Genomic DNA, 67,199 nt, shown 5'->3' on the forward strand with positions numbered 1-67,199 from the left:
GTTACATCTTCACCGATCTAATTCTTGAAGTTACCCATTCTCTTTGGTAGTAGTAGGCCTAATGGTTGTTATTAATATGGTACTTGCAGTATTAGAATCAATAATTGAGGTAATTGCCAAGGTTATTGGCCTATCAGTGTTAGTGCTGGTGCAGCCTTTTAAAAGTAAAAAGTAACTGCTTCAAGCAGAGGTAAGCTAAAATACTTTGGTCAACCCTTATTGAGAATAAAAATGCTATGCTAAAATTCCACCATGAAATAAATATAGAACGTAAAAAAATCCACTATTATGTTTCATTCGCCTTAAAACCCTTCGAGAATCGTAAACCAAGAAAACATGACTAACGTGAAATGACTGAAGATTGCAATAAGTAAAACTATACACCCTTGAGGAGGGATTGAATATTAACCCCCTCCCCTGAGATGTACGGAGATCTGAACGTTTCAACCTAAAAAGCTGTAAGACCTTCCGCATCCTTTACGCGCCATATTAGTTACGCGCCATTGTAGTTGTGTCCCTATGTCCCACCTGTGAATATAGATAGATATATATATATATATATATATATATATATATATATATATATATATATATATATATATATATATATGTTTTTAACTACGTAAAACTTGCGAATATACAACATTCTTTGCTGTCCCATTGTCTGTGCATATAAATCGATTGTCAGGTTTACCGACTCTTGAACATACAACATATAATGGTCCATGGGAAAACAATCCGTATTCAGATCTATACCTCATGATTCTAATGATTGCCCTTGAGCTTTGTTGATGGTGATTGCTAATCGACCATTCCCTGAGTCGCCATCGTCATTTATATATCCCCCTGTGCACCCCGGCGTCCCCTTTGTAGTTATGTCCCTGTGTCCCGGTCGTCGTCATTTATACTCCCTGTGTCCCGGTGCTTTGTTGATTGCTAATCGAACATTCCTTTTGTCCCGGTCGCTTTCTCTTTGAGTGTCGTCATTTATTTAGATTGTCAGGTTTACCGACTTTTGAACATGCAACATATAATTGTCCATGGGAAAAACAATCCATATTCAGATCTATACCTCATGATTCTAATGATTGCCCTTGAGATTTGTTGATGGTGATTGCTAATTGAACATTCCCTGTGTCCCGGTCGTCATTTATATTCCCAGTATTCCGGTCGTCATTTGTGTCCCAGTGTTCCCCTTTTAGTTTTTTTTTATTGGTTTTGAGCTTTTTTTAGGTTTTTTAGTTTTTTTCTTTTTTCTTTTTAGTTTTTTTTTGAAGTTTTTATCTTTTTAGTTTTTTTATTTTTATTTATATTTTTTTAGTTTTCTTTTTCTCCTTTATTTTTCAGTTTTTTTCCTTTTTTTTAGTTTTTTTTCTTTTTTAGTTCTTTTAGTTTTTACCTTTTTTAGTTTTTTTTAGTTTTTTAGATGAAAATTTTTTTTAGTTTTTTTCCTTTTTTTCTTTTTAGTTTTTTATTGGTTTTTACCTTTTTTTTTAGCTTTTTTAGTTTTTTTCGTTTTTTCTTTTTACTTTTTTTTTTAGTTTTTATCTTTTTTATTTTTATTCTTAATTTTATTAGTTTTCTTTTTCTCTTCTATTTTTCAGTTTTTTCCTTTTTTTTAAGTTTTTTTTTAGCTTTTTTACTTTTTTTATTAGTTTTTAGTTTTTTTGTAGTTTTTGCCTTTTTTTAGTTTTTTCAGTTTTTTTTTTTAGTTTTTAGTTTTTTACCTTTTTTGTGGATCGTCACCTGATCCACAGATCCACAGATCCACAGACAACTTATTTTTATATATATAGATTGTCTATATACAAGGTTCGTAAGGAAACATAAGAGAAGAACTTTACAGAAGTACTGCACAAGAAGAACTCCTTGTAACAGTTCAGAAATCCGTATATAAAAATAATTTCCAAGGCTTTTAGAAACACGTTTTACTATATTAAAATTGTCCAAATTCTACTTTCTGGTATTATAAACCTAGTCTGTCTGATTCCCATTTCCACAAGACAAAAGCATCATAAATTCTATAAACCCTTGTTCTAATTAGGGTTTCTAGAATCCAATATAATTTTCAAAGATAAAGTTGACCCACAATGCATTAAAATAGGTTTCATGTTTCCTCTTCCAAGACTTATAGTCAGAAGTTTACATTCTCAATATCCATTGAAAAATTAAAATCAAATTGTAAAAAAAAAAAAAAAAAAAAAAAAAAAAAAAAAAAAAAAAAAAAAAAAAAAAAAAAAATATGGAAAACCAATACCAATAGGGCGATGTTGAATATCACAAATAGAATTGATTTTTCTTTTATATTTTTTATTTCTATTCTTATTTTTCTTTCAGTTTATTGTCGAAAGGCAAATATTTGCCATTTCAAGTTTACTTTTTTTAAGGTGCAGCCTATATTGAAAAAAAGCCCTTGTAAAACAATTATTTGCTTTCCCAGAAAATTCAAAATTTATTATAAATGGGCGGCGTCTTAGTCCTTAAATTTGCTTAGTTTTGTGTATAGATATTTGTGTTTCCTTCCTTCCTTAGAATATACCGACTTCCTTCCTTGCTATAAATTAAACTGCGAAGGAAAATTTTGAATGTTTGATTTATGCTGAATTCTATTCTTGAATTAAAATTCAGTAGTTTGAAAATAAGATTAGCTTCCACTTATAAAATATTGATTCGAAAATCCACCAAAAGGTTAAGTACATTTCGATGGTGTTCTAACAAAAGCTATTAAAAAGCTAGATAAAGTTTGCGCCGCCTCTGCCGTGTTTGCCGCGTAAGTTATGGCTCCTTTTAGGAATTTAATTAAATTTATGTGACATCTTAACTCATAACTTGCCAATTATAGTAGATAAAACCAGTGGGAGATGGGAATAGGAAAATGGTCGGAAGCAGCGGGTGGTTTGAAGTATCAATTACGCTTTCGTTTTGTGAACTAAATTAGGTCGAAAAATTATTATGTATAACCACAATATTTGGCATTGAAAGCAATTAATTTAAAACTTCCATCATTAAGGGTCTCAAGGATGTATGTTAAAAGGTCGACAATAAATTTTACTGAGTAAAATAGTTAAAAACATTAATTTTTTTGAAAATATTTTTAATTATCCTCTTTTTATCTATTCTCTTTGCATTTTTGTGTTAACCAGACCAACACATTTTCTAACCTTCATCAATAAGGTTTTCACGTCTTGACTTGGCTTTTGTGATTTGCTCGCTATGCATAAGACTCTATAATTATTCCCGACTATTATGATGACAGTGGTCAAGTATTATCTTGAAAATGGGGGCTTTGAAAGACGGAGGAGGCTTTGTTAGATGTTTCCCAGAAGAATCGTCTACGGATTATTTTGAGTACCCGTCTGAATGACCGCATTTCAAATGGCAAGCTGTACGAAAAATTTGGCTGGGTCAGGCTTTCTCAGGCTATAACGAGAGAAAGGCTGAAATGGCTAGGACACATTCTGTGGATGAAAGATTGATATAGATCGTCTTTTTGGCCAACCATGTAGGGCCAAACGAAAAGTAGGCCGTCCTTCATAGCAAAGGAGCAGGTCGTAAGCAAGAATTTAATAAAATTGAAACTCATTGGGAGGATGCAAAGAGGGAGGTTTTAAACAGATTGGCGTGGAGGAGGGGCTTGTAGATGTGTTGGCCTAAGGTGACTTGATGCTGCAGCTAGTTGTTAGCAGTAAAGGCACTGCTTTAAAGTAAATCATAGCTTAAAGCATTTTGAGATATCTTAGTTGACAAGCTCTTTTTTTTTTTAACTTAGACAAGTTATTTTTTATTCCTCTACACCCCTAACCCAAGTGCCAGGCTAGCATGTTGGTGTCGTAGGGTCATCTATATTTTCTCTTTCTCCACTTTCAACCCCCCATTGCACTTCCTGGCTGAAGGGCCAAGAAACGGAGATCAGCACCGCCGGTAGGGACTGTAAAGTCTAATGCCGTATCCTTTACCTTTTTTTTACCTTTTTTACTTTTGCTTTACTTGTTGAAAATTTAACACAAAACCATTGAAACATTCGGCAGACCTTCATGAACTGATTACGTAAAGGCAAATGGTAAAATATAAGTCCATGTATGAATTGTAATTTGATATAGTCCTAATAGAGAATTTAAATGTTACAGCCTGTCTTATCACAATTAAATATAAGAAAAGACTGTTCCTAAGGGGCCTTTTAGCTACGCTGTCTTAAACAGGAAAGAAGAAGCCTCCATATCAAAAATTCAAGTTTATTTTAGTTTCAGTTTTAAAATTTTTCATCCTTGAAATCTATTTGCCTAGAATCAAGGACAAATTCAAGGGAGGTTAAGGGGTTTGAACCTCCCCCCTCCCAAAATGTTTTTGGACACATAAAAACTTAAAAAAAATGAATATAAACAAATTTTGCTGTGTTTTCAAAAGTTTTTTTTTGGTAAATCCTTCCCCGAAAAATCCTTTTTACCCCCCCCCCCACAAAAAAAAAAATATATGGAGGCAACCCTGCTCAGGGCCCTCATTTCCTTTATGGTACGGTGCTGTCCCTGGTGAAAAAATCCTGTTCCAAAGGAATAACTTGACAAAAAAAAAAAAAAAAAAAAAAATGCAAGGTTTTCGATAATATTGCGTCTTTTTTAAGAACAGGCGTTTTTCGGTTTGTATCAACTTTGTACTTTGGCTAAAATTTTCGATTGTCTTATAACTCTTTTGTCGGCAACTTTTGAACCTTAGGGCAACAAACGTTACAGCAACCTTTATAATAATATATTGTTGTTCACTCACTGAATATAGCTAACTTCTTCATAAAAGGTGCGAAATTGGCTTTTAATCACTGAGTCATTATTAAAATTATAGCTAGTCTCGGCCAAAAGACTTGCGGCAAATTCAGCCATTATTTAGATTTGTAAGCGACAAAAGCTCTAAACAGCTCATTATTTAGGTCGTGAGGGATTCAATTAAGTTCTAATCTGCCTTTATAATATCTCAAATTGAAGTATAGTTAATGATAAATTGAAAAATTTGCGATAATCCATCACTCAATAGATCTGTTTACGTTTTAAACATTACCTTTGAGTTTAGCTTTTTCCTTGGTTTTGAAACACATAAAAAAAGAAGCCTTTTAAATGCAGCTTAAGAATATTCAAAAATACTCCATAGAATTTTTTTTTATAAACGGATTGGTACCAGAATTATGGCTTAACAACAGTAAGAAACTAGTAATAGATTTTTGGTTTTTTGGCTCTCTTGTTTAATTGGTGTTGTAGAACACACCGCCTTTAGATGTACTGAAACCGAATAGCCTCACATCAAGCCTGAGTAGCACTTGAAATGCCACAACGCTATGAGACTTGCTATTTTTATTTAAATTTTCGGATTTGAATACAGCAGTGAAATGAAATAAATAAATAATATGTACTGGAATGGCTTAAAAGAGTAATGTCTAGCCTATTCTGACTACTGTCATGATTCCACACCATATAAACTGATTCAGTCAGAGAAGCAATTTTTTTTCTGTACCGTATTTTGTTTATATTTCCTCCCGAAAATTTTTTTATTATTTAGAGTAAAGAGATTAAAATTAAATTCACGTTTTGTTTATTCATTCATTGCGATTAAAAAGAAAAGAAAAAAAAATAACCCAGAAATGTTAATTTCACGTCAATACAAAAACCTTAAAAAACTGAAAATTGTTGCAGTTTTCTGCTCAAAAATTTCAGCAGACTTACTTGTGTTTGCTGTTTTATGAATTTGTCCCTCCTGATGAACTCTTTCTACGCACGTACATGTTTTGAAAATTTACCCCACATCCCTCCGAAATGGGAATAGCATAAGAGCGTAACTTTTTTGCATTATATAATTGCCAGAAAAAAACTTCATGAAGTCACTCCCCCTCCCTAATCAAAATCATGGTTACAAATCCGGTCTTATTTTAACCCCAAAATTACAGCTAAAGTCAGAAACAGACTCATGGCTTTAAAGTAGGTTTTGAGGGCCAAATCGGGAATTAATCTCTAATATCAAGTTCGGGCCCACTAAGTCTCTAAGCCTATTAAAACAGCTAAATGGTCCCACTCTAATTACAGGTATTTAAAACTAGGAAAAGATGGGTGAGAGGCTGGTGCATTTTGCAACGCAAAAATTAGTTCCTTTGATGGTTTAAAACGTTTACCATCGTATTTACTGTTTTATTTGAGTATTAACTGTTTCCTTCAAGAAGGAAACATATAATGTGAATGTAAAACATGAACTGCGTGATGGGGAAGATAATTTTTGTTCCGCTTGCAAAGCCTCCACGGATTCAAGATATGGTGCCTCTGCCGCATTTATGAAGATCACTTTTCGAATTGCTTCCCTAAAATGACGCTCGAAGGAACGATTGGTGTACAAGGACCACGAGGAAGGCCATAGAAGAAGTGAAATTGAAAACTTCAACCGCCAGAAAATATATATAGACGGTTATCACATCGTTGTATTTCAAATGGATGAGTCCCAACAAGGCTTGTGAGGATGGACAGGGCTTAAGTAAGTAAGAAAAAATAAGGGATTAAGTAACTAAACGAAAATAGTAAATAGTAATGTTTTTCTCGGTTACGTAATGGTTTTTAAAGGCTGGGAGATCCCTTTCTAATGTCTGAACTTATAAAAAGTCTGAATATGCTTCGGTCCGGATCAACTGTAGGCTGAATATTAACTGGGCACTCGCTACAAGTTTGAAGTCCAAAGTCGTTATTTTGGGTTTTTAATATTAATTTCAAAACTGGAGGTCAAGCAATTTCAATTTAGTCTACTCTCTACAGCGTATCAAGCATTATCGAACTTGCTTTGTTTAGCCTTTGCTGTTTTGCCCGAGATCGCATTTCTCACTAGGAAGGGTGGACAATAATCTTATTCAAGGAGTAATCTATTCCATTTGTCAGCTCTAGAGAGCAATAAACAGTCTGCTAATATATTCGCTACTGCAAAAGTTCTTCGCTTCCCCAACAAGCTACTAATGTGGCTACTGTTTCTGACTATTTTATTGCAAGAGACCTTTGGCTAATGCTATCAGAACTTGCTTGAGGTGTGGCCAATAGCAGAATACAATAGGTTATTTGCAGAATTTTAATGGCCCTACTGGAGGTACGAGACTTTTATTGACCATTTAGTTAAATTTATGTGTTCTATAAATCTTTGTTCTCTTTTCCACTGTTTTCAACCTAGGACAGATATATAGGAGCGGCTAATTTTTAACTTAGCGATAAATTATGTTTTAAGATGAGTTGCGACCGAAAATGAAAGCTTTGAAATAACGCAACAAATATCTGACTTCTTTTTTAGGGCTGGGGAGAGGTCAATATATCAGAATTACCAAAATCCCACATAGATTGCGAAGACTTAGGAAAACTGAAAAGCAAGGAATAAAAATTTGGAAAGTTCCTAACCCTCTCTTAGGACAAAAGCGTGTAGAATTATATTATATTTTGTATGTGCCCCTGAACTATCTTACCGTTGAGAGCCAAACTGGTCTAGACAACAAATCATCTAAACAACAGCGTTCATTATTAATCATCGATTGTTCCGTTAAAATGACCTATTAGTATAAAACTTTTTCTTTTAACCTCCTGAAGCTGCCAATTCTAGCCCCTGATAAACCTGAACTTGATCAAAAGGCTTTCGTGTATTTTCTTGAGAATTATTGATGGTTATGACTTTTAATTTTGAGCTAAGCCAAAACCAAAAACACATTATTTTTCTACGGAGTCTTCGACTTTAGAAACGAGGCTTTCTTATTCTGTTGCCATAAGAAGCAATGGGTTTCATCTTTATCCATCCGCAGACAATTGAGTTCACACTCCACGGTCGTTGTCCTCCAAGAGTGTTATGGATTGTCAAAAGAGATTGTCGCCTGGCAATAAATCTGATCTACAAGGAACTTGTTCATGGGTTGTCCAATGAATTTTCTCCGTTTTCTACATGTAACGTCTGCAGCGCAGGGCCTTCGTCTCCTCTTAACGGTTGGTTACATCTTTTTAAGTAAACACCATGTTCGTGCTGATTGAAAAGCTCAAAGCACTACATCGAATTGAGGATTAGATGATCATACAAAAAGTTTTGGCTTTCGTAGGAGTTGTCTCATCCTCCTTGGCTCACTCTCCGCTGGCTTGCTTCGACATAGGTGTGTATCGATGGAGTCGCATTTTCATGGCATGATTAAATACTTGGATTATATCATATCCCCGACAGGCGAATGATCACTCTCAGACCTGCAATCGTGTCAACTTCTGTTTTGTAGCCAAAAGAGCTACGTTTGAGCTACGCTAGCTCAAGCCGATTTCAAGAAAACGCACGGGCAACTTTTAACCTATCCAAACGTTAAAAAAATACCTCATTAATGGGCTTTACAGTCCTTGTAACCGTCTCTGGGTGAAGATTATGACTGTTGTTTTTACCCCACCACGGCGACAATATAGACACATGACCATAATCTATTTAGCAATAGAGGGATGTATTTCTCTCTCAGACATCCTGTGCCTTACTAGTAACTACTGATCGAACCTGACGAGGCCCCATTACCAAATGTCACCAAAGTGCCACAGAAACAAAATGTCATTTAAGTTTGATTTACTATTATACCAAAATATATGGTTTCACGTTTTTTTTTCGCTAGGTAAAGCTTACGAGTTTTCTTGTATCTTTCTATGCAAGTCCACGAGAGTCCCCATTACGATTATATTTTCATATAGCTGTCCATCTCTATCACAATTTGGGTGCCTTCGTCCAGATTACTGTTTTTTCTTTGGAGGGGGCTACCCTATTATTTCTGTGGGTATTTTCAGAGACCACACTACCTTTCTATGACGATAAATAACAGTTCAAATAGGGATAAATCCTTTTATTAGACAGTGAAAAAACAATAAAAAATACTGGATATTTCGATCACATATACAGTGACCGTCATCAGCAGACCTATTTTTCCAGTATTTTCGATTGTTTTTTCACTGTCTAATAAAAGGATTTATCCCTACTTGAACCGTTATTTACTACCATTTCTGCTAATGGCCTTCATGGATGGAAACAGCTAATTTTGATTAGCGAGTGTCTGCACCCTCTACAAGCATGTGATTATGTTATTTTTTCTTCTTTTACTATAGTGTTTTTTTCATCGGCCTTTTGCAGTTCTTTACCTTTCATAATGTAATTTCATTGCTTACTGCGTTGAATCAGGAAGAATTTTACTAGAAGTCTTTTCTTTTCCTAACAAAAAGCTATTCTAGAAAAGCATACGACAGAGTTCTTTTGGATACTTAAATGATATAGCCCCTACCTAATACTACTACTACTACTACTACTAATAACTCACTGCAGCACCAAGCCGCCTGAGGCCAACACAGCTACGCACGCTCCTCCTCCAACCTAATCTATTTAAAGCCTCCCTCTTTACACCCTCCCAGGAAGTTCCCATTTCCTTTAAATCCTTATTTATGACATCCTCCCAACCCAGACAAGGACGACCTGCTTTCCGTGTAGCCCCAGACGGTTGGCCAAAAAGGACAATCTTGGGTAATCTGTCATCCTTCATCCGTAGAACGTGGCCTAGCCATTTCAACCTTTCTTTCATTATAGCCCCAGAAAGCGGGATTGAACCACACTTTTCGTACAACCTACTGTTTGAAATACGGTCAGTCAGCCGGGTACCCAGAACAATCCGTAGGCAATTTCTCTGGAAAACATCTAGTAAATTTTCATCTGCTTTTCGGAGTGTCCATGCTTCAGAGCCATATTTGACCACTGTCATCACTGTAGCTTCCAATATCCTAATCTTGGTTTGTAGGCTTATCTTTCTATTCTTTCAAACTTTTTTTAACTGTGAAAAAACACCCTGAGCTTTAGCTATTCTACTTTTAACATCTTCACTGCTCCCACCATCTTTACTAATAATACTACCAAGGTAACTGAAGCTCCCAACCTGATCAATCTTTTCGTTACCTAAGGTCACCTGTTCATCCTCACTTATTCCTAGCCTTAGTGACTTAGTCTTCTTAACATTAATTTTCAAGCCTATTTTAGCACCCTGAACTCGTAAAACCTCTAAAAATTCATTCATTTTGCTCACACTTTCATCTAATATGCTTAAATCATCAGCATAATCTAAGTCCAGGAGCGTTCTTCCTCCCCATTTGATTCCATGGTCTCCAATTGCCTTTCCTGTGCTCCTTAAGACGAAGTCCATCAAAATGATCCATATAAAGGGGGATAGAACACAACCCTGCTTAACTCCTGATTTAATACAAAACCAGTTGCTAACCTCATTTCCTACCTTAACCGCAGCAGTATTATTCTCGTACATAGCGCAAATCACTTTAATGTATTTTTCTGGTATACCATATAACGATAAGACCTTTGTTAACGCTGTTATATCAACAGAATCGAAAGCTTGCTCATATTCGATAAAACTAAGGACCAAAGGTGTTTGACAACAAAGGGACTTCTCAATTATTAACCTAAGAGTGAAAACATGGTCGACACATCCTCTACCTTTTCTAAAACCGCATTGTTCTTCCCTTAAAACTTTGTCTACAGCATGTCTCAGTCTAAAAAGTATCATATTACTCAGTAATTTGCTACCTACAGAGACCAGACTAATGCCTCGATAATTACGACATTCACTCTTGTCACCTTTCTTATACAGTGGTTTAATTAACGTTTTCCTAAAATCATTGGGTACTTCCCCTTTTTCAAAAATCATGTTCATAATCTTCAGTAGCTTATTCCTAACCTCAGAGCCACCATATTTAAGGAACTCATTAATCATACTATCAGCACCTGGGGCCTTATTATTTTTTAATCCTTCTAGTACTGTCGCTAATTCTTCCTCACTAAACAAATCTTCCTTCACATCCAAGGTATCACAAACTTTTTCATTTTCATCTATATCTTTTCCTGCAACTGTATCTCGGTTTAGCACATTCTCAAAATGTTCCACCCATCTTTCTTTAACTTTTTCCTTATCACTAATTGTGGCCCCATTTCTATCTTTAACTGGGACTAGTCCGGATCGGCTACTCCCTTTCAATTTATTAAAATGCCAGTATAATATTTTACTATTATGCCGTCTAGCCGCATCTTCCAGATCCTCAGCAATTTTATCCATCGCCTCCATTTCACATCTCCTTAGTTCATATTTTAATGCTTTCTCCACTTTCTTTACATTCCTTTTGTTTTCATACGACCTATCGCTCAGATAATTTTTATACAAACCCCTTCTACTCTCTATTAAACCTAAAGCTTTTTCACTAATATTCCTAGTTGCTGTCTTAGCACTCTTCCCTAGGACACCATCAGCAACTTCACAAATTGTTTTTCTGAAATTATTCCATCCATCTTCCACATTGTCAAATTTTAAACCCTCAAGTTTAGTACTCAACTGTTCCTGGAATTTTTTTCTCAAATTTTCATCCTGAAGTCTACCAACATCATAACTTTCCGGGAGGGAGTTACTCTTCCGAAATTTCAGCTTTAAATTAACCTTAGACACTACTAGATGGTGATCTTTACTTTTAACGTCAATAACGGCACTCCTATACACCCTAGTATCTTGTATTGATCCTGCTAGTCTTCTGTTTACAATAACACAATCAATAAGGTTTGCTGTCTTACCATCACGTGAATACCATGTCAACTTATGGGCCATTTTGTGACCAAACACCGTATTGGTTATAACTAGGTTGTTATACCTACAAAATTGCAAAAGCCTATAGCCATTACTGTTTTCTTTTCCTACACCAAATTTACCTGGGCTAGGATACCATCTATCCCTATTTCTACCAACCTGGACATTAAAATCTCCTAGCAAAAACACCATATTTCTACCTGGTACCCTGTCTATTTGCTCCTGTAACTGTAAGTAAAATTCATCTGAGTCACTAGTATCTCCATCAGTTGGTTCAATGGGGGCATATACTACTATAACTGATATTCTTCTAATATGTTTCTCTGACGGTCAATCCTAACGAAATTTACCTAAGTATGATAAAAATGCAATATTTTAGAAACAAATTTGGGCTATATATTTACACATTAGGGGGGGGCTAAGTATAGCGAGTCTGCATGCCTGATGTGCTAGGTACAACTAATCTGCACATTATAAGCAAGAATCGTTTTCTAACTTCACACTGTGAAAAATACTTCAGCTTCGCCCCCGTCCTTACTGTGCAAATATATAGCCCAAATTATATATTTTCCATCTATTCTATCACTTTTCTCTGTCTTGTCTCAGGCTTAGCTGAAAGAAACTGATGAAAAAAAAACAAAAAAAAAAACGGTTCTATAATGCGTCAACCAATGAACAACTTTATCGGTAGGGGCTATATCAAACAATTACCCATTTTTGAAGAAGAAGAATTTTCTGGAAAAATTCATCCTTTTCGTTTTTCGATATCACTGGGCATTGAAAATAAAAGAAGAAACGCTTAACCTACTGTAAACCACTATGCCCTTACTTGTGTGTCTCAGAAAGTCTTCTTTCAGAAAGTCTCTTTAGAAAAGAAGGGCTCCTCTATTTCATTTCTTTTGTCCCTAAATAAAGAAGCAATAACTGAAGTAGAAATCTATAAGTTTAGTCGAACCCTTATTAATCCTGTTATCATGGATTTTCCTTTAAAGAAAAAAAAATATATATCAAATCCTTATTATAAAGATCTAAAGACTTGTTGATAAGACCAAACTTACTAGCAGTTACATACTCAGAATCAGTGTCAAATAAATTGTTCTCAGTATTAAAAATAATGAAAATGTGAGAATAAAAAAAAATTACTTTTTGTAAAAATTTGAAATTATTGAACAATTTTGTAAAAATTTTAAACTTTTAAACCTTCAAGGGTGAACACTAAACTAGACTAACAGCATTCAAACTTCCCATTTTATTTTCAAGTGGAACGAGAAAACACACAGCGCATATTAACAGATATAAAACATTTTTCTCTACAACCTAATATAGCCTACTATAAATCTTAGGAATTGGTGACAAAATTGAAAAATGCACACCTAGAAGGAAAAAAAAATCAAGTGGTAGAACTGACAAGTTAGCTTTAAAGCTCATAAGGGTACAACTGGGAGGGGGAAGACAATTGTCGCTCCCCTATATTTAAATGCCCCCTCTACCTTTTGAGAAATACTATTTATAAAAACAAAATGAAGTCAATCCATAATTGAAAATAATCAACAAATTCGTAATGTTGGCAACTCAAGAGAAGAATCGTAGAAAACCGCAGTTGTCAGGCATGAACAGATTTAAGATGAGTCCTGGACAAGCCTGCATCCATGGGCGAGGTGCTAGAAGGCTTGACTGTCCCCTCCAATTTTTTTCTGACGCGTAAAAAAGTAACAAAATGCATGTGAATCAATGTTTGACGCGTTTTGGAAAGCTTTTTGGCAAATACCCCCCCCTTTACTAAGGACATCAAAATAAAAACGTTTTTAGTCCCCTAGACCAAAGTCATATCCAGGATTTTTGTTCGGGGGAGGGTGTCCCTCCGAACAAAACCGTGGATATGGCTTTGGTCTAGGGGGCTAAAAATGTTTTTATTTTGATGTCCTTAGTACTTTAGCCTCGAGGCAGCGATTGAATCCCAGGCACGCATATATCCCTTTCATCAATACATGCCAAAACCCCAATATGTTGCGAATGGTCGCCCACTTACAGAAATACCATTAAGCAGGCGTATGCAAGGGCGATATTTAAATTCAAAAGTTGACCATCCCCTTCACACCCCCGAAAAGGTGCTCATACCCCCTGCCTGCTGAAAAATTAGAAAGATTTTTGGCTAAACATAACCTTTTCTTGATTGTCAAAGGGAGATGTTTACCCCCGACAGGTCATGTTATTATCTTTCCCCCTGAGACCAATCCGCATTGAAAAGAAATTTTTATTCGTACTGCAACTTATTTACAACAGTTACTTTTTAATGATAACTTTTTTATACGAAATAGCAACTTCAAAAGTTGGGTACATCTTGAAGCCAACTATTCAGGAGCAAAATGAACCCACGGCGGGACTCGAACCCGCAATCCCCTGCTTAGGAGGCAGATGCCTTATCCATTAGGCCACGCGGGCTTGTGAGATCACTTGATTTATACAATTTCTGTAACAACATTTAAATTTGGCCTAGGCTAGTGAACAGCATGCGCTTGTTTTTAATGTGCTGGAAGTGAAATTTGAACCTCACCAACAATTCTTGAGAATATAGAGTATATCGCGAAAATTAAAGACGCACACCTCAAATAACAGAAAAAAACGGTAAAATTCTAGTTAATTGACTTCTTGCTATCTCAGAAAGGGTTTAGGTTAGGAAAATGAAACTTTCAGGGATGAATCTACAGACTAAAGTATGTCCCGGGAAGGTATTTTGAAGCAACTACATCCACTCCTTCTCCCTCTAGAGGGCCCTGACCTTTGATGACCTTCAAAAATATGTGTGTTATAAAAGTGAAACCTTGCATAATAGATCTTCTGCTTAATTGAAGTACAACAACATTGTTTTCAGCTTCCTAAATTTTGAAAAAAAACATTGATATGGCTAAAAATTCTACTCGAATAACAGGAATTGCATTTTCAGAACTAAAGGCAGAGAAAAAGCAACTAGTAACTGAAAATTAGGGTAAAATGTTGTTTTGTCAAAATTTCAATAGGTATAGACCTGTCATGTAGACAAATTTCACGGCCCTCTAGAGGGAGAAGGAGTAGAGGTGGGTACTTTAAAATACCTTCCCGGGACATACTTTAGCCTGTAGACCCGTCCCTGAAAGTTTCATTTTCCTAACCTAAACCCTTTCCAAGATAGCAAGAAGTCAACTAGAATTTTACCAAAAAAATAAACTAATAAAAAGTAAATACAAAATACACACAAAATAATTACCGCATAGATAAGTGCGAACCAGTGAAACATGAAAATCGTCTATAGTTTTATGCTTCGAAGTTTATGACTTTCACATTCAAAATCAATCCGATTATCTCTAGCAACGTTTCGTGGAGCAAAGAATACAAATAATGTTCTCTCACGTCTTCTTTTATTCCATTTTCAAAATTCAGTCAACGGGTCAACGGTAAACGCATATCGTAAAAATTTCAAAAAAACTTTTTTCTAGGATCATTTACTGGGCTAAGGGAGGTAGACATTCTGTTGAGGTGACGGGGGATTGGTAGGAGTGTTACAGGGGCTTGGACTTGGCTTAGAAAATTGTTATCCGTGATCTGTTTATTCTTACAGTTGGAAGAACATGGACAAAGGGGAGCCTAATATAAACAATAAATTATTTGGAGGCATATTCACTCCAAAACTGTGGCTAAAAAGGGTCAAAAACCTCTAATTCACTCATGAATAAATTTCCTCAAGTCTATAAACAAAGAGGAACCCCAATACACAGGAAAGAGAGAGAAAAGATATTACTCCCCTACAAAGACCCAAAAGACTATGGTACTTATCGGTTATTGGAAACACATTCAAGGATTACACTTATGTTACATCTCCAAAAACCGGTCTCATAGCTACAAAAGCGAGCGATGGATGTTACAATGCAATGTATAATTTGTAGAATCTGGGCTATATATTTTCATATTGGGGGTGGGGGTGGGGCTTAGGAAGGTTACGACAGATTTGGTTAGATTATGTTTGGTCGGGTTAGGTTTCCATAATTTTGTTTCTAAACTGTTATTTTATCATCATGTTTTGTCATTTTGCATTAGGATTAATCTAAATTCACTTTTTTGGTGTGTTTCCAATAACCGATAAGTACCAAGACCATTTTTCTCCAAGCAGAAATCTGTGCCCGAAGTTCTTAAATTTAGGTTAGGGCAAGGGCCTCCAAAACTTTGACAAGGATTTTTTTTTTTTGTTTTGATTGTCTTGAAGCTTATGTCTGAAAGCGCAGACACCAATTTGTAAAAAGAAAAGAAAAAAGGGTTCGCCTTAAAGAGGGATCTAAAAAGGCTAATAAATTTTTTTTTTCAAAAACTGAAACTCAAAACTGTAATTTTTTGGCCTAATCAGATCCGAATGTACAATAGATGATCGATAAAAATATTGATATCCCCCCCTGAAAAAAAGGCCCGAAAAGAAAGAAACTGAAATTTCCAAATGAGTTGAACCTAACAACCGTAGGTTAGTTGGCGAAAAGGATATCAATGCACAAAACTTTTGATTGGGGGTACAGGCCTCTAAAAATGGACCGAAAACACTATTATCGATACGCTTGAAAATATGTATGAAACGTTTTGGACTAAGTTCGATCTAATTTACAAAATTAAAGCAAAAAACATATTGGTTTGCCTTGAAATCGGGCCCAAGAAAGGGCTAACAAACTCTTTTTCTCTGAATATGTTGAAAATTGAGACCACAAGTCCCTTGGCCGAGTGGATACTATTGTGCAAGATTCTTCTTAGTTCGGGTGCACTCTCCCTCTTCTTAAAAAGGGACCACACATTTTTAATGAAGGGGAGAGAGTTCTAGAGGTCCACAAAAGACTGGACAAACATATTTGTTTAATACATTTGAAAATCAAGGCCCCAAATCCCTGGACCAAGAAGGTTTTTTTTTCAGTACGGGTACTCCTTTCCCTCTTCTAAAACAATGGCACAAAAGAGCCCAAAAACCGTTTCCTGATTGGCTTGAAACTTTCAAGGATCGTTGCCTGGGCTAGAAAGACAATAAATTTTTGATGGGAGGAAAGGAGTGTAACGGCTGGCAAATCGCTGTAAAACCATATTTCCTGTGATATATTTGGAATCTACAGCCTTAAATCCCTGGGGCATAAAAAAAGTAATGTAAAAAAATGTATTGGGCCAATTGGACCTAAAAAGGACAAATTATGTTTCGAGCGCAGATTGGAAAACCACAGGTAAGAATTGGCCTTAAAGCTGCCTACAGACTTGGCCAAAAAGAACCTTAACGAAGACAAAAAAAAAACTAAGAAAAGGGTTGTTTTTGATTCGTTGCATCAGGAAATAGGCAGGGAAAGAGTTGCAACATTTGTTTCTGTCTTTACTATAATTTACCACTCGACATAGCAAATCACATTTATAGTCAAATATGACTTGTTCTTGAAAAGTACGTCACATTATCTAGTTTAAATGAAAGCTAGTAAATTCTCCATTGGTTCCAAAATATCATAAATTCAAGCTGCGGTAATCTAAATTTAAGAGCGATGCAGAGCTGAGCTTATCACTAATTCCCACTTTTAACCCTTAACTGCATAAAAAATAGTAAATACTTGAGACAAAATTTTATTAAAAGACTAAAAACATAAATTTCCGGGGTCCGTACCTAGGCCCAAATTAAAGCCCACGAATGTATTTTCTAGCCTCCGTCTCTACTTCTTCTCTACTCGTAAGTTTTGGGAAGTTACATTAAAATATATCCTTACACGAAAAGAATTCCAATTAGGCTTGGAATCTTGCCCGAATCCTGGTAACCCCTTTGAAAAACCAAAAGACTTGAAGAAGCAGACTCTAAAACAAACTTCATTTTATTTTAAAGTTAATAGGGTTTCCCGGAATTTTTCTGACCATACAAGAAAAGGAATAATGGAAATAGGAAGTTGAAATTACCTTTTCAGATTTTTTTTTGATCTGTGAGTCTAATCTAGAAAGCTTTATTGACGTCGGAAGCATAAGTAAGTATATAAAAGTGCACCAGGCAAGGCCAGATTAATGCTTTTAAACTCCAGAGTAACTTCAAACTGTTCGTGGTGATGAACTGTAAGTAAGGAGCGGCCAGATTAATGCTTTTAAACTCCAGAGTAACTTCAAACTGTTCGTGGTGATGAACTGTAAGTAAGGAGCGGCCAGATTAATGCTTTTAAACTCCTATGTAACTTCAAACTGTTCGTGGTGATGAACTGTAAGTAAGGAGCAGCTAGGGGCCAGAATTATTGGTAACAAAACTCTAGAAAAAGTGTTTCGGTAACAATACACACATAAAAAGAATTTACTTTTTATTGTGATCAATTTAAAAAACTGTTTCCACAAAACAAGCTTTTCAAAGAAAATAAAGAGCCCTGTTTAGCCAAAAGTGAGCAGAAATAAGGTCAAATAATCTTCCAACATGCATACAAATACAATATATTTTAAATACATGCAATTACGATTTAAATGTTTTCATTTCTTTTACTTTCATAAATATAAAATTGTCAAAATTTAAGGAATAAATATCAGTATATGTCAATTAAACTGACAATCGACGGTTATTATTATTATTATTTTTTTTTAGTAAAGCGCTAATTTTAGGTATGGGGGTTATCAGCTCTACTCGTGTTAATTTCTGCTTGTTTTGAGTTTGATCCGGCAATTTATTATAATGTCTCTTCGTTTTGAATTTCGTTTATTTATAGATAGTGGTTTGTGGTCGTTTCACGCTTGGAAGATTATTTGACCTTATTTCTGCTCATTCTCAGCTTAATGGAGCTCTTTACTTTTCTTTGAAAAACTTGTTTTGTGGAAAAAGCTTTTAAAATTAGTTTCCAATCATTTTTTATAGACATAGCCTTTTTCATGGAAATATAATATTTTATATCGTTTCAATTTTTTCTAAAAGAATCAAAAGTTTGGGTTGATATTTGCATATTGGAGAAATTTTCTCTGCAATATTAATCCAATTAAAACTTAATATCATTCCCGAAAGAATTGATCTATGGTCTGTGAAAACCTGGATATAATACTGTTTTCAATTATTTAAATTGTAAGAGCAGAAGTAGTAATAGTAGCAGCCCCAAAAGTCTAAACTTAATGCACCCAATTGTTCTCGATATATTGCTGAGGTGTCTTATTGGCAATCATAAACACAATACATTTGATAATAGTTTAAAAGCAACATTTAGTTTTAAAGCTTAATGGGCCAATTGTATAATTGTGGGATGTTGACATGCCCAATATCACCACAGAAATGGTTGCTGGATCATTCTACTATGCTGAACAAAATGGTTGTGTCAAGGTTTTGACAGGATACGTATGGAAAGTTAATGGGCTTGATAGAAAGGCTGCTTGTCCTCCAATCTCTTTTTACACTTAAAAATGACACTAGACCTTTTAATTTCGAATCGAATTAGCTCATTTACAAGTTTCAATGATATTTCTATTAATTATAGAGTGTTGCTACCAATGATGTTGCTTATATGTTCTTTTGAAAATCTGCAGGCATACAATTTTTCTGTTTGATTGAAACTTTTCTTAAACGCTCCCTAAAAGTTTCGTCTTTATATCCTTAGCGTCATTAGTTACAGTAAGTGTAGTGGTAGTGTTAAAAATATACATATAGGGCCTCCTGGCTAGTTCAAAATCCCCCACAACTTACTGTTAAAGGTATAAATCAATAATATGAGCTGTTTTTCAGATATTGCTTGGTCACCTTTTTGAAAGTCCACATGCTCATAGTTTGTTTTGATTTATTTGGTTATCCGCCTAAATATTCCTGGAAATCTTCACCTTAATGCCCTTAGCTTGCATAGTAGCAATAGTTGTGGCAGCATTAGTAGCAGTATGCGAATAGCACCTTTGGTTACTTCAACATCCCCTTCAATAAACGCTGAAAGTTTCTGCTTAATGCTATCAACCGTTCCTGAAGTATTTCTGATGCGTCTCCTTGACAACCTGTGTGGGCATAGTGTGTCAGACAGTTCGTGGTAACGAACTGTAGTAAGGAGCGACCCGGCTCAATAGTAAACGAAACTCTAAAAAACGGAATTTCGATGCTAAAAGATATATCAAAAGAATCGGATTTTTATGCTGATTTCAAATATATAAGTTTTATCAAATTTAGTCTTTGTCATCAAAAGTTACGAGCCTGAGAAAATTTGCCTTATTTTGGAAAATAGGGGGAAAACACCCCCTAAAAGTCAAAGGATCGTAACGAAAATCACACCATCGCATTCAGCGTATCAGAGAACCCTATAGAAAAAATTTCAAGGTCCAATCTACAAAAATGTGAGATTTCGTATTTTATGCCAGAAGACTAATCACGGGTGCGTGTTTATTTGTTGTTTTTTTTTCCCAGGGGTCATCGTATCGACCAAGTGGTCCTAGAGTGTTAAAAGAGGGCTGATTCTAACGGAAATGAAAAGTGCCCTAGTGCCCTAGTGCCCTCTAGTGCCCTTTTTAAGTGACCAAAAAAATTGGAGGGCTCCTAGGCCCCCTCTCACGCTCATTTTTTTCCCAAAGTCAACGGATCAAAATTTTGAGATAGCCATTTTGTTCCGCATAGTCGAAAACCATAATAACTATGTCTTTGGGGATGATTTAACCCCCACAGGGTCTTTCCTTGCAGGAATATTTCATGGGGGAAGAGAAACTCAATGAAAAGGGCGCAGGATTTTCTAGCATTACTATTAAAAAAAAAACAATGAAAATATAAACATGAAAAAGTTTTTTCAATTGAGAGTAAGGAGAAGCATTAAAACTTAAAACGAACAGAGATTATTACGCATATGAGGGGTTCTAAAAATACTTTAGCATAAAGAGCGAGGTATTTAGAAGGAGATAAATACTTTGCTCTTTATGTTAAATTATTTTTAGTAATTTCAACTATTTATTCTACGGCCTTTCTGATTCAGGGGTCATTCTTAAAGAATCGGGACAAAACTTAAGATTTAGTGTGAAGAGCGAGGTATTAACGAGGGGACAAACTCCCTCATATATATAATCAAAAATATAAGAATATAAAAGTTTGTTACGTAAGTTAATTCTTAAGTTACGTATATTTTTTACTAATAAAAACGTTCGTTAAAAATTAAAAGTTCTAGTTGCCTTTATAAGTAACCGAAAAAATTGGAGGGCAACTAGGCCTCCTTCCCCACCCCTTATTTCTCAAAATCGTCTGATCAAAACTAAGAGAAAGCCATTTAGCCAAAAAAAGAATTAATAGCAAATTTCATTTTAATAATTTATGTACGGAGAGCCAAAATCAGACATGCATTAATTCAAAAACTTTCAGAAATTAAATAAAAAAACAAGTTTTTTGAAATGAAAGTAAGGAGCGACATTAAAATTTAAAACGAACAGAAATTACTCCTTATATGAAAGGGGCTTTTCCTCCTCGACACCCCGATCCTTGCGCTAAAGTTTGACTCTTTCTCGCAACTCTACTTTTTAAAACAACAAAAAACTTTAGCGTAAAGAGCGGGGTGTCGAGGAGGAAAAGCCCCTTTCATATAAGGAGTAATTTCTGTTCGTTTTAAGTTTTAATGTCGCTCCTTACTTTCATTTCAAAAAACTTGTTTTTTTATTTAATTTCGAACTAGTTCCATACAGTTTCTATATATTGCAAATTTGTCGCCTTAATATCCTTAGTTTTAATAGCTGTAGTAGCAACATAATTAATTGTAGTAGCCTAAGTTTTAGTGGCAGTAGTAGTAATAGAAGTAGTAATAATTAATAACAGCAGTAGTAGCAAGAGTAAAAGCAAAAGCATTAGGATACAAATATTTTCTTTTGGCTAGTTCCACATCCCTCAGAACAAGCCCTGTTATTTTCAACTTCACACACCAAAATATTCCTAAGATATTGCTGTTACACCCTCTTGACAACCAGCATACAGACGATGTGTTGTGATTCAGTTCACCTTCCCCCCTCATAATTCCTTGAAAATTTCACCTTCATACCCTTGGGAATAGTTCTAATGGTAGTCACAGTAGTAGCATTGATATTATTAGTAAAAGTATTGAATAGTGGTAGTACTACTAGCAGTAGCAGTATTAATATATTGCCTTTTGGTAAGTACAACACCCCTCTCATCAAGTCCCAGAAGTTTTAACTTAATACAAATAGCCATTTCTATGACATTGCTGATAAGTTTCTTTGATAGCATGTATCTCCATATACTTTTTGGAATTTTCATCTCAATGTTCTTAACCTTACAAGTAATTGCAACAGATGTAGTAGCCGTAGTAGTACCCTTTATCTTCTTGGAAAGTAAAGTTAAAACATCCATATCTTTCTCAATAACATATACTATGCGCAAACAATGAACGAATTGCCTGGCTTACAGTCATTGTCCCGAGGACTATGGGGAGGTTGACATCCGCAAGGACATAATTACTGGACCTTTCAACAAGCTGAACAAAATGGATCTCTTAAAATTTTGATCGGATATATTTTTGGGAATGATAGGCTTGGGGAAAGGGATTTGAGCGGCTTCTATTAATTTTTGACTCTTAAAAAGGGCACTAAAGCTTCCTATTTCCAATCAGAGGCTTCGATAAGCGATAGGCTTGTCTTCGATAGACTTGCACATGAATCAGAAACAATCAGATTATTAAATAAAAAAAAAAAACAAGTTTTGTTTTTCAGATGAAAGTAAGGAGCGGGAATAAAACTCAAAAGAAACAAAAATTATTCAGTATGTAAGCGGGGCTCTCCCTTCGTAACGTCCTCAATCTGTACGCTATAGTTTTACAGTGGTTTGAAAATAATTATTATTGCGAAAATGCTTTCCAATTCAACGGTCCTTTTGCTTGAGCAATCGTTCTGAAAGAATTGTGACAAAAAGTAAAACTCTAGCGTAAAGAGTAAAGAGCTAAAGAGGGGGCAGTTCCCCCCATACACACATAATTTCCGATTGTTTTAAGTTTTAATCCTGCTCCTTGCTTTCATTTGAAAAAAAAAACTTGATTTGTTTTTCAAAATATAGGTAAACATAAGCAGGGCAATAGCGCTGCCTAAGTAAAGAGCTATGTGGGCACAAGTTATTATGTATTCTTTTTATTTTTTATTATTGTTTTTTTTTTTGTTTAGACCAGGGCACTTCGTATTGAAGGAGTTGTCGTAGAAATTTTAGAAAGGGCTCATTCGATTGGAAGTTGAAAGTGCTAGTGCCCTTTTCAATGGTCGAAAGTGATTTGAGGGCAACTAACACCCCTCCCATGCCCAAAATTTCCCCAAACATTTTGAGATAGCCATTTCGTTTAACGTGGTTGAAAAATCCCGAAATTATGTCTTTGAGGATGACAACCCTCCCACAGCCCTAAGGACAAGGGTTGTAAGTTATGCCCCGGGGGCAATGGAAAGAGTGATCGTAAAACTTCGGAGGGACCTATTGAATTGCTAATAAGAAGGCCTAGTGCCCTTTTTGAGATTTGAGGTGATCAGAGGGTGGATGCCCCCCTTCCACAACTCGTATTTTCCCAAAATAATCTGATAGATATTTTAAGATGGCCATTTGTTGCCGCAGAAACTTCAAAAAGAGCTCGTTGAACTGAAAATTGAATGGGCTAGTGCCCTTTTAATAGTCAAAAGTGATTGAAGCGCAACTAACCCCCCTCCCACGCCCACCATTTCCCTAAACACATCCAATCAAAATTTTCACATAGCCATTTTGTTCAACGGAATTGAAAGGTATGAAAATTATGTCTTTGAGGATGACACCCCCTATAGCCCTCAGGGCAAGGGTTATAAATTATGACTTGGGGACAAATAAGGTAAATATAGAAATGGCGATTGTAAAAACTCCAGAATGTGCTCATTTGATTGGAGATCAAATGTTCTAGTGCCCCTTTTAAGATCGAAAGCAATCAAAGGGTGGATAACCCCCTGCCCCACAACTCGTATTTGTTCCAAAATGCTTCTGATATAAATTTTGAAGAGGCGATTTGTTGTCGTAGAAACTTTGAAAAGAGCTCATTCAATTGGAAATTGAAAAGGCTAGCGCTCACTTTAATGGTCGAAAGTGATTGGAGGGTAACTAACCCCCCTCACAGGCCCACCATTTCCTCAAAAACATCCAATGAAAATTTTCATATGGTAATTTTGTTCAACGTAGTTAAAAGTTCCGGAAATTATGTCTTTGAAGATGACAAACCTCCTACAGCGCCTAGGTCAAGGGTTGTAAGTTATGCCCTGGGGCATAAGATGAGATTTATTCATTATGAAATACACATACAATATTACGTTTCACTATTCCCCCAAAGGCTCTTTGGCCTGTAAAGAAGGGGGAAGATAAAGGAATTACTTACTCAGAAAACAAGAAAAAGCAATTAAAATAATCACTTACTCACAGAGAGAAGAGCAAAAAGGAGAAGGAAAGAAAACATAAATGAAATAAAAATAAAATCAAAACTATAGAAAACAAAACTAAAAAGGCTAATAGATTGAATAGACTAAATTAATTAAGTAGATCAGTAGATTAAATAGAGTCCAATGAAATAATATATATATATATATATATATATATATATATATATATATATATATATATATATATATATATATATATATATATATATATATATATATATATATATATATATATATATATATATATATATATATATATATATATATATATATATGTATATATATATATATATATGTGAGCTGATTCAGGCAACTTATTCCTCACAATATGACTTGCAATTAAAGGATTAAAATCTGACCTTACACAAGGAATAAAAGGAATTTGAATACGATTTTTGGTATTGTGAAGATTCTAATTATTCTGATCAGAGATGAAAGATGGCGGGACACTTAGTGGATGGCATATCAGGTATATATAGAAATTGTGATCGTATAGCCTTTGGAGGGGCCACATTGGATTGGTAATTAGAAGCTATAGTGCTTTTTTTTAAATTCAGAGTAATCGGAGGGTGAATACCCTTCACACCTCGTATTTTCCCAAAATTCATATTATTTTAATTTTGAGGTGGCCATTAGTTGTCGTAGAAACTTCGAAAACAGTTCATTTGATTGGAAATCGAAAGGACCAGTGCCCTTTGCAATGATCAAAAGTAATTAGAGGGCAACTAACCACCCTCCCACGCACATCATTTCCCCATACACATCCCCAACCTTTCCCCAAAGGATATATAGAAAGAGTGATCGTACAACCGTCGGGAGAGGGTTCATTGGATTGGTAAAAAGTGCCCCTTTTAAGATTCAGAGTCATCCGAGGGTGTATACCCACCCCCTACACCTCGTACTTTCCCTAAATGCATCTGATAGAAATTTTTATATGGCCATTTGTTGTCTTTGAAACTTCAAACAGAGCTCATTCGATTGAAAATTGAAAGAGCCAGTGTACTTTATAATAGTCGAAAGTTCTTTGAGGGCAACCAACTCCCCTCCCACGCCCACCATTTCCCCAAACCCATCCAATACCAATTTGTTTGATAGCCATTTTGTTCAACGTAATTGAAAGGTCACGAAATTGTACGTTTGAGGAAGACAACCCCCCAGAGCCCTTAGGGTAGGGATTGTAAGTTATGCCCTGGGGGCAATATAAGGTATATAAGGTATCTGTAGAAAAGGTGGTCATATAAACTTCACAGTGTGTTCCTTAAGTTAGTATTCAGAAGTTCTAGTGCCTATTTTAACATTCAAAGTGATCAGAGGGTGGATACCCCCGTCACACCTAGTATTTACCCGAAATGCATCGGATAGAAATTATGAGACGGCCATTTGTTGTCGAAGAAACTTCGAAAACAACTCATTTAACTGGAAATTGACAGAGCCAGTACCGTTTTTAACAGTTGAAAGTGATTGGAGGGCAACTAGCCCCCGTCCCACGCCCACCACTTCCCCAAACACATCCAATAAAAGTACTGAGATAACAATATTATTCGACGCAATTGAAAAGTCTGCAAATTATGTTTTTGAGGATGACAACTCCTCACAGACCTCGGGGCAAGGGTTATAAGCAATTCCCTGGAGCATATAAGGTATATATAGAAAGCCTGATCGTATAACCTTTGAAGAGGACACATTGGAATGGTTATCAGAATTTCTAGTCTCTTTTTAAGATTCAGATTGAACAGAGGGTGGATACCCCCCCCCCACACCTAGTATTTTCCCGAAATTCATCTGATTTTAATTTTGCCATTTGTTATCGTAGGAACTTCGAAAACAGTCCATTTGATTGGAAATTGAAAGGACCAGTGCCTTTTATAATAATTGGAAACGATTAGACGGCAACTAACCCCCCTCCACGCCCACCATTTCCCCAAACACATCCAATAAAAATTTAGAGATAACCATTTTGTTCAACGTAATTGAAAGGTTCGGAAATTATGTCTTTGAGGGTGCCCCCCCCCTAACAGCCCTCAGGGCAAGAGTTGTAAGTTATGCCCTATGGGCATATAAAGTACACATAGAAAGGGTGATCGTATAAACGTTGGAGGGGGCTTATTGGATTCGTGATAAGAAGTTCTAGTACCCTTTTTACGACTCAGAGTGATCGGAGGGTGGATTACCCCCACCACACCTCGTGTTTTTCCGAAATGAATCTGATGTAAATTTTGAGATTAAAATTTTTTGTCGTAGAAACTTCGAAAACAGCTCATTTGATCGGAAATTGAAAGGGCTAGCGCCCTTTTTAATAGTCGAAAGTGATTGAAGGACAACTAACCCCTCTCCCTCGCCCGCCATTTCCCCAAAATTTTGAGATAGCTATTTTGTTCGGTGTAGTTGAAAGGTCTGGAAATTATGTACTGCGCTGTGCGGAAAACAAGATATATTTGAAATGTTTTCACCTTTCTTACTTTTATAAATGAAAAATTATATAAATCTTAACGGAGAAATGGCAGTATATGTCAATTTAACTTACAATTCACGGTTATGTGTTTGTTTGTTTGTTTTCAGCAAAGCGCAAATTGTGTTTTGGTCTTGAGAAGGCACAGGGGTTATCGGCCCTACTCATGTCAATTTTTGCTCCTTTTGAGTTTGAATCGGCTACTTATTGTAATTTCGGTTCGTTTTGAGTTTCATTTCCTTATTGATATTGATTTGTGGTAGTTTTACGCTTGGAAGATTATTTGACTTTATTTTTGCTCATTCTTGGCTTAATGGAGCTCTTTGCTTTCTTTGGAAAACTTGTCTTGGGGAAAAGTTTTTTGCAAGTAAAGCGCGACTGAGCCGAATGGTATCCAAAACTGTAGAAGTCGAAATTTTTATAGCGATAAATACATCAAAAGAATCGACTTTTTATGATGATTCCAAATGTATAAAATTAATTATATTTAATAGTACCCATTAAAAGCTACGAGCCTGAGAAAATTTGGCTGATTTTCAAAAAATGGGCGAAACACACCCAAAAATTCAAGGAATTATAATGAAAATCATTGTTCAGATTCAGAATATTAGAGAATCCTCTCTGTAGAGAATTCAAACTGTCTACAAAAATGTAGGATTTTGTATTTTTTTTTCTGCCAGAAGAAATATCACAGATGCGAGTTTATTTATTTATTTTCCGGAGAGGTGATCGTACGAAGCAAAGCTCATTCAGAAGGCTCAGAAGGCTCATTCAAACAGAAATTAAAAATTCTACTGCCTCTTGTGGGTGACAAAAAAGATTAGAGGGCAACTAGTCCCTGGTCCATATACTCTTTCCCCCCAAAGACACCAAGCAAAATTTTGACACAGCCGTTTTATCCAGCAAAATTAAAAGGTTTAATAACTATGCCTTTGGGGAAATACCCCCCAGATGACCCCAATCACATTCTGGGGAAAGGGATGTAAGTTAAGTAATTTGGCCGTTGTCTAAATGTAGGAATTATTATTGGGAAATATACAGATATTCTATTTGAGGGGGAGGGGGGTCTTCTGGGAAATTTTTCGTGGAGAAAGAGGCCTTTTTTGGGGGGAGTGGGAGTTTCCAGGGGAAATTTTACAAGGGAGAATTTGCCAGAATTCATACAAAGAATTCTTTTTATTTGTTTTGCTCTCTCTTCAGCGACTCAATTTTACGTTTGGAAATTTCCCGGGATATTGTCCGGGGGACATTTTCCACGAGTACGGAATTGCCAAGGGAGATTTTTCAAGAGAAGGGGGAATTTTCCGCTTGGGAAACTTTCCATTGAGGGGAAGATAGGTTTCCGGGACAGATTTTTCATGGGGGGGGGGTTGAGGATTTCCGACATAATTTTAAAAACAATCAGAAATTAAATAAAATGATCTTTTCCAAATGGAAGTAACGATATTTTCCATGCGGAATTATCCACAGAAAATTTTCTGGTGAGAATTTTCAGCGAGTGTAGAATTTTCCAGGATAAATCCCCAGGGAGGATTTTGCATGGGAGGATTTTTCACGGTGGAAGTTTTTTTTTTTTTTTGGGGGGGGGGGTTTCACGTAGGAGGGAGACGGACTTCTCGGCAATATTAGAAAAATGGTCAGAAATTGAACAAAAAAGCAAGTTTTTTCAACTGAAAGTATGGAGGAAGATTAAAACTTAAAATGAAAGGGAATCATTCCGTATATGAGGGTGGCTTTCCCCTTTTTAAATTCTTGCTCTTTACACTAAAGTTCGACTGTTTGTCCAAGTTCCTTAAGAACGACTGCTGAAACACAAAGGCCATTGAACTGGAACAAGAATCTTCTCTAAAGCACTAAATACTTTAGCGTAAAGAGCAAGGGATTGTGGAGGGACAGCCCCCCTTATATACTGTTTTAATGTTGTTCTTTACTTTTAGTCGAAATTTGTTTATTTAATCGTTTGCAAGAATTATTCCTGATTTACTGTTAGTCAACACGAATACTTTCAAAATACTCCCCCCCCCCCGAAAACAATCCTGGATACGGCCCTGCTTACCACAATTTACTTGGACAAATGTCGCGCATTTGCAAAAAAAGATTAGAAAATAGCATTGAAAAAAATTTTCCGAGAAAAGTACTGTAGGTCTTAAAAAGTAAAAATATGTCTATCTACGTTTGTTTTGTTTTTCCTTTTATTTACATCTCTGTAAAATCGTTTTTTACCTAGCATACAAAGGAGTATAAGTCTGTGAACTAAGATTAAAATATTGTGAGCCCTGGTTATGACCAAGCAAGCTTGGCTGGAAAAGTTGTGGAAGAATTGTTGGATAACAATATTTTCAAAAGTAATTGCCAAATGACTACTTAGGTATTCGTTTGACTGACCGTTTGTCAAACAGTAAGCTGTACGAAAGTCTGGCAAAATCCTACTTTCTAGGGCTTTAATAAAAGAAAATTTAATATGACTAGGCCACATTTTACGGATTAAGCATGAGAGGTCACCAAAGATTGTATTTTTGGTCATCTATTTGGGGGCAATTAAAAGCAGGTACTCCCTGAAAGAGATGAGAAAAGGTCACAAGAAAAGGATATAAAAGGAACTGGAGCCAGAGAAAGAGTAGAGAGTGAAGCTTTGAATAAATTGGGGCACAGCTGTGCTGACCTCAGGTGGTTTGGTACTGCGGGGAGTTGTCAGAGTAGTAGGAGCAGTAGTATACATTCTAAGCAACAATGCATTCAGTGAGAGTCCAGTATATCAAATGAGTGGGGCAATGCACTAGTAAAATGTAAACTGTATGTAAGTAGTAATATGTAAACTGTATTAACGTTATGTGACATAATATGTTCCTAATATGTGCATAGGAACATAAAATCTATAAATAAAAATCTATTGAGTTTGAGGCGGATTCTTACTTATTTTATTTTTGGCAGGAACCAGACAATAAGCTTTTCTGCTTGGCTCGAATGTGTCTTGGAACTACTTCTAACGGCAGCTTTGAGACCCCCTGACACACAAATTTTCCCGCCGCTCACACATTATCAGTTCAACACTCCTAAACAAAGTCAAAAATTTTGAATGAAAGTTTTATTTAATTTTGTATGCCTTATAATTCCTCCTTTGAAAGTTTCAAGTATCAATTATTTAAACTAATGAATTATGTAAATCAATACGTTGTCTCAACTGCAGGTCTGCAATTCACTTTTATCAAATAATGACATCAGGAATGACTGATCATCACCGCAATATGTTATTAGTACCGTCCAAATTGTCTAACATTAAAGATACGTGCTAGACATAATTTATAATTCATTGTGCGGTTCAACATTTCACTATAATTTTCCAATGGCAGATTTGACAATTTCGGCGAAGGTTTAGTATATACATACCGTTGTAAATTATAAGGCATCTACGACAGGCCAGAGTAAATAGCAATCTCCAGTAGTAATAAATATTATTTTATGTCGTTGTAATTGTGTGCTGTAAAAGAGTTTGCGTGGTATAAAGAAAATTGACTTGGATGGGGAATGTTAGTGTCGACTGTAAATCAAGTTTATAGGCTTCCCCGCTGTCATTAAATGTTGTCACTGCCAGCAGTTTATTCTGGGAAGTTTTAAAAGCGTGAAGTTTTTGTGGTTGAAAAGTCAGTTGGAGAGTAATAAATCTTTGGTTAATAGATAAATATCCTGGGGAAGCAATGTCATTCCTGGTGATAAAAATCAATCATTTTGACAGAGCACAAAAATCTTTCCTCATCAAATGAATCAATTTATAGTTCAAAATTGGCAAAATTAGTCTAAAAAGGGAAGAACCGATTGTTAAAAATACCTCAATCCTTATTCTAGAGACGTCAAAAGAGTTTTAAAGAAGGAGGGTGGGGAGAGGGGACAAGAGCTTTTCTAGGAAGGCCAAGACTTTCGAAAGTTGACGGTGAGGCTCTAGTTTTACACATTTTATTTTGAAATTTGTTCCATTAAATATGACGGAGGAAAGGCAAGGACTTCTCAGTTACAGCCAAAATTTCAAGATACACTGCAGGAATCTCCTTTTGCAGCCAAAATCTTCAAAACACACGCACACACAAACACACACACACACACACAGACACACACAGACACACAGACACACACACACACACACACACACACACACACACACACACACACATATATATATATATATATATATATATATATATATATATATATATATATATATATATATATATATATATATATATATATATATATATACTAGCTGTTGGGGTGGCGCTTCGCGCCACCCCAACGCCTTGATTGGGTTTTCAGCTGGGGTAGGTTGCCAGCAGGCTCATCGAGTTTTGGCTACTGTTCTTACTGAGGCTACTAAAAAGGGATTCGAGTTACATTTATGTGCTTTGGATCTCTCCAAAGCCTTTGACACTGTTACGCATTCCCAAGCTATCTTTTCCCTTTTTAGCCACGGTATCAACATATCGGTAATTTTTCTTCTTAGATATTGGTATTCAAATTCCTTTTTGCGGATTAAAATGGATATGAGGGTTTCAGATAGTAAAATTCCAATACGACGTGGGGTTTGGCAAGGTGCTGTCCTCCCCCCTCTATTTTCAAACTTTGTATATCATCTGTCCTTTCCTCTATCCCACCTACTTGCATCCTTAATTCTGTAAATATTTCTTATCTCGCCTATGCAGATGATATTCTTTTGATCAGTAGGACTAAAAAAGGGCTCTCTTTGTCTGTTTCAACAGTACATCTAAACTTTATGCGATTGGACTTTCTCTTAATCTTTCAAAGTGTGAATTTAGTAAGTGTGAATTTAGTCATTTCATTTAGTAGTGACTCCTCTAATCTGTGGATCTTTTTCTATCCCGTCGGTTTCTTCATTTCGGTGGCTGGGAATTAACATTAGTAAAACTCTAAAATCCTTACGGACTCTCACTGTTGCTGATTGCAAGAAGAAAATCCAATTAAGTTACTCTAAAATTGTTGCTAATCGAGGAAGATACAATAGACAGTCTCTTGCTAAATTATATTCGGTTTTTACAGATCATTCGGTTTTGTTTCTTTCTGGTATTTACCCTATTTTTCATAAAAATATATCAGTTCAATTCGTTCTTATTATTTTCGGTTTTCCCGTTTTCTATTGTATATGCCTCCATGGTATAGGAATAGGAGCCTCATATCTATTTATAGTTTCCCGGATATTGGGTCGAAGCTCACAGAGCTTGTTGGCAAAATACCCCAGTCTACTTATAAGTATCTGCCCGCCTACGGAGGCCTTACTCGTTTGCTTTAGTTTCTTGTTTTTTCTGTTTTGTGTAGTGTTTGTTTTGTTTCTTTTATTGATACTCCGCTTTGATTTTTGTAGCGGGTCAAAAATAAATTATTATTATTAATGTAAGCCTCTTCTGGACGTCATGGCGTCACCATAGGTTTGATACAACCACCATGGGAAAAATGCTAATTCTTCCTTAAAGTAGTAAGCTTTTAAGATCTTTTTTTGGCCAGAAACACCAATATGCCAGTTAAGAAAAGACAAAAACCTATGTAGCCGATTTAGAAGCCGGGCCCCGGCACACGGCATGTTGCTACTCTTTCCTCGGGAAAATGGAGGGTTCCCCAGGGAACATATAGAACGTTGAAGAGCCCCAATGACTTGTAATAAACAGTTATTACATTGCCATTACAATTTGCTTTTTCCAACGTATATACACAGTTTTTAGGAAAAATCAAAGTATTGAATATCTTGTTGCAATAAGGTGGTTGAAAGTGTGCCTCTTGATCAAAGGTATGGGGGTTCAGTCCTGCTTGTGGTTAGGGATAAGTTCTTCTATATTTTCTATCAGCCTTGTCATCACTTATTCTTTTATTGTTGACTGAATATTTCTTCATATCAACTTTCCAAACCCAATAACCATCCGAATCATTTCGAAAAGCAGCTATGCGAGGATCTAAGAATTTTTTTTATAGGTTATTGAACTGTTGTAATTCCTTGTTAGGTAAAGGTTGTTCATTTGTCCTCTAGGCATTATGAAACTACTTAAAACACCTTTTGTAAATACACTAATTACACTTGATATTTTATACTGAGCCATATCTTTTTTGTATCGTTTCATTCGTCTTAGATGAAATTCCGGTAATTCGTTAAATTAATTTTGTTGTGTTGAAAACTTTAAGCTTACTGGCGGCTTCACCGCCAGGCCCTGGCACGCGGCAGGCTTTTGCATATGGATTCTTATTATCACTTGTCTTTTAACCGCAGACTTTTTCAGCCTTTTGTTGATGTCATGTCGTCACTACAGGTTGGATACAGCCACCCTGTGAAAAATACGAATTTTTTTAAATTTGTGTCCTGTTTAGATCGTTTTTATGGCCAGAAATGTCAATTTGCCGGTTTTAAAAAGAAGGAAAAGAACATAAACTATTTTGAGGCCAGGCCCCGGCATGGCTACGCGGCAGGCTTGTATATATTGATTCTCGTTGTCACATATCTTGTAACCGCAATGTCAGCCTCTTTTTACAAAATTATTGAATACCTTGTTACAGTATGGTGGTTGAAAGTGTCCCTCCTGATAAGAGGTCCACGGGTTTAATCCTGCTTGTGGTTAGGAATAAATTCTTCTTTAGTTTCTTCTTTACATGTTCCCTATCAGCTATGGTATCACTTGTTCTTTTAATGTTGACCGAAGTCAGCTATACTCCATCTAAATATTCCTTGGAAGCTTCACCTTAGTACCCTTAGCTTGTGTAGTAGCAATAGTTGCTGTGGCATTACTAGCAGTATGCACATAGCACCTTTGTTTTTTGTTGTTTTTTTTAACATCACCTTCAAAACACGATGCAAATTTCAACCTAACACCATTATGCGTTCCTGAAGCATTGCTTCAGGAACGATTTGACAATTTATGTGGTTATAGTATGTTTCGATTTGGTTCAATACAATTTCAATGTTGCCCAAAATTTTCACCTCAGTACCCTTAGCTTTAGAAGCAGTAGTAGCAGCACCAGTAATTATAGTAGTAATAGCAGTAGTAACAGCAGTAATAATAATAGGAGCAGCAGTAGTAGTTGTAGGAGTAGAAGCAGTAGTATTATGATGCAAATATTGTCTTTTGGTTTGTTCATCATCCCCCACAACAAGCCTTGTAAGTTCTAATTTCATACACAAAACTGCTCTTAAGATATTGCTGATATGCCCTTTTGACAATATGCATACGGATGGCGTTTTGTGATTCAGTTTACCTTTCCACCTAAAAATTTTCTGAAAATGTCACCTTCATATCCTTAGGTATAGTTGTAATAGTAGTGACAGCAGCAGTATTAGTACTCAACTTTATACAATTAGCTATTGCTATGACATTTTCGACATGTCCTTTTGATAACCTTTATATTTACATACTTCTTGAAATTTCCATCTTAATGCACGTAGCCATACAAGCAGAATAGAAGTAGTAGTTGGAGCAATATTCATGGTAGTAGTAGAACTAGTAAATGTAACAATGATAGTAGTATTAGTAGTAGTTTGCGCATATTGTCTTTTGGTCAATTGATCTTCCCCTTTAAGCATTCTCTAACGGTTCTAACTTAATATCCAAATGAATTCTTAAGATACGCTCTTTTGACAATCTAAATGCACATAGTGTCTGCATAATGTCACCATCAACATCTTGCCTGTTGGTCAGTTGAAACATCTCATTTATGATCCCCAAAGCCGTTCCAAAAATATCGCTGATTTGCGCTTTTAACCCCCTTTTGACTTCCTTTTTATCTTAGTACTCTAAGCCTTATAAGTTGTTGCAATTGAAGTAGTAGTTGGAGTAGTTTAGTAGCAGTAGTAGTATTAGTAAAAGTATGATTGGTAGTATTATTAGTGACATTCATATATTATCTTTTTGTCAATTGATTTTTCCCTTTAGGTATTCTCTGAAGATTCCAACTTAATCACCAAATCCATTCTTGAGATACGCCCTATTGACAATCTGTGTGCTCATAGTGCGCTTTGATTTTGTTCAAATTCCCCCTCAATGTTCTGTCAAATTTTCACCTTCATACTCGTAGCCTTAATGGTTGCAGTAGGAACAGTAGTCAGTTGTAGCAGCAGTATTAATAGCATTATTAGCTGGTACATTTTGCCTTTTGGTCAACTGAACATCCTACTCCTAATGCCTCTGATGTTTCCTCTTGATACGATAAGCCGTTCCAAAAATATTGCTGATCAGCAATATGTAAGCACATAGTGTTTCCTGATTTAGTTCCACTTTCCTCTCAACGTTTCCTCATATGTTTATCTCAGTATTCTCCGCCTCGCTACTAGTAGTACTCGCTACAAAGGTAGTCTCTTATAATTTCCTGAAAGTTCCAAATTAATATACTCGGTCATTCCTGAGTTACGCCCTTTTGATAACCCATATACATTTGACATGATTTGATTTAGTCCAACACTCCCCTCAGCATTCCCTGACAGACTAACCTTACTGCCCTTCGTATCTTGGGAAAGTAGAAGTCAAACATGCATACCTTTCCTCAATAACATATACTATATGTAGACGATGAACAAATTTCCTAACTTACAGCCCTTATCCTGAAGCCTCGGGGGGGGGGGGGGGGGGTTGACATCCCCAATCGCGTAGTTACTGAACCTTTCAGAAATGCCGATAAGAATAGATGCCTCAAAACTTTGTTTGGATGTTTGCATTCGGAAATGATGGGGGGGGGGGGTCGCTCTCAAATAATTTTTGACTCATAAAAAGGGCATATAACTCCAAATTTCAAATCAAATGAGTTCCATGTGAAGTTTATACAACCACCCATTCCATAAAAACCTTAAATGCCCCCAGGGTATAACTTACAGCCCTCGCCCCAGGGCTCTCGGGGGTTGTGTCAACCCTTAAGGCATAGTTGTATCTTCTTTGGACTATTTTGAACAAAGTTGCTCTCTTACAATTTTGATCAGTAAAGTTTGGGGAAAAGAGGGGTAGTTGGAGGGGTGCTAGTTAGTCTTCCAGCACTTATGACTCTTAAAAAGGAATTAGACCTTCCAATTTTGAACCAAAAGAGCCACCTCTAAAGCTTATACAACCATCCCTTCCATTTAAAACCTTAAACGCCCCTGGGGCATTACTTACAACCCCATCAGCCCAGGCTGCATCAACCTCAAAAGCGTTGTTATATTATCTTTAGACTATTTCGAATACAATAGCTATTTCAGAATTTCTATTGGGTGCATTTCGGAAAAAACACGCAGTGCGTGTGTGTGTGGGGAGGGGGGTAGCTGCCCTCTGATCACATTGACTCTAAAAAATGTCATTAGAACTTCTGATTACCAATCCAATGATCCGAAATGTATACGACTACCCTTTCTATAAAACCTTACATGCCCCAGGGCATAACTTACAATCCTTGCCCTGAGGGCAGGGGGTTGTCATCTTCAAAGATATAATTTTTGGACCCTTCAACAACGCTGATCAAAATACTGTCTCAAAATTTTGATTGAATGTGTTCGGGGTAAGGATGGGCGTGGGGGAGGGGGCTGGTTACTCTCAAATCACTTTTGACTCTTAAAAAAAGGCACTATAACTTCCAATTTCATATCAAATGAGCCCCAGGGTATAGCTTACAACCCTTGTCTCAGAGCTCTGGGGGGTTTTGTCAACCCTGGAGGCTATGTTTTATGTTCTTTGGACGATTTTGAACAAAATAGCTATCTCACAATATCAATCAGATGCGTTTACTGAACAGAGGGGTAGTTGGGGGGGGGGGCTAGTTGCCCTCCATCACTTTTGACTATTAAAAGGAAACTAGAACTTCCAATTTTCAATTGAATGAGTCTCCTCTAAAGTTTATACAACCATCCCTTCCATAAAAATATAAATTTGCGCCAGGGGCATAACTTAAAACCTTGCCCGCAGGCTCTGGGGGTTTGTTTCAACCCCAAAACCCTTGTTATATGATCGTTGGACTATTTTGAATAAAATGGCCACCTCCAAATTACTATTGATTGCAGTTCAGGAAAATACGACGTGTGTGTGGGTGGGGGGGTATGTTGCCCTTTGATCAATTTGACTCTTAAAAAGGGTACTAGCCCTGTGAATTTTCAATCGAACGAGCTCTTTTCGAAGTTTCTACAATAACTTCTTCGATACAAAGTGCCCCTAAAGAAATAAATAAATAAATAAATAATACATCGTGTCAACATTATTATTTACATAGGCAGTGCTATTGCGCTGCTATGATCTGTTACATCAAGGTTCAACGTATAATGCTCCACTGGAGCAGAAATAATAAGTTGGGAGAGTAGTAAAAATCGTAATGACGATAGTGGTAGTAGTATTCGGGCCTGTTAAAACAATAATTGGTAAATAATTTACAATGGCTTTATGCAGTGATTTTACATAACTTACAGAAATTATATATAATTTTTTTTTTTAAACTGAAAGTAAATAGCAACTTTAAAACTTAAAAAGAAAAGAAATTATTACTTATATGACGAGGGTCGCCCGCTCGTCAATACCTTGCTCTCCACCCTAAAGTTCGAATTTTGTCCCAATGACTCCTGAATCAAAAACGCCGTTTAGTTAGAAAAAAAATATAGCTCTTTTATTTAGTTTAGTTCTTTTATTTTCTATAAATAGCTCTTTCGAAAGTAATAACAATAACTTTAGCGTAAAGAGTGAGGCATTGACGAGGGGGGATTCCCCTCATATACGTAATAATATATGTTCCTTTTAAGTTTTAAAGTTGCTCCTTACTTTCAGTTATAAAGACTTATTTTTCCTATTTCTGATCGTTGTCGAATAATGCGGGAAAGCCGGCTCCCCCTCCATGGAAAATTTTCTTCCCTCATGAAAAAAATCCTCCATGGAAAGATCCTCCAATGTAACACTCCACCCCCCCTCCTACCAGAAAAAATCTCCACTGAAAACATATGTATACTTCTGAACCAATACTAAATGTAAACAATTGTCAAAGTTCATAATTTGAGGCCTTTTCCCCAGGGACTGTGGAGAGTTAAGTCATTCTGAAAGGAATAGTTACTAGATTTTTTGACTATGCTAAACAAAATGGTTATTTCAAAATTTTGATCAGGGGACTTCGGGGGAAAATGACCATGGGAGGAGGCTAGCTGCCTCCAATTTTTTGTAACTTAAAAAGGGCGCTAGAACTGTTGAATTTCGATCAAATGAGTCCTGTACCGAACTTCTACAATAAATGGTTCAATATGATCACACCTGGGAGAAAAAACATACAAAAACAAAAAATAATAAAACACACATCCATGATCTTTCTTCTCGTAAAAAATGCTAAATTCCACAATAGGAGCTTGAAACCTCTAGATTAGTGTTTTCTGGTACACTGAATCTGATGTGAGTGATTTTCATTAAGATCACTTGATGTTTGGTGGGGGGTCTTCCTTTTTCAGAAATTGGGCAAATTTTCCTCAGGCTCGTAACTTTTGATGGATACCATTAAATTTGATGAATTTTACATATTTTGAATAAGCATCAAAATTTGATGTACCTATTGTTACTAAGACTTTGCTTCTTAGAGTTTCTGTTACTATTGAGCTGCATTGCTCCTTACTTACAGTTCGTTGCCAAGAACTGTTTGACAACTTTTCTCAAAGGCAGCTTTCACATTAAAACCTCTCTAAGAGTTATGGACCTTTTAATTGAATCAACTTTTATGTTGTAGTTATATTGATTCTACAAAAAAATGTAATATATCTGTGTAAAGTATAAGCTCTTTTCAGCATCTTGATGTTATTTTCAGCATCTTGATTATTCCGGCCATAATGATAATTATCATTTCCCGATCATTTTCTTCATAACTGTCGTCATGATTCTTCTGACTATTGCTGCGATCGTCACCATTGTCGCTATCATCCCCACTTCCACCCTCATCATCTTTATCATCGCTATCATCATTATCGTCATCCTCACCCTCGATGTCGTTACAGCTACTGCAATCATAGCTAAGTTTCTGTTTGTTCAACGACAACCAAAATGATTATCATTACATTATCATTGTCAAAGGCATATGTACCTTTGTCATTATCAACTTCATGATCAGTATTTTCTTTATTATTGTCATCAACCTCTTCTCTACCACTAACATCCTCACCTTCATCCTTAATATGGTTGAAGCGCAGTTGCAACCTAAAAAAGAACGAACCCTGGCCCGTAGTAACCAAAAATTCAAAAACGTGTTAAAAAACTGTCTAGTCTGTGAGAAAAAATTGTAATCTAATGCTGATTATTACCATGACACTCTCATAGTCATCCAATTGAGTATCACTAGTGTCACCATTACCATGCTAATCATACCGAATATCGTCACTAAGATTACAATTGTAGTCATCGTTGTCATCACCATGTAACATAGCCTAATGTGTCATCTGATCATTAGTCAGGGAACCAAACCGCTATATGAACCCATTACTTACAAATATACCCCGAATAGGACCCTCGGAGTGGTTTTGTACACTAAAAAATGACCTGAAAGACACAGGACCCTAACAGGGGTACAAGTTCTGGTGTCACTGGTTATTTGGTTTGGAACGGGGTAAATGGTGTGGCTCTGTAAGCTCAGCCAGAGTCGACCCATGTCTAAATGGGTACCTGGAGAAATCTGGAGGAAAAACACAGGAAGTGTCGGATGATTTGCCCCCAACCGCGCATTGCACTTCCGTCCGTAGGTAGAATTTCAGGAGATCGGTACCGGCGCGACGCACATCATTGGTCAGCGTGCAAAAAAGTTAAAAAAAAGTCATTGACACAATCGAAATTTTAGACCAGTCCATGGGGTCGATGGCTGGAGCCTATAAAGGGTTTGTTTTTGGATAAAACCCTACTATGCTTATAAGGTCTAAACCAAAATTTGCTCTTCTCCTTTTAATTTCCTTCGTCTTATCCGTCTACTTTATTAAGGCTATCAAGGGCCAAAAAACTAATAAAACCCTTCTAGTTCTTTAACAGTTTCCCTAATAATAAATCTATCTATTGTTATTTGAGTAAAGTCACGTTGGCTAACATCGGCCTGTCAACCTTTGAGGCAAGCTCACCTTTTATTATTCGCAACTGACTCCCGGATCGAAACTCGCTAGGAACATCAGTTCTCCTGGGGTGTATGATTTATCTATGATGGCAGAAAATGTCGGCAAATAAATGACATAGAGCTGTATGTACTTCTCATCAATAAATGTCACAAGCGAATGGGGTGACAGATGGTAAGCTAAAATTGGTTTCATAACTCATACACTTCTTGATAGATTGGATTATCCGTTACTTGTGACTAAAGGGTAATTTTCCGAACACCAGAACATTGGAAAGTTAATGGAGGGAAATATGGGGTGTGGATGTAGTTAGGAAAGTGGAATTGAATTGAATTACGGCTCGTTAAATCACATATTCCCAATAGCTTCCTAGAAGACTTAACTCAAATAAAGTTTCACGTATATATTTCAGTGGTCAATACTATTATTCTTAGAAGAAAATTAAAGCCTACGTGTTAGTACAGATGCAATAAAAAGTGATTAACGTCCTATTTGTTATTAAAAAAGTTCCCTGGCCCTATTGCATGGAAAGAATGGTCTTAGAACCTTAGAGAACAGTTTTATTGGATTGCAAGTTAGAGATTCTACCATCGCTCCTAGAATTGAAGCCGATCGCATAGCAACCTACATAAACTTCAGCTCCCAGTATGCCAGCGGGTGCTCTCCTTCAGCTCCACATGGCTCAGATCAAAATTTCAAGATGGTCATTTTAATGAAAGTGGTTACAAGTTAAAACAATTACCACTGACCTCAACATGATAGATGCAGCCCTACAGGGCCAGGGGCCCCAAATCTTGTAAGTGACCCATATAAAACAGAGGCAACAGAAATTCAAATTTACAGCTAAAAGGCAGACTTGTTACGTCTTATTAAGATCGGAGTTATGCAGGAACATTCGATCTCTATGATTGAAGTGTACAAAGAGAGGCCATTGGGAACGTGATTTCTCCCCCATTCCTCCAATCTATATATATAAAAATAAGTTGTATGTGTGTTATGTCTGTCTGTCTGTCTGTCCGCATATGACGTCTGAATTATTTCATCATATACCAATTCAAAAACGAATGTATTCAAGCCCGAAGTAGCTGAGTTGGTAACGCGTTATGTTCCAGGTTCTAGGTCCGAGAGGTTGCAGGCTCGAACCCTGACTAGGTAAAAACTACAAAAAAAAACTAAAATGAAAAAACTAAAAACTAAAAAAAAACTAAAAAAACTAAAAAAAAAGGTAAAAACTACAAAAAAACTAAAAAGAAAAAAAATAAAAACTAATAAAAAAACTAAAAAAGCTAAAAAACTATAAAAAAATAAAAAAGAAAAAAAATAAAAAAGGAAAAAACTGAAAAATAAAGGAGAAAAACAAAACTAAAAAAAATGAAAATAAAAATAAAAAACCTCAAAAGAAAAAAGAAAAAAACTAAAAAAAAGGTAAACAACCAAAAAAAAAAAAAAAACTAAAAACGAAAAAAGGGGAAAAACACAAAAATTTATTTCATCATATACCAATTCAAAAACGAATGTATATACAGACCGGGGCACCGGGACACAAATGACGACCGGGACACAGGGAATATAAATGACGACCGGGACACAGGGAATACAACGGGGACGCCTGGGGCACAGGGGGATATATAAATGACGATGTATTAGCAATCACCATCAACAAAGCTCAAGGGCAATCATTAGAATCATGAGTTATAACTAAAAAAAACTAAAAAAAAGGTAAAAAACAAAAAACTAAAAAAAAGATCAATTCAAAAACGAATGTATATACAAACCGAGACACCGGGTCACAAATGACGACCGGGACACCGGGACACAGGGAATATAAATGACGACCGGGACACTCAAAGAGAAATTACAGACTGGGACACCGGGACACAAATGACGACCGGGACACAGGGAATATAAATGACGACCGGGTCACAGGGACACAACTACAACGGGGACGCCGGGGGGCACAGGGGGATATATAAATGACGGCGGCGACACAGGGAATGGTCGATTAGCAATCACCATCAACAAAGCTCAAGGGCAATCATTAGAATCATGAGGTATAGATCTGAATACGGATTGCTTTCCCATGGACAATTATATGTTGCTTGTTCAAGAGTCGGTAAACCTGATATATATATATATATATATATATATATATATATATATATATATATATATATATATATATATATATATATATATATATATATATATATATATATATATATATATATATATATATATATATATATATATTCACAGGTGGGACACAGGGACACAACTACAATGGCGCGTAACTAATATGGCGCGTAACGACTTACGCGCGCGGGGGTGCTGGGGAGGGGCGCGAAGCGCCCCCACCATCTAGGTGTTGGGGTGGTGCTTCGCGCCACCCCAACAGCTAGTACCTCAATATATTTTTTGAGGATTTCCAATATATGATTGCTTTCCAAATTGAAGCCCTTTAGCCCATAGTCATCCACCCTCCTCAGTCCGCCAGAATTCTTGAAAATAGACAAGGACCGCTTATGCACCTTAGTCGTTTCCGTCTTTCTAAACTTTACAATAGTATAACTGTGCCTCACTTTCTTGCTCTGTCTCCTATTTGGCAACTATTTCCTACTTCAAAAAAAAGTTTGTTCACTGGATTTATCTTAAATTGCCTTGGACTAGTAACTGTTTTTTTGTTTTTTTTTGTCCCAAACATTTGAACTCATCTTTCCAGCTACAATTATTGATAAAAGAGTGAAAGATTTTAAATCTTCTGCAAGTAAACTTAATCACGATTGGTTTTCTGTATTCTTATGATTTTATGATCGTGTTATGATTCTTATGTCTTGTGTGTTTTGTGTTATGTCTTGTGATTGTGCGGTGTTATGAGTCTTGTGACTATGTTCTTATGATTTTAAAAATTGCTTATTTTTGTTCTCTTTTCTCCTGTTTCCCCTTATGTTGTACTCTGTCATTTAGGGGCTCTGTGCCTTTTTTTGTTTTGACACGATATAGATAAATTGAATGCTTATATATATACATATATATAATTGTGTCATTACCATGTTTGGATTTATGTTGAAATGCAACAACTGTTTATAATTTGCGTGTTCCTTTCCCTCTTGCTTTTTCTTTCCTTTTTCGTTCTTTGTTTGCATGTTCTTTTCTCATAGCATTGTGTTACTTTCTAGTATTTACTAATTTGTTTAATCTATCTTTAATTCTTATATGCTAGTATTTGTGTAAAAAAAAAGTTATGTTTTCAAGGTTCACAGTCTATATTAAAAGATTGAGCTATTTTGTGCTTTTATTTCATTGCAATTGCAAATGGAAAGGTAGTATAATCTAAGAAATTATTTCTTCTACCCAAAGAGTTGGCCAGGCTTTTTGTCACGTCCCTCTGCTGGCTATGGCATTTGACCTTAGCTTATGAGGATACTGGTCCTTTGGTCCTTATGAATAACGGGTTCGGGTGTTCAGGCCACTCAACTATAGCCTGAAATTGTCTTCCTATGTTCGCTTTGCTTCATATGGTCGACAATCCGGCGCGTCGGCACTTGCATGCTTGTATGGACCGAAAACATTCTGATTAATGGAAGCACATCCTTCACCCCCCCCCCAAAATAGCCTATTTCATCTCCCTTTAATCTCCTTTCTCACTATGGTTAGCTGCTCAGGCCTTTGGCCCTTGTGCGCTTGTTATTGTCATATTTCTGTTTTTTCTATTTCTTTATTTCAGATTTTTACGGAAAATTTCACGCTCCTATCGTCCCAAATTCTTCTAATTTACAAAAATACCATGTTTCTAACTTGAAGTTTTGCAGCAACTTCACTGGAAGGATAGATAAACAGATAAACACACACTTGTTTCTTATGTGTATTTATAGTTAATGACGAAAAATGCAACGTGAACGAAAGAAAAATCTATTAAAGAAAAAAGGGAGCTGTCGCCCCTCCAAAATGATGAGCCTGGTTCAAAGGTGTGTACTACAAACTTTTTCAGTAAATAGCTTATTTACCTGAATGGTGCTTCTGACTTGCTGCTTAGAGGTGCTCTAAAGCGCTAAAGTGCCAAGATCTAGTTATATGATTTGGTCTAAGCTATTCGAAAAAGTGTGAGATGCACTATGTAATTTTGGGCAAGGGATTTTGAAGATCCTTGATTTTATTTTGCATGCTCTCCTCCTGTTTAGCTTGCCTGATTTTCATTCACTTATTGCTACTTTCCTTCATGCATTACAATATTCCGTGACATGGTTAAGGTAGTCTGACAATAAGGAGTACTCTGATTGTCACTAACAGATAAGGTTATCTGCAGAAATAACAGTTGCCCCGATTCACGACACTATCAATCAGTGACTTTACGACCCACAAGAAACCTCTAGGCTCCGATTGGATATTCCATTTAAAAGCTCGTAATCTTTTATTAGATACCTAAATCTTCCGTGACTCAGAAACTGTACAATTCCTGGCTAATTTATGAGTTAAGATAAAGTTAAATAGATTGTTACTTTGCTATTTGGTAACAATAAAGCTGGCGTAAAATGCTTTTTTTTTGCAGGAAAATATTTTCCTTTTCTTAGTTTGACGAAAATGCGCTGTTGGTATTACTTTTAAAGCTATTTATTATCACCGGCAACCATCGAAAATGCGGCACTATGGGTAGGATATTTCCACAGCACTTAAACGGACAATTAATGCAAAATGACTCTACCAAATGACTTTAATATAGACAGAGCTGAATGTGTTTAATGTCAATATTAGTCCAGGACTTTTAGCTCAAAAAAGGGTCGAACCCGGACAAAATTGCAATATAAACGAAAATTGTACCAAAATGATCAGAAAAAAATTCTGTACAACATACTAAAAGTCCCCATAAATCCGAGTGGGGCGAGTACCCGAAAAACAGGGGAAAAGGGGGGAAATGCGGGGGAAAATGGGAAAAATGCCGAACATGCCCAGAAAATATTTTAAAGTGAGTTTTCTGGGGTTTTCACATACGCTGATTACGAGATTGACATCTAAAATTCAGTATAGAAAAAGAGTACTACGGAAAACGGGGGAACAGGGGAAAGAGGGGAGAAAAGAGAAGAATACAGGGTAGGGGTAGAAAGCGGTTTGAAAGATATTTTCTGGGGTATTCCTATCTGGTGATTACGAAATTGAGAAATAAAATGATATAAAAAAATCGATTAACATAAAACGGGGAAATGGGGGGGGGAGGGGAAAAGGGAAATATACAGGGTAGGGGTAGAAAGCATGTGGAAATGTGTTTTCTGGGGTTTTTCTATCTGCTGATCACGAAACTGACCCCTAAAATGAAGGAAAGAAAACGAGAACCATGAAAACCGAACAAAACTGGAGGAAACAACGGAAAAGGGGAAGGGAGGCCTGACTCCTGAGCCAGCTGCTAATGGCTAATAAGTAGGCCTATGGACAAAATAACTCGCTTAAGTATCAAACTTGTACTTTCTTGAATCACAGACATTTCTTACAACCATTTGAATTACTAAACATAAAGAAAACAACCGCTTGGCAGTTATATATAAAATGGCTATTATATGTAAAATTTGCACTTTCGAAGGCAGTATAGTTGACTTGAAAAACACAGCATTGATATCACTAGTCGAGCTCCTCGTCTTCGACAATCTCGTTGTCCCTGTTCAAACAGTTGATACCCTGACATTCTCCGCACGCGAACGTACACGCTAATCCATTTTTCTTGCAGCTGCATCGCGAGTTCTCGCAGCCTGTCTTACAGTTGCATCTCACGACACTCAAAAGAGTCTGAGGTGCGGGCAACAAATGGGTCATCACAGGTGAGTATTTATGGTCTCTGAGGACCCAACCCCAGTCAGCCGGGTCGAGGTCAGCTGGTTCCCCTTTCCAACGGGATACCTGGAGGCGCACTCGCTGGGAGTGGAATGAAGCTGCAGCTTCGGTTGGCGGAAGCCTTTCAGGCTTAACAAACGCCGTAGTATTAGACGAAGAAACTTTTTCCAAGAAAATTCGATGTCGCAGCTTAGTGAGATCTTCGTTTGGTCGTGCTTTATACAAGCTGAGGAGAAGATATTCACCCGCTTTCACAATTTCATCTTTGGACGATGATTCATCCAGAAACACTTTGCATTTTTTTCTGAACACTTCGCTCTTCTTCAAAAGAGGTAGCACAGCTTGCTTTCCAAGTCCGAAAACTCGTGAGGTCGTGTCACATCCCAAGAGTGCGTGCCCTACCAGAAGCAGCCTGGATACTTCTCCCATTTTTTTTGCACTTCGTTGAAACTCTGTTTGCTTCGCTGAAACACTTCGTTGAAAGCAGAAAACTCTGAAACAATAGTTCTTGGCAACGACACTGACCTTCTGATTCTACTCTTGTATCACCTCCCGCCTAATGCAAAAACACTTTACTTCGAATCGTCAACGAACGCAAAAGAAGCGATAACACGGTTCTGGTGCCTCAACGAAGTGCAAAAAAAATGGGAGAAGTATCCAGGCTGCTTCTGGTAGGGCACGCACTCTTGGGATGTGACACGACATGTCACATGTCAAACCCTAAAAGTCCTGGACTATATTGTGTCATGCATTACTGAGAAGGAAAAAATATATAAACTTACTTAAAAATATGTATAAAATACTAATACTTATAAAATATATATAAAATATATAGAAACACACAAAAAAACTAGCATCTTTGCTTTTCACAAGAAAATCGTAACCATCCCTTTCTAAAAAAATTAATTTTTTATTTTTTCAGATGAAGGCTTGAAGTTTCTGCTGAGGTCTCTGATATGTTGAATTTGATAGTTTAATTTTTATCGTGATTAATTCTTTTTTGTGGGCATTTCTCTCCATTAATAAAATTATGTAATTTTTCAGGCTACTAACTTTTGATCGGCAACTCTAAACGTAACAAATTTCGTTTATTTGGAACCATGCATAAAGCCGATTCTTTTGAAGTGTTCAGTGTTATCAATCTCTGTTCAGAATTCTGGTTACTACCAACATTGGTCGCTCTATCGTTTAACCACACTTTCTTCTTATTTCTGATCAGTACGGAATTGGTGGGTTATAGCTATGCAATTTCATGTCGGCTTGACGATCCAATTTAAGATTGAGGCTTATGTTTTGTGGATACGATCAGTTCGCCTAAAATGTAACTTTTTAAACATTCTTTTCTTTATCCCGGGTGGGTTTCTCAATCCTACAAATCTTGTTTATTTTCTTATTGATATAGATTGTAGCTGTGTGATCGATCATTAATCTATGGTCCTGTTTTCTAACCTTCAGAACACAAACTTTAGGATGAATCTTCTTTTCTTCTTCATATGAGACAACTGACCATGTTAAAAATTTGTCGGGATGCATAATGCAATAGGCCCAAACAACGCAAAGTATTTCGCTTGCAGCAATGGTTCTTTCAAGTTTTTTCTTCTTTTTATTCCTAGATGGGACCACACTTTGAGGACAACTAGCCAAGAAAAATGTCGTTCAGATGTTTCTGCTTAGCTGCATTTAACGAATATTAGTCAGTGAAAAGCCAGAGAAAGTGAAGAGAGCTTCTATTAGCTTCTATAAATGCTTCTATATTTACCAAACTGTCATACAAGTTGAAAATTTATGAGAAATGCTTTTCCTATAGTGACACTAATGATAACAGCTACTCATACTAATTTGATGGGCATTAATATCTATGTCAAGTCTAATTCTTTTTCTTCAAAAAAGGTTTCGGTCAACAGATGGCCAACATTTTTTCGTAAAAGTTTTGGATGTATTAATGATCTTGAGAAAAAGAAGGAGGACATGTCAGATGTTTCTCTGAGAAATTGTTGAACAATAAAGCTTAGGCAAATAGCTTTGAAATTAAGTGTCAAACGCTGCCCTTTTTGGTGAGGTGGTTCGAGTTCACTTAGTAAATACTTACGAAAAAATTTATTTCTGGAGAAATCAAAAATGTCAGGGAGACAAAATTGGAAAAATGGAAAATATACTTTCTTGGATACGGGGCTCTCAGACATTCTGACCATTTTCAGTAGTGCACACGAAATTAATGCACAAGTTAAAGTAAAAATGTGAAGAAGAGGATTTTTTTTTTTAAAGTTATATCGTCAGAGTCAGAAATAAGGGAGCCTATCAAATTAACTGAGGGTAAAATGGGGATTTGACTGCACTGGCAGATCCAAGGGCTAGAGGGGGAGACCCTTGCCCCCCTCTTTCCGCTTTCTTCTTTTTAAATAAACTTTTCAATTTGGTCAATACTTGGGGCCCTTGTAACATCCCCCCCCCAATATTTTACTCTATGTCCGCCTTTGTTTGACTGTTGTTTCGGAAGATTCAAATTTAAAACCACGTTAATTTCTAGGACCAGGCTATCAGAGTAGACCTATTTTGTGCATTTTGTACAAAATGCACATCCTATCCTATTTGTATTTGTATTTCAATCCTATTTGTATTTGTGCATATTTTGAGCAATATTTCCTTTCCAGTTTCCTTCCTTCTAATATCCAGCTTTTGTATTCACAGCTTTTGTAAATAACCTAATTTCGGGAGAATGCAAATCTTCGAGTATAATGATGGAACCAGGGAAAGGGAGTGAGATAGCCCCACGCAGGCTTGGGCTCGGTTTGATTTTGTGTAGTTTTCCTTACATTGTGTAAATTTGGTAACTGTCGAGAGTTGAACCCATCTCCGTTTTCCTTGAGAGCGGTTTCTTCAGGGAATACTTTGGGGTTCCAAAGATCACATCTGCCGTGGAAAATTGAAAACCTTAATATGAGCAGTATAAGAAATCACAGAGGATGGCGTCAAAGTCTTGACATTTGTAGGGGATATAGACCTAGAGGTCCCATTCCACCACCTATGTACCAGCCTTTGTTACAAATCCACGCACGAAGCAGCTATGGGGGCGTAGAAACCAATTATTTTTTTTTACTTTGGTTCAGTATTTCTAGGAATTAGCAAAATGTGTTGCCAAAAATAAGAGGGATTCTGGAAGAGTGTTTTCCAGTATATTCGTCTGAATCAGCTTAATATCGTGATGAATTTACATTAGCATGAGCAGATAACCCTATAAAGAAAAGAAGGTACACTAACATGATCAAATTACGGATAAGCTGAATTAAAATTAAGAACTAGATCCTAAAAAAAATAAAAAGAGAAAACTGAACTAGAACTAGAAAAAGAAAATTGGGTATTGCTTTCGACTCAGGTTCCAAAACCTGTTTCTTCAAAAAGTTCGGCTTTCGTTTTTCATTCACAATCTTAAAAGTAATGATTTTTTGGTATTTAGAAATTTCCATTAAAATCAAAGATCTATTGTGACCGTTCTGTTAAGCTTCTAATCTAATATTGATGGGTATTTTTTTTTTTACTTTTAAGTTTCAAACTAGGCTATTATAGAAAATCAATTTATTATTATTACATTTTTTTTTACATTTCTCCATGGGGAACACTTTGAACATCATACCAATCATGGTGGTGATCGATAAGTATAGCACGATCATTGTAAATAAAACAAAAAAAGGACGAAAATATATACATAAAAGGAATCAAGTTTTAATGCTGATTTAAAAATTATAAGAAACGCTTTTAGCATGAAAAACTGAATAAAGCTGTTTTGTTTCTTTTTCATACAAGGGGGGCAATTGGCATACATTGGTATCACGTCAGTGAAATTAGGGCAAGCTACTTTAGCATTAAAGGCTTTATTTTAAATTTATTTTTGAAACAATAAGTGAATATTGGGCACTTATATCGACCATGCCCAAGAAGTGAAGATACGTTAATCATAACGAAATATACCAAAATATGATGAAAGTATAATAGAAACAAAATTTTTGAAACTAACAGAGCATTTTGGATAGCAGGTCACCCAGACATCATTATATTAAATACCTAACCTAAGCAACTCTATATATTAAATATTTAATTAAAATATACCTGTATAGTAGTTTATCTCACTAAGACTAAGCTAATTATCTCTAATGCTAATGCAGACTGAGAAACGGGTTTTACTAAGACCTAACAGATCAAACTTTTTGAGTATGGTCGACATAATTGACAAGTACTAAATATTGGTCTGAATAATAAATAAACCTCTGGCTACACCACTTCTTCATTGTGCTCAAATAAAATTTTTTTAAGTTCTTTTTATAAGTATGCATGTGATGAAAGTTGGACAGTTTAAAACGCCACAATAAATTAAATTCTTAGATTTAAAATAGCCCAGAAAAAGCACATATATAAGAAAAGTGTCTAGAATTTAAATTCTAGTTGATGCATGAGGCATTAGAATGTCAAAGAAGAAGAAAAAGAGCCTTTTTTGCGTGTCTCATCTAATCAACTTTTCTTTTCACTGCTCGGCAAGAATCCATACTTCATATTTCTGTCTTCGGCAATCTTTTTAGCCGGTGCTCAGCAACCTGCCAGCTTGATTCAAAATGGACGGGAGAGAACATTCTAATTCTGTTTGTTCGTGCCTCATTCATCACTTACGCTGACAAGAGACATGTCCCTCACAGCGATTCTCTGACGAATTGTATTTACCATCTAGCCAAATTGTTGGCTCTTCACATCAATCAAATTTGACAACCAGTCAATAATTACTATCCAAATCTAACAGAGGGCGTTAGTGATATAGATAATCACTTGTCTAACAAAAGTGACATTGTTATCGATCATTTAAACTATTGCTGAATGTCCAAAACGTGAAAAGTCGTATGATTGAGTAGTATCTCTCATTGTTTAAAGAGATTTCCAAATTTAAAAAGAGTTGGATTTTCATCTGCAATTGGAAACTGTCAAAAAGTAATTATAAATTAAATTGAAGTTAAATAATACGTTAAAGGCTTTGGAACAAAGTAAAATTGTTGCCTTATATAAGCCGATATTTATTTTTTCGTTAAGGGAGATAACGAAACCCTATGCTTTACTACCGAAGACACAAGTTGAGAGAAAAATGTATATAGGCCTACTGCTAAGTTCGATATTTTTCAATTGAGCTTTTAAGCTCTTTTTTAATAGATGTAGTGACTTGCCTTGATTGGTGAATGGCGATAAGGAGGATCTGTCTTTTTGGGCAGCAGTGTGAATAAGTCGGATAGCGCTAATACATCTCAATTAGAACACCGTCATATTAGTAGCGATGCCTCTCAGTTTTTTATGAGACCCAAAGCCGCTACTCCTTTCTTCCTTTGAACACGGCGAAGGCTTAACGGCGATTCCCTCAGGGCACAACTCAGGCGTTCATTACTTCGTATGGAATGTTTTCTAAGAGATGCTGGTGCAAACTACGTAATAGGGACTATTTCTAAGAAATACAGGTACATGTTAGGCAATAGGAAATGTTTTGTAGGAGACGCAGATGCATGTTACGTCATAGGGATTGTTTAGTAACAAAAAATGCTATGAAATAAGACGTTTTAGAGTTCACTAGTCAAGCGGGGGAATTTTATTGAGATATTTTTCTTCGAAACATTTTTTCAAGATAATTCAAGATGTTTTTAAGACTTTTCTTCAAGACGTTTGTCGGGGCTCCCTAACCTAACCATCGGAGGCCATAGCATCCATTTCCATCGGTGGCCCAGAAATCCAACTTTATAGGCCCTCTAACCTAACCACCGGGGCCCTTGCGACCATTTCAACCGGACCTGACATCTAATTCTATCGAGGCCCCTAGCAACAAATTCCGATTGGGCCCTAGCATCCAATTCCATTGGGAGCCCCTGACCTCTCACCGGGAATCATAGCATCCAATTTCACTGGGGAGATCCTAGCATCCAATTCCATCGGGGGCCCTAAAATCCAAATTCATTGGGGCCACTAACCCAACAGCGGGGGTAATACCATTCAATTCCACTGGGGGGACCCTAGCTCCAATTCCATCGGGGGCCTAACCTTCAATTTCATCGGGGCCCCCAGCCTAACCACCGGGGCCCAAGCATCTGATTCAATCGGGGGTGCCCTAGCATGTAATCCCTTCTGGAGAACCCCTAAAACCCAATTTCACCGACAAGACGTTTTTCAAGACGTTTCAAGATTTCTTTGGTTGTTATATAATAGTGGAATGTTTACTTAAGTTAAGGATGATGCAATTTTGCGTGACATGCTAGATTTCAGGGGTGCCGCGGGGGATCCCCGCTTGTAACTGAGCACAGCGCACACGTGGAATGTAATGTAATGACAGTGCACACATGGAATGATACATAATACTTTAAGAGATTTCATTTTCTTGCAAGATGTTTTTCTCAGGGAAACTTTATATTCCAAAGATTTTATGTGCAGATTATCTAACCTAAGAGTTTTTTAACCTTTTCCCTCAAAAATAAATTTATAAAGTGTTAGCTAGGGGCCCCGATGGAATTGGGTGCAACGGCTCTGGTTAAAATGGTTGCTAGGACCCCGGTGGCTAGATTAGAGGGTCATTGGAACTGGAGTTTAGGGCCCCCCGATCGAACTGGATGCTATGGCCCCCCTTGTTTAGGTTAGGGGCCCTTAGAAAAACGTCTTGAATAAAAAATGTCTTAAAAAACGTCTTGAAATGTCTGGAAACGTCTTGAAAAATGTCTTAAAGAAAATGTCCTATTGAAATTTCCCCGCTTGACTAGTGGACTCTTACACGTGCTATTACGTAATATTTGAACATCTAAAGATTCCCTATGACGTAACATACATGAGCCTCTCTTAGAAAATATTCCCCATTACGTAACATGCAGCAGAATTTCTCAGAAAACATTTCTTATGATGTAATTAACGCTTGTCCCTTGCCTTCAGGGAATCTTCGTTAAACTTTCTTCGTGATTAAAGGAAGAAAGGAGTTGCAGCCATGGACCTTATAAACAGCAAAGAGGCATCACTACTCATATTTGCCTTACTCGCCTTAATACCTGTTATAAGTTCCGAGTGACTTGTGGTTCAGAAGGCCAGGAAAGCTTCCAGCCGTCATATGTCTCTTCGACTAAGAAATCAAAGAAGGAAGATACTCTAAGAATAAAGGAGATGGAAGCGGGGTCTTACCCTATTCTCTCTACACATAAATAAGACATGGTGAAATCTGGTGAGACCTATTTGTGTATAAGTTTCATAAGTCATAGACTCCATAGGATTCTAGTCAAATCAGTTAAGAAGTTCAAACACATATACAATTGTAGATATTCAACATTTTGGTATTGTCTAAGCGCGTCTTACAAATTCCCTTGGTTTTTTCTACAAATGAAATCGACCAAAAACAATTTACCGTTTCTTAAATTTTAACCAAAGTGAAGGGTGATGTGTGTATGTGTGTGTGTGTGGGGGGGATTAGCATTGTTATTTCCGGGAATTTGAATTGCTGAGCAATATTCCTTAGTTATCAGGCATAATAAATAGGAAATCACAGCCAGGAAAGACAATGCTGGGTGAATCCCAACTATATTTTCCAGGTAATCAACCAAACAAAGTAATACCAGGCACGTACACAGCCTATGTACACAATCTTTCTAAGATCACTGGACTATTGTTACCACAATATGTTGTATTCTAATTCATTTGTTGTTATAAAGGCTGCATTCTAATTTGGCGTTTTACACTTGTCCTCACCCAACCTCCTTCCGAATAAAAGTCGTTTGTGTTTGCCTAAGTAATACAACTATCAGCGTGTCTAAAAATCCCTGTTTTTGTAGTCTGAAAATCCCTAATGTTTTTGTAGTTTTTAAAAGAAAGCGGAAAGAAATAGCTTTATGTTGGAATAGTTATCTGGTCGAAAACGTTATTGCATAAAAGTCTGTAAAAGTCGCAGTCGGCTGTCGTAAGAATATTTTCAGAGGAGTCTCCCCTTATGGAAAGATAGGAAAAATATTCCAGCCTAAAATGCTATTTTGACAGTCGTAGATCCCCTAGAAAATTCATTTCATATTCTATTAAAACCCATAGCTGTATTTGAGCCTAGGCCGGCTCCCTAACAAAAATAATGATGCTCATGCTTCGTTGTAAAATTGGAAATTCCAAAAATTGACCTTGTCTGTCCAGTATGTCTCATCTTTTGAGCCAACAGCCTGCTTGCAAAAACAAATGGATGTTTTCATTTTTCACATTAACATTTCTCCTTTTTTTATTTCTAAATAGGGGTGCCAATTCACAGAAATTTAGGGACAGAATATGGGGGGTTGATAGCCCCTTCCATTTTTGGGCCTCTGCTTGTACATTTATTTTATCACACTTACATGAAGATTCCGCATCTAGGACTCTTAAAGTACCTCCTCCACCTTGACTGCTTTTTTGGGGGAGGGGGTGTATTCCTAGCCGATTCCTTCTGCAAGCGGATATGTCAGTTGCCAATAGAATATATCTGCCATATGACCTGAAACAAAATACCTATATACAAAAAGGGCCTGACATATTTACCCTATCAAAAATTTGCATTGTATAGGCCTATCCAATCTGCGTTTGCATTTTAGCCAATAGTTTGTTTTTAGAAAGTAACAAGAACATTAATGTACCCAAGTACCGCGAGTAACAAGACATAAGAATAAATACTTTTTTTTACCCATAAACTCATCGAAAGTCAATTCAAACCTGAAAACTGCGATTTCTTAAGATTTTACTTGTGTAGTTCCAAAATTACGAACTTTTCAGGTCTGTACCACGTTTTTGTCAGTATATGAAAATAAGTAATCCATAATAAGACGTAAGAATAAATAAATAAGACATAAGAATAAATACTTTTTTCATCCCTGAAGTCAAAGAAAGTCCATTCATACCTGAAAACCGCGATTTCCTAAGATTTTACCTGTTTAGTTTCAAAATTAAGATTTTTTTTGTGGCAGTACCACCTTTTTGTCAGTATTGCCACCTCAAACCATAAAAACAAATAGGATAAACTAAATATTTAAATTTGACTATAAATTTTTATCCATAAAAAATCAAACGTGAATAGTACTTTTGTTCTAAAGACAAATACAACTTCAGAGGAAAGTTACACTTCTTAAGTTGTTTGGGTGTCATATGTTTTCAGCTTATATTTTGCTTATTTGCCACCAAGGCCGTGTCCAGCGGGTTTAGGGATCTTGACCCCCCCCCCCCGAAATGTTTTTCTGACTCGTAAAAACTTAACGAAAATAGATACAAAATTTTTTTAATGCGTGTCTTGATTTATTTTTGTGTAGCCCCCCCCCCGAAAAATCCTTGCGTAAAACACCCCCGAAAAAAACTGGATATGGCCCTGTTTGCCACCCATATTTCTTAATGTGATTCCCACTACAACCCAAATCTGCATAACTGTACATGGAGATCTTTTTCGTTAAAAATTGAATTCCCAGGTTTTCCCAACTTGCTATGATATCTATGGTTGTGTAACTTTTCAATTAATCGATCCAAACAAGGAGATTTCATTTTCCTTTTCCTTAGTACTTTAAGGATCTTTAATACAGAAAAAAGAAGAAAAGAAAAAAGAGATGGATTCACAGGAACCACTATTCTAATCACAAGTACCATCGAAGAAGGTGGTTTCTACAAATATCATTTTTCATTTGCTCGCAAATTTGGCGTAAGAGCCACTGATATTCTTTTTTTTTTTTTTTTTTTTTTTTTTTTTTTTTTTTTTTTTTTTTTTTTTTTTTTTTTTTTTTTTTTTTAGTTTTGTATTACATGGATAAGGTTTAGGGAATCGGAGAGCATATTTGGAGAACTAAAAAAGCCAGGACCAATTGTTGTTTTATCTGCTGTATTAAAAATTTTAAAAATGGTGTGGAATACAGAATTGGAAGAATGGCAACTGAGTAAATGCACAAATGAGAATGAGAATGCACAATGAGAATACACAAAGAAGCACAAAGAATGCACGTTATTTATATCGTTCATATAATATTAAATTTTATTTAAACCCTCTCAAGAGGGTTTCTAAAAAAACCTAGAGATATTGATTTATATTTATCCTGGAAGATTTGGTGTTCCAGGATAAATAAAATCATTATCTCATCTAATACAACCCTCTTAAGAGGGTTTAAAATTTAATAGAGTTATAAAATTATTTGTTGTATTTTTTTTTTCCTAACACCAAGTGTTAGGACTTGGAAAAAATACTACGGATAAGTTTATATCTTATTAAATGTAACTATAATAAAATATTATTTTCTTTATTTTATATCATTATAATGACGTTCTGTATAGATAAAATTGTTTCAAAGGAGGGCTGGTTGATAGGGGAAATTCATGCCAGATTTATCGAAAAATTATAACATTCTGGGTGTGCCCCAAATGCTTTATTTAAAGAATTCAAAAAGCATATTATCAGCTAGCCATGAAGTATGATCCTGACACAAATACGTCTGATCTTATTTCTAAAACGAAGTTTTTGGAGGCTTCAGAATGCTTCTTGGAGTCTCTAGATACGACATTTATTACTATTATTTTTTTTAATGAATGTGAGGAGCGTTCTTCATATGAAAATGATGAACTCGAATTTGAAATTAAAGTCGAAAAAGCTTATCCTAACTTTATATAAACAAAAAACATTTTCAAAGGATAGCGATTTTAAGGCCAAAACAAGCAGAAATAAAGTTATATAGCAAGTCAAATTTAAAATTAGCCGAAGTTACCACGAATGAAAAAATTAAAGCTACAACGAACAAAAAATTAATATGAACTAAAAAATCAAAACTTGAATTAAATACAATTTATTATAAACGACTAGACGAACATCTTGCACAAGGGCAGCAAGACGGACTGCAGCAACTACCGCAGTATCACCCTACTGTCTGTTCCTGGAAAGCTGTTTGCGATTCTACTGCTGAAACGTGCAACAAGTTTCCTACATACTTTGCGCTGCCCCCAACAAGCCGGACTCATGCCAGGAAAATAGACAACTGAGCAGATTCACACGGTTAGACAGATCGTTGAGGAGACAGTGGAATTCAACAAAAAAGCCCACATAGCTTTCATTGACTTTCGTTCAGCCTTTGACACTGTTGACAGAACGTCTCTTTGGCTAATCCTGAAAGCTGCAGGCCTACCCGAAAAGATAGTCAGCCTATTCAAAGAACTTTACAGCAACACAAAAAGCGCCGTCCTGGTTAACGGGAAGCTTTCTTCTTCCTTCCCAATACAAAATGGAGTACGGCAAGAGTACGGTTCGGACGACTCCTGGGAGTAGTCTTCCACAAACTGCAAATTAGCCGCCATACAAAAGCCCGAATTTACAACGCCAGAGTCTCAAGCATTATGCTGTACTCATCTGAGACATGACCGATAACCCAGACACAGCTAAGAAGGATCGATGCTGTTTAGGCTAGACACCTGCGTCCAATCGAAGGCTTCGAATAGTATGACAAGATCCGCAATACTGAGATCCTAAAGACCTTCAAGCTGGCGAGCCTCTCTACCCAAGTAGAAGCCCGCTCTCTAAGGTGGTACGGCCATCTACTCCGTCTCCTGCTAAGTACCCCTGCAAGGATCATCTTGGACTTCAATCCCTCGGAAAATGGCTGGAAACGCCCTCGAGGAAGGCCACGCACTAGATGGGCTGATGTAATAAACCAACGCCTGCTCAATGAAAATCATCCCAAATGAGGCACGATCCTTAGCCCTTGACAGGACTACTTGGAGAAGATTGACGACGTTGTCAACCAGTTCCCTCTACGCTGGCGACCCTGCTCAGCAAGAGTGTTAAGTCAAAGTAAGTCAAGTCAAGACTAGATGAAACCTAAATTCTGGTGGAAACCCCATTTTAGATTAACTATGAAAGTCTTCCTACTTGGGAGTCTCATGTGTGACTGACGTTCGACCAAGGCCTTTTTTTGGCAAGCCTAGATGCGTCAACGATTTTTCGCCAAGGCCTTAGTACCATGCTGAGACTCCTTGAAAGTGAATTCAATTTTTTGTTGCAACCAACAGGCAATTATAAGTATACCGAGACTACCAGTATTTCTGCAGACTCACATACGTAGGGAAGGAGGGTTGGCCTGGGCCTCACCTGAATTGTAATTTTTCAAGTTCCTTGGTGTTTCTCGTTCAAACTATCAAATATTTGTTTATTATTTTCCCTTTCTTCCTTCCTCCAAAAAAATTTCCGCGTCAACGTTGTAAACTTTGAAAGTAGTGAAAGTAGTTTAGATACATAATTAAATTCTTAATCATAATTAAGTTCTGTGAAATTCCCACTTCCTAGATGACTACATTAATATTATAAATTCTGAATATTTGCAGGAACTGATAGATTAAAATAGGTCAGTTCCTGTCACATGCTTCAATGTTTGTTTCCTTGTTTTATTGTATATAAGCCAACGTTTTAGATTATTTTATTCAGTTCTTATTATGTGTCTGTCCTCGTCGTGTGTATATTTAATGTATTATATATGTAAATAAACATTTTTATACTCGACACACAAACTTTATGAAAGTTAGAGACACTTGACATCCTCTACCGGTCGAACCCCAGATTGTAGGCCAACGCTACCATAAGACTCTCAAGAAGAGAGCATAGAGAAACAATTTACAGAGAAGTAGTAGGAGAGTGTCTTTTACAGAGTGGTGCAGCGATTTTCGCCGGAGAGGATAGAGTTCTTACCATACTCTGGATTTCGGTCTGCGGTTGTGTCGTGAGTTCGTTTACCTTCCAAATTTGGTGGACTTCGTCATTGTCAGCTGTGGTTGTGGCGTTGAGACTGCCCGCTGAGAGTTGTTTCGGTTCGTGCACGACCGTGCTATTGGTGGGTGCTGGTCGTCGTTTGACTTCGGAAGCTGAGAGCTGTTACTGTTTTCGTCGTCGGGGATTCCAGTTGTTCCAGTTTCGCCGTTCCAGTTGTTCCAGCTTCGCCGTTCCAATTGTTCCAGCTTTGCCGTTCCAATTGTTCCAGTTTCGCCGTTCCAGTTCCAGTCTCGCCGTTCCAGTTCCCCTCTTCAGAATCCAGTTTTAGAGAAAAAAAAAGAAGTGAAGAAAGTCAAAGGATAATTTATGATTGTAAGTCATGCATTTTAAGTCCGCACGCGAGCAGGAAATCTGTTAGGAGTGCTCAGTAAAAATTGATTTGTTTTTACAGCTTTAACTTAATCAATTTCTTTTAGTTATGAGCGCAATTCCAATTTTAGATCCTGAATTTGATAGAGATATTGCTTCATTATTTTTGAATGAAATAAAAATTAAAGGTTTAAAAGCCGCTTTTTCTTTTTTAAATTCTTTTTTTAATTTTGATGCTTCAAGTCGGGATAATAATCCAACCTTAGTCGTAAAATTTTTAACAAATGTGGGTAATTTAATGGCCAAAGAAAGTGCCAGGATAAATATGGGAGATATTTCGGGGGTTAATATAACCGATATACCTATGGAGGGAAACAGCAACCAGGGTAATATGAATGAAAGAGTCATTGGGTCAGTAATGGATCCCCTATTGAAGACGCACTTCTTGAAGAAAAGCAAGAATTTTATCAGAAACCGTAGATGCTGAATTTGGACAGGACAGATTAAAGGACTCCGTCAGAACTGGACTGACGTAAAATGTGACCAGGGGAGAAATAGATTTTTTTTTGTATAGGATGTAAGGGTTAGATTAGTATTTTAGACAAACATTTTAGTGAGAAATTTTTTATTTGGCACTGAGTTAGAGAGGTGCAGTGTCGAGCGAGATGAGGCTGGTGAAGGGGTGGACTGCGGTCGACCGAGGGACCAGGAATATTTGGAAAGGGCTGACATGGTGGAAAGGAGTTCCACACATGGGATATATGCCAACGGGTCGGAAAAGAGTTCCGTACCTGGGGAGTTAAGGGCTGACATGGTGGAAAGGAGATCCACACATGGGATATATGCCAACGGGTTGGAAAAGAGTTCCGTACCTGGGGAGTTAAGGGCTGACATGGTGGAAAGGAATTCCAGACATGGGATATATGCCAACGGGTCGGAAAAGAGTTCCGTACCTGGGGAGTTAAGGGTCCACACATGGGATATATGCCAACGGGTCGGAAAAGAATTCCGTACCTGAGTAGGTAAGGGCTGACATGGTGGAAAGGAGTTCCACACATGGGATATATGCCAACAGGTCGGGAAAGAATTCGTACCTGGAGAAAAGAGTAGATAGCGGTTTTGCGTCTTAGCTGTTAAGTGTTTTGACGGCCTGTTTCTGAGTAATGGTGTCCTTTATTGTTATCCGCTAGGAGGCGTTGGCAAGGACAAAGGGATCCCTAAAACAGCTAAATTAGTCTTGCCAAGTGTCCTAGCAGACTCAGCATGTCTATGGAGAAAACATTAGACCGAGTGAGTCGTATTTTTATGTTTGAAAGAATGAGCACTAAAGTTCGAGAGTATTGTGAAAATTGTGATTTGTGTTTGCGTAGAAACAAAATGCACCAGAATATAAAACCTATGTTAGGAAATAATGAAGAGCCAAAATGCCCATTCCGTGTGTTTTCAGTAGACTCTGCTGGTCCCATGGGGGGTGCATTTGGTGGACCTACTGAAAACGGAAATTGTCATATTTTAGTTGGGGTTGACCATTTTAAAAAATTTTGTATCCTGAAAGCTGTGCCAAGAATTACAGCAGAAATTATGTGTAACTTCCTTTGCGAGTCAGTGATAGCATACTTTGGTCTTTTTGAAGTTTTGATTACTGATTCCCATCAGTCTTTCCGTTCAAATCTAATTTCACAGATGTGTGCAAAATTGAAAATCAAACATCATTTTTCGTCAAGTTATAATCCTCAGTCGAATGGGCTGTGTGAGAATCGTGTCAAGGTAGCAAAATCTGCATTGAGAGCTTATTGTCAGGATCATCCCAATTCTTGGGATACTTATTTGCCTTTCGTTCAGAATGTACTGAATTCTACTATTTCTTCCACAATTAAATATTCACCACATCACATAGTTTTTGGTAGACAGCCTCTTTCATTTTTAGATATTCAACTGTCACTGCCTTCAATAGATTATTTTGATAGTTATGAGGATTATATGATTAATCTAATTAGAAATTTTTTTACGATTTACAGGATTTGTGATGAACAAATTGAAAAACAGAAAGTCTAAAAAAGACCAGTATAATAAAAATGCTGTAGAATTACCAGTTTTGAGAGAAGGGGAATTAGTTTATGTCCAAGATAAAGCTCAGAATCCAAGGGAAATCAAAGGTTTAAAGCTTAAATTTCGTGGACCCTTTATAATTTTAAAAATCCTAAAAGATTCCCTATTACTGGTACAAGAACTTTCGGGGAAGTTTGTAAGAAGAACAGTAAATGGTCATCTAATAGAGCCTGTAAAAGATTCAGAAGCTTTCTTACGTTTGAACCCTATGTTTCGGGAGAAAATAGATATGATTAAAAATCCTAATATTGTCACTAAGTCAAAGTCTAAAGATGAAGAACAAAGTAGCAACAGTTATAATTTACGTCAACGTCCGGTTGAGAAACTTTTGGTAGTTCAAAATCGTCTTGAGCAACCAGTAATAACAAGTCAGTTAATGTCGGAGGAATCAAAAATTGTAGAATTGGAGTTAGAGAATCGTGGGCTTAGGAGAGTCGATTCAAGATCATCTGTATACCAGATTCCAGTGGATACTCCAGCAGTAACTTCTGAGATAATGGAGGATAGCTCCGTTTCTAGTGTACAACCAGAGGTTCAAATAGAACATAGTCAAGTTAGTTTAGAGAAAGATAAAAGGGAAATAGAGGGTGAAATAGGAGAGTCAAGTAGTCTTAGGAGAACCAACAGGAAAAGAAGCAATAAGCCTCCAGTCTATTATAGAGTGTATTGAAAATTATTATTATAGAGATAAGTACAGTGGGCCTAATATAGAAATTAGTAGGGGATGGATATGGTATTTCGGTAAATGGTGTTGGGAATAGAATAGATAGATAGATTTTGTGCCGATTAACTAGACAGAAGAAACACTTTCTTTGAGATGGGAATATAGAAACATAAATATGGCAAGTGAATGCTTTGTAGCAACTTTTCTCAAATGGCATATTTACTTCCTTTTGAGATATAATGAATAATTTTGGAAGAATTAAAGCTTTGGTGAAAGAAAGAAAAAAAAAATCATTGTTTTCTTTAAATTTGAAAATATCACATTTTTTTTTAGGTCTTATGTTCAAACATAATTTATTTTTAAAGATTTTCTTTCGATGTTCAAATTTTTTCTATTAGGAGTAGTTATGCGAATTCTATGCGAACTGAGCGTGACAATATAAAGTGAAATGAATAAAGTGTCAATTGGGACAATATTGTCTTGTGTCTTGTTGTTAGTTTTATTACCAGTATTTTATTTTGTGTTTTATTAAGTGTACCTTTGTTTGAGGATAGAAAGTCATTTTTTTTTGAAAAAAAGTCCTCGTCGTGTGTACATTTAATGTATTATATATGTAAATAAACATTTTTGTACTCGCCACACAAACTTTATGAAAGTTAGAGACACTTGACATCCTCTACCGGTCGAACCCCAGATTGTAGGCCAACGCTACCATAAGACTCTCAAGAAGAGAGCATAGAGAAATAATTTACAGAGAAGTAGTAGGAGAGTGTCTTATATAACGTTCTTGTTTTTGCAGACATCATAATTTTAAGAACAGTATTAAAAAACCGGAATCAATTCACTGTCGGTTTTTGATTTTTTGATTGTTTGTATCTAGTTTTTTTTTCTACAGTTAATGAAACATTATCGCTAGTGAAAAAATAGCCTTTATACTATTTAAACTTGTTGAATGTGAGTTTCAATCTTTTTGAAACCAATGGCATGATAAGATCCAATTAAAAGATAAAAGCCTACCATTACATCGACCTTATTGCTTTTGCTTCAAACGTTAATATTGATTATAGTATTAAAAACATGAACAACTTCTCTGTCAATTTTAGATATTGTTTATTATGTTTTTTTTATATATAAATTTAGACGTAATCACTGAAGAAACTGTTTTAAAAAGTTTACCAAAGCAAATTTTCCTCATGTGATGAATTCATTTTTGTTATTCATTTGATAAATGAAAAGAATAAAAGAACAAGTTGTTACTGTGGAAAATGGGGAAGTCTGCTCATAATCATGGATTTTTTTTTTCCTTTTCTTATAACATGTCCTTTTCTTTTCTTATATTATTTTCTTTTCTTTCCTTTTGTTATAGTATTTCCTTTTCTTCATACGTTGGGTCTGATTTTTTTCTGGATTTCATGAGAGTATTGCTGAACACTACATTTTTGGAATTAACCATATTTATTTGGTTCCCCATGAGTCAGGATTAGAATCAATTCGGTCAGCTCTACTTGGGGCAATGACCTTACCACTATTATTCAATTAGTAATACTTGTTCACGATTATCATTCTTATTATTCAAACTGAAGCTCATTAAGTAACAGGGATAAATTTACTACGGCTGATAATAGGCCATTGTAACTGTTAATGATTTTGTTGATCTTAGGTTTTTTCATCATATGGAAAGCAAGAAGGATTATAACAGCCTTGTCTGTTTACTTTAAACAGGAAAGACCAGAGGGCCACTTTCTTAAATTGGCCCATTTTATTCTAGCTGTTTGCTGGTAAAGCTCTTTGTCCCGTTCTTTGCAAGTTTTTCATCTGTATCCTCAAATGGAAGGAAAAAGCATTCTAACACACAGTGGTGTCAAATAGAAGAAGGCATAGAAATAGAAGAAATAGAAGATTTCTAGAAATAGAAGAAGGCAATGGGTTGAATATTTCTCATGATTTTTGCCTCTTTCCTTGATTTTGAACTATACCTTTCTCTTGAACATTTTCATTGAAAATGCTTTTATTTTGGCCTTTCAATTGATGAAATAGATAAAAACGATAAATTTGCCCCCTCCCCTTTAGATTAAATGAAAATATTTCGCCCCCTCCCTCTAATTGACATCACTGTTTACAACTTATCTCTGTTTACTCCTAAGTTACATTGTTGCAATACACTTGAATTGAGTTTAAGAACCCTTTTACTTTTATCTTCTGTACATCGCTTGAAAGTTGTGGCAAGAGAAAAAAGTATTTCACACAAGAAGGATACTCTTTTTCTTTTAATTACCGCATAAATACTGTTTCACGATGACAACCAGCTGCCCTATTTACATTTACAAAGAAAACATACATTCCAACCCTTGTCTTGACTCCAGATTTACATCCGGCATTCATACACATGAGCTCAGATTGGTTTTTTCATCCAGTTAGTTGACACTCTTCAACTTGTCTTCTTTTTCTGATGTTACCCCAGTTGTCACCGGTTGTTAGGTTTCCCGACATTAATGTCACTTGGATGTCACCTTTCTGTCATTCCCATTTCTCTAGAGAAGCGAAGATATAAAGGACGGATTTAAATTGCAGAAAATAAATTTACCCTGTACTTGTCTATTTTCCTAGCTGGAAACATGATGAGACTGGCTCCAATTTCGCATTTTCGTTGTCAAAATGATAGACTGTAACTAAACGGTAAAACTCAATAAGAAAAAAAGGAAATTGCAAGTGAATCATTCACTCCTAATAAAACATCGGAGTAATAGTTTGGTACAAAATGTCTATTGCGGTTGTTCTTTAGAATCTTTATTGCTTTGAATTGGAAACAATACTATCATTCTTGTAATAAATTACAATGGTGTCCCGATCTCAACAACAAATACATGAGGTTTTAAATGCAAAATAAGAAAAATTAAGCTGAAATAGAAATAAAGCATCTCTGCACAAGAGTTCAAAAGCATCATTGATGTATAGGCAGCTATAGTAGTATCCCTTCAATGGCTACTGCAACGGCCCTATCCCGGTGTACTATTTGAGTTGCTAACCCCTTGTGTCACTACAATGGCTACTGCAACGCCCCTATCCTAGTGTGCTAATGGAGTTACTAACCCCTCCCATAGACTTAATACGTCCTGCAACACACATATCCCGTACTATAGAGTTAGCTTAGCTCCCGGTTATAAGAACAATTGCTTAAAACAAGGCTTGCAAGGAGCTATTTCAGGAACAAAGAGTTTTTTTTTAACTTTGATGAACATGGTTTATGGATTTTTTTTGCGGTCACTCCCGTAGTACTCTGTGGTTGATCATTGAACTAGTTGGTTTATTATCAATATTAATTGCGCATTGGAAGGATAAACACTTGTTATCGTAGCGTTGAATACTGACACAAATAAATATTTGAACTATGAAACAAGTAATGTAAGCGTGCGTTGTCATGACAGTGAGAGATAAGATTTCTCTAGACTACGCAAAAACTTCAGCATTGCTGATGGTGGATATGCGAGAGTAACATTTCCAGAGATGATAATACACAAAGAGAATGTAAAGACAAAATTACTGGTTGATGTGCCTAAACTGCAATCTATTTAAAAATAATTTGGTAATACACAATGAAATCACAAGTAAAATAAAAAGAGCATTGGCAGATAATATATAGACTATAAAGAAAGACTATAAAGATGGAAAAAAGATGAGGACTATAAAAAAGGGACTATAAAGATGTAATGATGAAACACAAAGTACCTGCAAACGTTACTAGTATCATCGAGAGCTTAAAAACAGATACCATCATTTAACTGAATAATACCAATGATGAAATATATGATGGGATTGTAACTGAAACCATATTAAAATTCAGGTATGACTCATAAATGAAATAAATACCATGTCAAGAGAAAACTAGATGAATTATTTTTGGAATGGATTACATGTATTAATTTTTTATGATGATGTTCTACATACAATTATTCCAATAAAAATATTTTATTGCATTACTTTGTTACGTTTTCATTATTTTCAGGGCACACTACAACAACAACATTTAGTATATTGGTTCAAAAGTTGGAGATGGAACAAAAGAAATCAACAGAGACCTAGGTCCTACTAGTTGGCTCAGAAGGAGTCTACTAGGGTCTGAGATAGGCTCATACGGTTTGTGCGCCTGTGTCAGACATAGGCACACATGGAGAGAGACAAAAACACACACAAACACAAAGAGAGGCAAATCAGACAGCTAGACACACACACAAACACACACACACAGAGAGAGAGAGAGAGAGAGAGGGAAAGAGAGAGAGAAAGGGAGAAGCAGAAATACTCACAAATAAACACATTAAGATAGATGCAGAGACAGGCAAATAGATAGTCAAACACACAGGCAGAGAGAGAAAAGCAGCACACGCACAAACAGACGGTTAGACGCACAGGCACACATACAGAGAGAGATAGAAACAAAAACACACACAAGCACACAGAGACAGAAACGGAGAAATGCAAACAGACGGTCAGACACACAGAAAGAGAGAGAGAGAAACAAACACATAAACAGAAGGTTAGATACACGTGCACACAGAGAGAGAGAGAGAGAGAGAGAGAGAGAGAGAGAGAGAGAGAGAGAGAGAGAGAGAGAGAGAAAGAAAGAAAGAAAGAAAGAGAGAGAGAGAGAGAGAGAGAGAGAGAGAGAGAGAGAGAGAGAGAGAGAAACACACAGGCACACGCACAAACACCAACACACAGAGACAGAAACGGAGACAGGCAAACAGACGGTCAGACACACAGGAATAGAAACACAGAGAGAGAGATATAAAAACAAACACAAACATAAACACAGAGACATAGGCAAATAGATAGATAAGTGTATCTATCATCCGTCAATGCGTCATTCTTCGGAGAAATGACGCAAGGACGGTTGATTTTGGATTAAAATCAAGTAGTTGTGGGTATCAAGACATGGCAAATTGTAGAAAAAGCCAAGACGGATAGTTAGAGTGGGTTAGAGGCAAATCTGACGTAAGCCCTTTTTAGATTGTGTAAAAGTGATGCCAGCTCGTTTGCTGATATATAAGTCTATCTATCATCCGTCCATGCGTCCTTCCTCTGGCAGAACTAAGGTGGGTAGAAATAGAACTAAGGCATAAAAGATTGGATTGATTTTGTGTTGACGCGTGACAGACAATGTCCACTGGACTTGTATATAAGATCTTGGACTGAATTTGCTTGGAATCACCAGAAAACAAGTAAATCAAAATCAAGTAGTTGTGGGCATCAAGCCATGGCTAAATGTAGATAAAGCCAAGACAGATAGTCCAAGTGAGAGAGAGAGGTAAATCTGGCATAAGCTCTTTTAAGGATTATGTGAAAATGATGTAAGTTCATTTATTGATAGGCAAGTCTATCTATCTTCCGTCCGTGCATCATTTCTCTGATAAAACTAAGGTGGATAGTCATAGAACTAAGGGACTTGGATGTATTTTGGGTTGACTCTCTCTCTCTCTCTCTCTCTCTCTCTCTCTCTCTCTCTCTCTCTCTCTGTACATGTGTTTTGACTTTCTTATTGCATGTCTTTGTGTGTTTGTCTGTCTAACTCTGTCTCTTCGTTTGTGTTTTCTCTCTCTCTCTCTCTTTGTGTGTTTATGTGTCTGAATCCGTGTGATTTTGTGTGTGTTTTTGTCTCTCTATTTCTCTCTGCTTATGCGTCCTACCGTCTTTTTGCCTGTCTCTGTGTCTGTCCTTGTGTGTATGTGTGTCTGACTCTGTTTGTTTGTGTATGTTTTTGTCTCTCTCTCTCTGCCTGAGGGTCTGTCCCTTTTTTCTGCCTTTGTTTTTTCATGTCTGGCTCTATGTGCTTTTTTCTCTCTGCCTCTCTCTCTCCCTCTCTCTCTGTCCCTCTCATTCTCTCTCTCATTCTCTCTCTTCCTCTCTCTCTCCCTCTCTCTCTCTCTCTCTCTCTCTCTCTCTCTCTTTCTCTCTCTCTCTCTTTCTCACTCTATGCCCTTGTGTTTGACTGCATGTTTGTCTGTC

At 36.4% G+C, this 67,199-nt stretch overlaps 1 long non-coding RNA gene and 1 other non-coding gene across 2 annotated transcripts in view; both read right to left on the reverse strand.

The window, feature by feature from the left end:
• Positions 1–13,998: 13,998 nt before the first annotated feature.
• On the reverse strand, positions 13,999–14,071 carry Trnar-ccu (transfer RNA arginine (anticodon CCU)). The gene has a single exon. It is a non-coding gene; the product is annotated as a tRNA-Arg (tRNA).
• Positions 14,072–63,321: 49,250 nt separating this feature from the next.
• Positions 63,322–67,199, reverse strand: part of LOC136031938 (uncharacterized) — a 71,719-nt gene continuing 67,841 nt past the window's right edge. Inside the window, exon 4 of the long non-coding RNA XR_010618618.1 lies at positions 63,322–63,727. This is a non-coding gene — a long non-coding RNA (uncharacterized LOC136031938). The remainder of the gene's footprint in view (positions 63,728–67,199) is intronic.

Source organism: Artemia franciscana, chromosome 10, assembly GCF_032884065.1.
Source record: "Artemia franciscana chromosome 10, ASM3288406v1, whole genome shotgun sequence".
Lineage (NCBI taxonomy): Eukaryota > Metazoa > Arthropoda > Branchiopoda > Anostraca > Artemiidae > Artemia > Artemia franciscana.